This window comes from Loxodonta africana, chromosome 14, assembly GCF_030014295.1.
Source record: "Loxodonta africana isolate mLoxAfr1 chromosome 14, mLoxAfr1.hap2, whole genome shotgun sequence".
NCBI lineage: Eukaryota > Metazoa > Chordata > Mammalia > Proboscidea > Elephantidae > Loxodonta > Loxodonta africana.
In genome coordinates this window covers 53,183,699-53,255,787 of record NC_087355.1, presented here as the reverse complement: position 1 = coordinate 53,255,787, position 72,089 = coordinate 53,183,699, and the positions used below count along the sequence as shown (strand labels likewise).

Sequence of the window (72,089 nt, the reverse complement as noted above, 5' to 3'; positions counted from 1 at the left end):
ACGTTCAACCATTTCAGGAGGTAGCATATGATCAAGAACCGATGGTATTGAAGGAAGAAGTCGAAAATGCTCTGAAGGCATGGGCGAAAAAACAAAGCTCCAGAATGCTGAAATTAAAAAAAAAAAAAATTTTTTTTTTTTTATACCACATGCAAGTAAAGTTTCACTGACGATAATTCAAAAATGGTTGCAGCAGTGCACCGACAGGGAACTGCTAGGAATTCAGTGCAGATTCAGGAGAGGACATGGAACTAGGGACGTCATTACTGATGTCAGATGGGTCTTGGCTAAAAGCAGAGAATACCAGAAAGATGTTTACCTTTGTTTTATTGACTATGCAAAGGCATTCCACTGTGTGGATCATAACAAGTTATGAATAACTTTGCAAAGAATGGAAATTCCAGAACACTTAATTGTGCTCATGCAGAACCTGTACATAGATCAAGAAGCAGTCATTCCAACAGAACAAGGGGATACTGTGTGGTTCAAAATCAGGAAAGGTGTGTGTGCCAGGGCCGATTACTCAATAAGCAAAGCATGCATGGGCCTACTCGTGCCTTCCCACCAATCTGCAGTACATAATTTCACCTGCCCACACCATTTCAATGATGTGGTGAAACCCATGTGAAATTGCTCACCACAGAGTGAATACAATTAAGCCCACGTGTACCTTGCTCAATGCAAGCCCACACGTACCATGCTTACTGGTTAATCTGCCCCTATGTGCATTAGGGTTGTATCCTTTCACCATATTTATTCAATCTGTATTCTGAGCAAATAATCTGAGAAACTGGATTATATGAAGAAGAACATGTCATCAGGACTGGAGGAAGACTCATTAACAACCCGCGAAATGCAGATGACACAACCTTGCTTGCTGAAAGTCAAGAGGACTTGAAGCATTTACTGATGAAGATCAAAGACTACAGCCTTCAGTATGGATTATACCTCAGCATAGAAAAAAGAAAAATCCTCATAACTGGACCAATAAGCAACATCATGATAAACTGAGAAAAAATTGAAGTTGTCAAGGACTTCATTTTACTTGGATTCATAATCAATGCCCATGGAAGCAGCAGTCAAGAAATCAAAAGACATACTGCATTGGGCAAATCTGCTTCAAAAGATCTCTTCAAAATGTTAAAAAGAAAAGATGTCAGTTTGAGGACTAAGTTGCACCTGACTCAAGCCATGGCATTTTCAGTCGCCTCATATACACACGCAACTGAAGGAGAATTGATGCATTTAAATTATGGTGCTGGTGAAGAATATTGGCTATACCATGGACTGCCAAAAGAATGAACAAATCTCTCTTGGAAGAAGTACAGCCAGAATGCTTCTTAAAAGTGAGGATGGCGAGACTTTGTCTCAGGTACTTTGGACATGTTATCAGGAGGGACCATTCCCTGGAGAAGGACATCATGCCTGGTAGAGGGTCGTCTAAAAAGAGGAAGACATTCAACAAGGTGCTTTGGCACAGTGGCTGCAACAATGGGCTCAAACATAGCAACGATTTTGAGAATGGCTCAGGACTGGGCAGTATTTCATTCTGTCGTACGTGGGGTAGCTATGAGTCAGAACGGACTCGACGGCACCTAACAACAACAATCTCCTTTAAAAAATATTTTATCGAATTTTTGGTGAATGTTTACACAGCAAATTCGGTTCCCATTTACCAATTGCTGTACATATTGTTCAGTGACATTGATTACATTTTCTACATTGTGTCAACATTCTCTTTATTTCCGTTCTGGTTGTTCCACTTCCATTAATCAAGCTTCCCTGCCTCCCCTGACCTTTTCTGCTTTAAGGCACATGTTGACCATCTGGTCTCATATAGTTTTTTTTTTTTTTTTAAGGAGCATAGCACTCGCAGGTGATATTGTTTATTTTGTGAGCCAATCTGTTTTTTTAGCCAAAAGGTGACCTCTGGGAGCTGTTTCAATTCAAAGTTTAAAGATCTTGGGGGTTCCTCTAGCCTCTACCAGTCTAGCAAGTCTGTTCTTTTTTTTGTTTTGTTTTGTTAAGAATTAGAGTTTTGTTCTACAATTTTCTCCCATTCTGTCTGGGAACACCCGCTGTATCTACCCCTGGTCAGAACAGTTCGTAGTGGTAGCTGGGTACCATCTAGTTCTTCTGGTCTCTAGAAAGAGGAGGCCGTGGTTTGTGCAGGCAATTAGATCTGTAGACTAGTTTCTTCTTTAAGTCTTTGGTTTCCTTCTTTTTCTTTTGCTCCAGACAAGTAGAGATCAATAGTTGTATCTTAGGTGGTCACTTGCAAGCTTTTAAGACCTCATACTATGATGTAGAATCATAAACTTTATAGACTATGTTGTGCCAATTGAACGCATTGTCCCGTGAGAGTCTAGGCTATAATCTTCTGGGAGCAGATTGCCATGTCTTTTCTCCAGCAGAGATGCTGTGTGGATTCAAATTACCAACCTTTCAGTTAGCGGACAAATGCTTAACCATTGTACCGCCAGGGCTACTTTCATTCCTTATTAGACTGTTCAGTTTTATCTTGACAAGCAAAACAAAAGAGAAAAAACTCCTGTTGTGTAAACCATAATAGCTTTGTGGCACCATATAATTTTTACAACAGCCCTACAGAGTACTTATTACTATCCCTATTTTGTAGATGAAGAAACAAGTACTCAGGAAGGGAAAGTGTCTTGGCCAAGACCACACAGCTATTCCTTGGTGAAGTCAGTATTTGAAACCCGATTGCTTTGCTCCACCCTCCTATCAACTCTTGGAGGATGAAACTCAGGGCCACCTGAAACTTCTCAAGAGAGCTCACTAGGTTCGCCCTAGACCTTGCATTGAAATATCTAGAATATGTTCTCTTTATTTAAAAAATTTTAATTATGTAAGAAACACTTTAATCGTTCTCATAGGTGATTCAAACTATAGAGAAGGATACAGCGTAAATTTCTTTTAACATTTCTTGCAAGGCAGATCAACTGGTGACAAATTCTCTCCATTTTTATATCACTAAGAAAGTCTTTGGAGCCCTGGTGGTGCAATGGTTAAGAACTTGGCTGCTAACCAAAAGGTCAGCAGTTCAAATTCACCAGCCGCTCCTTGGAAATACTGTGGGGCAGTTCTATTCTGTCCTATAGGGTTGCTAAGAGTCAGAATTCACTCGACTGCAATGGGTTTGGTTTTTGGGAAGAAAGTCTATTTCTCCTTCAATTTTAAAGGATAATTTGCCTAGATACAGAATTCTAGGATGGTGGGTTTTCCCCAACATTTAAAATCTTTCACTCCACTCTCTTCTTGCTTGTATTGTTTCAGAAGAAAAGTTACTGTAATTCTTATTCTGAATTAGAGGGGAAAATGTTTTTTCCCTCTGGCTTCTTTCAAGAATAGTTATAGAATAGTTTGAAAATGGTATGCCTAGGTGTGGTTTTTTTGTTTTGTTTTGGTATTTATCCTGCTTCATGTTCTCTGAGCTTCCTAAATCTGTAGTTTGGCATCTATTAATTTTGGAAAGTTCTCAGTCATTATTAATTCAGATATTTCTTCTGCTCCATTCTCTTTCTAGTATTCCAATTACGTGTGTCCTATACCTTTTGAAATTGTCCCACAGTTCTTGAATATTCTGTTCAGTTTTTGATTTTTCATTCTTTTTCTCTTTGCTTTTCAGTTTGGGACATTTCTATTCTGTATATTCAAGCTCAGTGATTCTTTTCTTGGACATGTCGAGTCTATTGATGAACCCATCGAAGACATTTCTTTATTTCTGTTACAGGATTTTCTGTTTCTTGTACAGTAATACCTGTGAAAGTCAGAACCTGTGTAAACCAGAAATCTATCAGAGAAGGAAAGCCCAAATATTTCCCACTAAAGCAAGTGATAGAAAAGTGGTAAGACTGCACCCTGTCAAGGGTGGAAAACCTGCAAAACCTGGAAAAGTGAGGCAGTCCTGTGGAATTCCAGCTCTTGCAGGTTTCACTGTTGTTTCTTTTTTTATTCTTCCTTAGAGTTTCTATTTCTCTGCTTATATTACCCATCTGTTCTTGCCTGATGTCTATTTCTTCCATTACATCCCTTGACATATTAATCATAGTTATTTTAAATTCCTTGTCTGATAATTCTAACATCGGTATCATGTCTGAGTGTAGTTCTGATAATTCCTTTGTCTCCTCAGACTGTGCTTTTTCTTGCCTTTTGGCATGCCTTGTAATTTTTGTTGAAAGAATATGTTGTATTGGTTAATAGGAACTGAGGTAAATAGCATGAGGATTTATGTTAATCAGGCTAGGAGCTGGACTGGTTAACGTCTGCTGTAGCTGTAGGTGTCAGAGGCTTCCAATTCCTTTTATGTCCTTGTTTTTGTCTCCTCTCTTGACTTTGGGCTCCTCTCTGGACGTAAGTACTCCTCCTCAGAGAGAGGGTGTGTCTTGTAGCTCTTTCAGCTACAATCTACCATTATTATTCAGTTACTGTCAAGTCGATTTTGACTCATGGTGACTCTATTTGTATCAGAGTAGAACTGCGCTCCATAGAATTTTTAATGGCTGATTTTTTGGAAGTAGATTGCCAGGCCTGTCTTCTGAGGTGCCTCTGGGTGGACTCTGACCACCAGCCTTTTGGTCAGTAGCCACCACATTACCTATTTGCACCACCCAGGGGTTGTTATTATACTGGAGCCCTACTGGTGTGGTGGTTAGGTATGGGGGAAGGGGAGTGGTCTATAATCTTCCAATTAAATCTGAGTGTTTTAGTGGGCCTGTGTCTCAGGGCTGTGACCTTCACAATTATTTCTCTAGGTTACCCACCTGTAATGGTTAAGATTGTGTGTCACCTTGGCTGGGCCATGATTCTCATTGTTTTGGCAGTTGTAAAATGTTGTGATCACTTTCCTGTTGAAATCTGATATGTGATCATCCCCATGATGGAATCTGCTGAGTGGTACCAATGGGGGTGGAGTCTGTGGTGGCTCATCGCCCCCTCAGCCTTCATCTTTCCACCTTCCACTGCCTACTTACTTCCTGCTCGCCTTGCAAATGTTGTTGGCTTCTTCTGGATCCAGCAGCTGTCTCTTGTCTGACCTCTGGTTTTTGGGACTTGAGCTAGCAGCTTACCTGGTCCATCTTGGAATTCGCCGACCTTCACGGCTTGCGAGCAAGAGTCCTGCTCCCCGACCTGCCTATCTTGGGTTCGCCAGTCTCTGCAGCTAAGTGACTCAGGAGAAACCTTGCGGTCTTGCCTGCCGACCTTAGGGAATCCTCAACGTCACAACCCGTTAGTGGGATCCCTGCTCTCCAACCTGCTCATCTTGGGTTTGCCAGCTTCTGCGGCTCCATGAACTGGGAAAGGACTCTATCCTGATCCAAGGACTTGGGCTATTCCAACCCCTACAAGCACGTAAGCTGTTTCCTTAATATAAATCTCGATATATTTATACGCTTTACTGGCTTTGCTTCTTTAGGGAACCCAGCCTAAGACACTACCCCTTGCCTCCTACTGCCTTCCCTGGTTGCAACATTCCCAATCTATTTCTTTGAAGTCCTGACCCCAGTTGACTGTTTTTTGTTTTCTTCTCCTTTACGTTACACAGGAAGCTTGTTGTTGTTACTTGCTATTGAGTAATTCTGAAGGAAGTGGTATAGGAGGAATGCCCCTCCTTCAGCTGAGATAACAACAACAAAAAACCCAAACCCACTGCCGTAGAGTCGCTTCTAACTCAAGCGACCCTATAAGACAGAGTAGAAGTGCCCCATAGGGTTTTGCAAGGCTGTAATCTTTAGGATACCCTGGTGGTGTAGTGGTTAAGTGCTATCGCTGCTAACTAAGGTCAGCAGTTCAAATCCACCAGGCGCTCCTTGGAAACTCTATGCGGCAGTTCTACTCTGTCCTATAGGGCCACTATGAGTTGGAATAGACTTGATGGCAGTGGGTTTGGTTTTTTGGTTTTAATCTTTAGGGAAGCAGACTCACATCTTTCTCCCACTGAGCGGCTGGCCAGCGGGTTCAAACTGCCAACCTTTTGGTTAGCAGCTGAGCTCTAACCAAACTCCTGCTGAGAGAAAGCTTTGGCAAAATCTTTTTCCCTGAAGAGTAGGCCTTTGTGATGGAGAAGGCTCCAAGCTAGAGCCATAGGGGATCTTTCTTGGATCCTTACCATGAACATGAGTGGGCCCCTAGAGGTAAAGCCCACAAAATTGTGTCCTGTCCCCAGGACCATGAGCTCCAGGAGTTTCTCACTCTCATGCTGGTCCACACAGCCTCCAGCAAGTCATCAAAATTGTTATCTAAGTGTTTCTACCAGTTTATGGCTCCAGGAGCTTCTGCTCCGGGTAAAGAGATCTCAGCTGAGCCTGTCTGGATGAGCCTGTCTCTCCAGGTTTCAGGATGGCCGTTTGCCCTGCAACCTCAGTTCCCTGATGAGCCCCAGAAAAGTCATCAATTTTCAGTTTGTGCAGTTTTTTCTCGTCATAAAGGTGGAAGTGATGACTTCTAAGCTTTCTAGATGTCAGAGCTGAAACTGGAATACAAGGATTTTTAGTATGGAAAATTTCAAACATATAAACAATTACAGAGATTATGATACTGTAATAATCCCCCATGTACCCGTCACTCAGCTTCAACATTTAATAACTCATGGCCAAATCTGGTTCATTATTGGTTCACATAAAAAAAAAAAAAACCATTGCTGTCAAGTCGATTCCGACTCATAGTGACCCTATAGGACAGAGTAGAACTGCCCCATGGGGTTTCCAAGGAGCACCTGGTGGATTTGAACTGCTGACCCTTTGGTTAGCAGCTGTGGCACTTAACCACTACACCACCAGGGTTTCCACTGGTTCACATAGCTGGGAAAAATACCAGGGTAGCTCACAGAATCCAGATTAGAATCTCAAGCCCAGTTGCTGGAGGCTGAGTGTGGACATGGAAAAATAGAATCTCGAGCCCCCCAACTGTAAACTGGCCCTCTGCTCATGGCAGAGAACATGGCTTCCCACATTACCAGCTTAGCAACCCCATGGGAATGAAAACATTTCTTTCTCCTAGCTTTCATAGATCAGTCCCAGGGAAAGTCTCTGATTGGTTCTGCCTGAGGCATGTACCCCTTCCTTGATCCAGCTGCAGTTTCCAGGAGATGGGGTGTTTTAATTGGCAGATCTGGGTCCTGTGGCCATCTCTTCCACCATTGCCATGAGAACTGGGTTTTTTCGCAGAGTAAAGGAATGGCAGGCTTGCTGGACAGAGAAAAATAAAAGCCACCTCTGTCCACAAGAGGGCAATAATTGCTCACTACTAGTTCCTCAAATTGTCAGACCTTTAAAGGGAAGTATTAATTTATTAACAAGCGGGTAATATTTTCGCAGACTATGGGCCATCCTTGGCAAAAGCAGGAGTTGATCCTGTTTCCTTAACCTCCCTCTGCAGCTAACCATGGTTTCTGAGCTAACCCAACTCCCCTGGGAATAGCCACTTGAGTATGATCTCACTCCTTTGTGAGCAGCCTGTACTATGAAATAACAGAAGACAGCTCTTCTTGAGAAAAAATGCACAACTGATGTACCTGCCTGGCTTGGAGAAACCAAGCCAACCACAGACCTAAAGCACATGAGTTAAGCCCCTTGAGTGGGGGGCAGTGGCGGTAGGATGAAGTTGGTTTTGGCAAGTTTCCCCTCTCTGGACAAATCACGCCGCAGTCAGTTCTCTTTAACCAAACAAATTCCATGCTTTCTTGAATTTGTAGATTTGGGTCATTTGAAATGTTTGCCATAAAATGAAAATAATTTCGAGGGAATTTGGGAAGGAGGAATTTTAATACTTTTTATGTTCTCAGGTCTGTAATTTCAAAGGATATGGAGACTCTTCCACTTAACAGTGTCTGTGGGTGACCCTAGATATTGGTCAGGCAGAGAAATGCAGTGTAATCTGTAGCCATATAATTTATGAGGAACTGGTTACCAGATAACACGCAAATCATCTTCCTCTTTCTCCATGTCTAGGGTTCATGTACAGTGGACTGTCCCTCAACTCTTGGTCACACCTCCTCTTCCTTTGTAATGTGACAAACCCGAGCATTAGCTTGTGTGCTGGGGTCAGTGCTGTGCTTGAAGTAATAGACTATCCCTAGACTTTGGGGGCTCTGTGATTCCAGGAATGTCACGTAACCCCACTGAACCTTGGTGTTTTTTGATGTCTGTTTACTAATAGGGTCAGTGGTGATACAAACAGCTAGTGTCCTCAGTGTTAACTCCCAGCCCCTGAACAAGATTCAGGCAGATTTCATAGCTTTTTAGCTTATCTTGAGAAATGAAAAGTCCAGTCCAGTCTGAAGTTCCAAATTCTCCTCTACTCTAAATCCTCTTCCCTGCTCAGCTCGGGCTTGCTTTAGACACAAGGGGAGAAAGGAAATGTGGTTGTTACTTCTCTTTCCCTTTCCACCTCTCCTCCCACCCACTAGCTGCTATTTCTGGCTGTGAGGAAGAGGGAGATAGGTAATACGCAGGAAAAGTCCTACTTGAATGCTATGGTCGGCTCGGCGCTCAGTTAGCCAGGGCTGGGCAGAGGAGGGGCAGATACACAACCAATGATTCCTTCTTTCATGGGGGCACTTGGGTGAGTACTTCAGAGCCTCCCCATCACTGAGGACATTTGACCCGCTTGGGCTATGCCTCCTCCAGCTTTCTGCTAACAGCATTGAAAGTTAGTGTGATTCCTGGATCAGCACCATCGGCCTCACCTATATGAAGAACCTTAGGCTCACCTTGACCTACTGAATCAGAGTCCGCACTTAAACGAGCTCTCCAGTAATTCGAAGCACAGTAAACTTTAAGGACCTCCATCTGTCAGTTTGTTGTCCTGTGATGGCATGCATGTTCCTACGATGCTGGAAACTGTGCCACCAGTATTTCAAATACCAGCAGGGTCACCAATAGTGGATAGGCTTCAGTGGAGCTTCCAGACTAAGACAGACTAGGAAGAAAGGCCTGGTGATCTACTTCTGATAATTAGCCAATTAAAACCTTATGGATCACAACAGAATGTTGTTTAACTCATTTGCTTTGGACATGTCATCAGGAGGAATCAATCACTGGAGGAGGACATCATGTTTGGTGAAGTAGAGGGCCAATAAAGGTGTGGGAGACCCTTGGTGAGATGGATTGGCACAACAGCCTCAAAGAAGGACTCAGTGGTGACTGTGAGGATGATGCAGGACCAGGCGACACCTCATTCTGTTGTATGTAATGTTGCCACGAGTCAGAATTGATTCAACAGCGGCTAACAACAGAGTGTAAGGAGCACTGGCTTACATTCCCCTCAAGGTTCTGACTTCCAGCAGCGCCCCGAACGCAGCTCCTTTGAAGCCCCCACCCTGGTAAGTCTAGTTCCCCTCCACTGGGTCTACACCTGATCCTGGTAAACACACTCTCCTAGCTCTGCGGCCAAGTGGGGTCACCTTCCAACAGTCTCTCACTTTTACAGCTCCCCAAGTAGGGTCAGGTATCAGCCACTGTTTCTCCAGATTCCAGGGGACACACTTCAGACTTTCCAAGTGTTGTCATGAAGCTTCCTTCACTGGCTTGAAGTGAGGTGGAAGTACTTTTTCTCTCCCAATTGTGTGGGTGGGTGGTATAGGGGTGGCCCAGCTCAGCACACTGACATCATTTCCCAAAGAAATCCTCACTCCAGCCTCTTCTGCGGCTCGGTGACTCCCCAGCCTTCTCGGAGATCCCTAGAGGAGGGCTATGGGCACAGACACTTTCACGGTCTCTTAGAGAGGTGGATGTCTCGTTATCTACTGTGGCCTAGCAAACTACCCCAAATCTTAGTGACTTAAAACAACAAAAATTTATTATCTCAGTTTCCATGACTCAGCAATTCAGACACAGCTTGCCTCTGGCTCAGGTTCTCTCACAGGCTGCTATCAAGGTGGCAGCAGGAGCTGCAGTCATCTCAAGGCTCGACAGGGGGCAGATCCACCTCCCAGCTCCCTCATGTGGCTGTTGGCAGGCTGTGGGTCCTCACTGGCTGCTAGCTGGAGATATCAGTTGTTTGCCAAGTGGGCCTCTCCATAGGGCAGTTTACAACATGGCAGCTGGCTTCCCTCAGAGCGAGCAAGGGATAGTGATGGTGATCAAGAGGAAGTCATCGTCCTCGAGTAACCTAATCTTAGAATGGGTTTCCATCACTGTTGCAGTATTCTATTCATTAGACATGAGTCACTAGGCCCAGCCCACACTCAAAGGGAGGAAGTTACACAATTACATGAATACCAGGAGACAGGGATCATTGGGAGACATTTTTTTATTGTGATAAATATATATGTATAATGAAACATTGACATTTCAACAATCTTCACATGTACAATTATGACATTAATTATGTTCATCATGTTGTTTGACTCTCATCCTTATCTGTTCCCAAATTATACCATCACTCTTAACTGGAGCTCGGTGTGGGAGCCATCTTAAAGGCTGTCTACCACAGTAGACTAGCACTCTACTTTAGGAGTACTAAGCACATGGTATTTTGTTCTTTGTCTTTATAATCTCAGTCAAAATGGAGACAATAAGAAAAGGACCATGTAACATCTGGTACACTAGCATCAAAGAGAGAAGGCAGAGATTATGGGTATGTATCCTGCTGGATTTGGTGATGAAAGAAAAGGAAATGTCTGAGTGATTCCATTTTCCAGTGAAGTATGAAATGTGGTTATTAACTGGAATTGGGATAGTGAAGGTGTCACAAAGATGACAAGCTGTACATCAAAGATCCATGTTCCCTTTCCACGTTATAAAGCTGCATTTCCCAAGAAACTACGTTTCCCAGGCTCCCCTGCATCTAGATGGGATCATGTTCTTGACAATAGAATATGAGGGGAAGAAATTTGTGGCACTTCCTGGTTCAGGAGGTTAAGAGGCAAGTATGCTTTTCTTTATCTTCTCCACATGCAGGCTGGGTACAGAGCACTCTAAGGCCCTAGGAACTCCAAGCTGCCCAGCTCAGGGCCTAGCATAGAGCAGATTCTTAGTCATTATTATGTTAGAAAACCTTTCCAATTGGGCTACAAAATAAAAGGTGCCTGGCTTCCAGAAGGGTACCTGTCAACCAGGAATACCTGCACTGGTTTATGTGGACGACTTCTGCCTTCTCATCCAGCAACATAAACCACGCCCAAGGCAAAGGGCGAGGGGTGTGAAATTCAGGGAGAACCAAACACAAATCCATATCTCAATCAACTACAAGTTTCCAGGGATAATAACAGCATCTATCTCTTAGGGCTGTTGTGAGGATGAGAAAGGGAAAGGTAGGTGAATCTGCCCAGCTCAGGGCCTGGCATAGAGCAGGTTCTGTCATTGTTCCGTTAGAAGGCCTTTCCCAGTGGATGAAGTTTGTCCCCCACCTTCATGTTCCTTAATGTTGTCATCACAAAAAAGTTGAGTGAAAGTTTCAGGCAAGTCGTAGAAAAATTTTTTAAATTCCTTTCACTCAGTTACTGTCCTCATCAAATAGGAAGTGGTATCACTCCATGAGTGATAGGCCATTACCATAGTCTAGGCATAGGGGGCAGTGGTGGGTCAGCGTAGGATTTTCGCCTTCTCTGCCGGAAACTGGGGTTTGATTTCCAGCCACTGCACCCCAAGCGCAGCCACCACCCTTCTGTCAGTGGAGGTTTGCGTGTTGCCATGATACTGAACAGGTTTGAGCAGAGCTTCCAGACTAAGATGGACTAGGAAGAAAGGCCTGACAATCTACTTTAAAAAATCAGCCAGCGAAAACCCTACGATTTAAAACATCCCCTCCCCAAACTATCCTGCGGCTGGTCCAGGACCCGGCAGGGATTTGTTCTGCTGCGCGTGGTACAGCCATGAGTCTGGGTTGCCAGGACTCCACAGCAGCTAGCAACCCCGTAGATGTTAGGCTTAGCTCACAAACACAGGCAGAGCAGAGGATCTCTGCGGCGGCCATGAGAAATCATCATACAGACTTCCAGCCGCAGGGAGCCGAACTGTCAACAGCTCAGGTGCTGGCCTCGGGGCTCCATCACCACGTTCACGCGGAGGCCACGACTCCCAGGCTGCTTCGAGCCAATGACTGAGCGTGGCCACGGCCGGGCTACTAAAGCAAGCACATTTCTGGGAGACAGGGGCTCTTCTGACAAGGGACTTTGGCTCGAGAGCTCCCTGGCAGCCTTGCTGATCCTTCCTTAGACTGCCCGGCAATCTTGGCATTTCCACCAACCTCCCTTTCTTCACTACCTACCTTCACTCAGAGTCAGAGCAGCATCATAGTCTGAAGCCAACCTCTCCCAGCCTCTCTGCTCCCCCCCCCGCCCCGTTTTCCCTCAAAGGTGTTTCCCATAATAAATTTCTTGCGCATTTAACCTTGTCTTGCATTCAGCCTAACACCATCTTTCCACTCGATACACCCATTTTTCTTCTTAGAAGCATATCATTTATTTAGATAGCAAATGGTTGTTAAATTCTCTTCCTGAATTTAAGCTCTAAAATGTAACCTATGAGGACAAACATTTTTTTAAGTTGGTATCTTTAATATGTATATAAAATTTATATATAAGTAATTTATTTTTTGTTCTTGAGAATATACACACCAGAGCATATACCAATTGAACAATTTCTACGTGTACAATTCATTCTTCAAGCTGTGCAACTGTTCTCACCCTCCTTTTCCAAATTGTTCCTCCCTCAGTAACATAAACTTACTGCCCCCTAAGTTTCCTGTCTAATCTTTCGAGTTGCTGTTGTCAAGAGGACAAACATTTTAAGGACAAATGTTAGGACTTCTTACCTTAATGTGTTAACTCTTGTTTCAATGCAGTTTAACATTTATTTTTGCTGAATTTGGCACCTGCTCCTATTCAGTCTGGACTTTAAAACCTCAAGTGGCTGTGAAGTTCCCTCATGGCTCTTAACTCTCCCTAGAAACTCTGAACTACTTAAAAACAAAATGTCAGTGGCATTAAGAAATATAGAGAGCAATATAACTGCACTAAAACTAATTTAGAAGAGACAGGAAGAGAATTACCCATAATGCCATTGTCCTAACACAACAGCTGCCATGCTAGGGGCGTCTCCCCCACTGCTTCCTAGCTCTACAGGGTTATTTACAGAACTACATGTGTTAGGCATGGACCACAGGCTCTCAGAATCAACCTTGGAACTTTTAAAAATGACCGAGGCCAGCCTTATGGTGGATCTCTTTTGTTTCAATCTTTTCTTCCTTTCTGGAGCCCAGGTGCAGAATTGAACTCATCAGACTCCTCAATATATGGCACTTTTTTTTTTTTTTTACCATCATTGGTCTATCCATGGTCCCTCTCTTTTTATGTTATTTATTCTATTTTATCTCCCATCCCCCATCCCACTATGAACACCCCTGGGTTTGATATATGTCCTTAAGTGTACATAGGCATAGAGCTTTATAACTACATACTGTTGTTTGGGTACATGTGTAATTTTAATATACATTCTGTAAATTTCATTGTTTCTCACTTTTTTAAATTATGGCAAATATATATATAACAAAAAACTTGCGATTTTAACCATTTTCAATTGCACAATTCAATGACATTAACTGTGTTCATCATGTGCAAACGTCATCAGTATTGCCAAAAGTTTCTCACCACTCCAAGCAGAAACTAAGTACCCCTTAGGCAGTAACTCCCCATTCCTTCCTCTCCATAACTCAGTAATCACTAATATATTTTTGTCACTATGCATTTGTTTATTCTAGGTATTTCATATGGTGGAGTCATACAATATTTGTCCTTTTGTGTCTGACTTGTTTTGTTCAGCATGATGTTTGCAGGTTCAAGTATGTTGTAGCATGTATCAGAACTTCATTCCTCTTTATGGCTGAATAGTATTCCATTGTACGCATACACCACATTTTGTCTACCCATTCATCTGTTGATGGCCACTTTTTGTTTCCACCTTTTGGCTATTGTGAATAATGCTGCAATGAACATTGATGTACACGCATCTGTTTGAGTCTCTGCTTTCAGTTCTTCTGGATATATACCCAGGAGTGGAATTGCTTTCTTGCCTCTTTTTAAATGCTTTGTCTTTAGCTATTCAAATTATCTATTAAGGATATAAAAAAACCAAACCCGCTGCAGTCGAGTCGATTCCGACTCATAGTGACCCTATAGGACAGACTAGAACTGCCCCATAGAGTTTCCAAGGAGCGCCTGGCGGATTTGAACTGCTGACCTCTTGGTTAGCAGCCATAGCACTTAACCACTATGCCACCAGGGTTTCCATTAAGGATATAAATTTTGTTAAGTTGCAACTATTTTTCCCTAGCCTATTATTTCTTCTTTGACTTTATGATTTTTGCCTTTATAATTTTTAGAAATGTAATGGAATATATATATATATTTTTTCTGTTATAGCTTATAGGTTTCTCTTTTGCATAGATTTTTTTTCTCCATTCCATGGTCTAAAAATGTTCTCCTGAATTTCTCTTCCATTACATATAAGGGGGAGTGTGTAGGTTTAAGCAAAAGGTATAGAAAAGCTGAAGAACAGCAGAGTACAGCGATGTGCCCTGTGCAGCATTTTGCCTGTGAATTCTGAGTGGGCTGTCACCTGGGCTTTTTGGCGTCAACTCTGAGCAAGTTTTCAAGGGGGCTCAAGGAGCAAGGAACTATGTGGTCTCATTTTAGAGGAGAAAAACAGACCCCGGGGTTGTTTCCCTGAGCCCATCTAGGCCTGTATCCCTTTATTTATGCTCCATATAATTTATCTCCTTTGTAGACAGTAAGCTCTACAAAGTCGGGGAGCAGGTCTGGCTTGTTGATCTCTGATTCCTAAATGCCTGACATGGTGCCCTGTGGGGAAGCAGAAAGGCAGTTAAGAAAGAAGGAGGAAGAAAGGAAGGAAGAAGGGAGAGATGGAGGGAGGTAGGGAAGAAAGGAAGAAAGAAGAGATGAAGGGAGGGAGGGAAGAAATGAGGAAGAACTGGTTATTTTCCATTAACCCTGCAGCTGTATTATGTCCTTCTCTGCCCTGCTCTGGGTCCTAGGTGGCTAACCTCATTGAAATCATACCACTCAGGCTGTCTTGCCTTCTGATTTCTCATTGGAGTTGGCCAGTGGGTTGCACTGTAAGGCGAGTGGAGGGTAGGAGGAAAGAGTGGTGGGAGTATTCTTTTCACTCCTTGCTTGCTGGGCAGTCCCTCTGGCAGTGGCAGCATCCTTCTACAACCACAACTCCTGTCAAGTACCACCTCCTCCAGGGCTCTAGCTTTCAAATGGGCTCCAATAACTGTATTTCTTCCCCTGCCTCTGCAGGCCAAGTGTGATAGCAGCTTCCTACTGCTGGTAGTTGCTGTGTACCTTGACAGCCCTTGTGATTTATGTAAAGCTGCCCCCACCTCTGTAAATAGTCACTCCATTAAAAAGTCCTTCAAACATTCTAGTTGAATGTGCCCTGTTTCCTGCCTGGACCCTGAAGGAGAGAAAGTCAAAAAGCGAAAAGAGGCTGGAAGGATGAGAGAGCTTCTCAGAACAACTTAGACAAACCCAAACAAACCCATAAGGAGACATTTAAGTCCCCAAAGAACTGGAAGTTGTTTCCTTGCCATTCCCTTAGTTCTCATCTCCTGAAGGGGGGTGAGGGCACAAGAGGCACCCAACCACAACCTGACCTGCTCTAAATAAATCCCCTCAGCCTCCCTGTGATTAGTGGCTGTGTTCTCTGTGTGTCCTCTGTGCTTCGTTCTATCACAACAGAAATTCTTGATAAAGTGGAGTTATAGCTGATAGTTCGTATGTCTACCTCTCATGCTGGATTGTAATCTCAAAGGCAAAGATTCTGTCTTGGCTGTTTCTGCATGGCACAAAGTAGGCCTTCCCTGGGTTCACCTGAGGAATGAGTGAAGGCTTCTTCCACAAATGAGCCCTATGGGCCCACTCTGCTTGGATCCACCCCCTTCCTGGAATCACCTCAGGAGCACATGATGGGGTGCCCCACCTGAAGGCTAGAAAGTATCTGATACTGATAATGCAGGACGGAAGGTGACTAAGCTCCTGACTCAAGAAAACCGACTTCCTCTTCCAAGTTAGCTGTTTACTATATCGTCAAGTTGTTTTGCCCAGACATATCCTGGTCTCATGCTTCCCACCTTGCATGGTTCTCCAAGGTCAGGCAGCTTGTGTCAAGCACCTTTTTTGTCTTTTTTTTTTTTTTTTTGCTGTTGCTGCCTCAGGTGTTATCTGGATGAGTGAATGACCCCTACTTGCTCTTTAACACCTCAGTTAGGAGGAAACAGCAGGGACCGCCTTCTCCCATCCCCAAATCAGGATATCGAAAAAAAAGGAAAACACCCAAACCTGTTGCTACTGACTAGATTCCGACTCATAGTGACTCTGTAGGACAGAGTGGAACTGCTCCACAGGGTTTTCGGGAGTGGCTGATGGGTTCAAACTGCCGACCTTTGGTTGGCAGCCAAGATCTTAACCACTGTGCAACCAGGGTTCCAATCAGGATACAGTCATTTCAAATCTGAGGTGTTCCTGAAATTTGGGGATATGTGCTCCTTATATTTATACAACCAGCTTTAAGCTTTGACACATTTCTGTTAAAATGACTTTAATAACCATAAACATAATGAAAAACAAAGCATAGTAAGCAAAGCTTGTTTAAGGGTGTCTGACTATAGCTGTTCCTGCAAATCTGGTGACCATATTTCTGTAATTGCTAAAGCAGTAGTCATTTCAAAAGTTCCATTAGTGGAAAAACATTTGTGTTGCTGAATATTGTGACTCTTTTTTTATGTTATATTGTTTGCAATAAAAGTTCTTTTCATGTGTAATAAAGGGTGATGTTTTCTACACCTTTATCAGATGTTTCATCTAAAGTCACAAACCAGATGACAGCCTCAGCTAAACCCAGCCTACGAGTCATCCCTGGTGCCAGACAGTGGGTGGGAGAAGCCTTGGGTCTTCCCAGCAGAGGCTCCGAATATTACAGACAGAGACAAAGCATCCCCCTGCCTCATACCCTATCTGAATTCCAGATCTATTGAACTCATGAATGTAATAAAATGGCTGTTTTATGCCAAAACATAAAATAAATTGCAAAGCAGAGTAAAACTCTTTTCAGACAGTTGCCTTAAAAACCCGCTGCTGTGGAGTGGATTTTGACTTTAGCAGCCTTATAAGGACAGAGTAGAACTGCCCCCATAGGGTTTCTAAGGCTGTAATATTTACAGAAGCCGACTGCCACACCTTTCTCCCAAGGAGTGGCTGCTGAGCTCTTACTGCTGACCTTTCGGTTAGCAGCTGAGTGCTCAACCACTTCACTACCAACCAGGGCTCCACAATTGCCTTAGTGTATGAAAATATGATTATCATTGAGTCAAAGAGAAAAGGTTTCTCCAGGACCTTCCAGACTGGCAACTCTTGATTTTTTGATGCTAAGTGGTCCCCGTTCCACTAAGTGCAGAAGTAATCTCCACTACACACGGTGATGCCAGTGGAGGAACCCTACAGTGCAAATGGAAGGGTGATCTGTGGGAAGGGATTCCAGGTGGTGGACCAGTTGCCTCAGGAACAATGACTGCTAGATTCCAAACACCAGGACACTTCCTGTTACCAACACATTCTCTGAAGCACAGCCACGGCCCTGTAATGGGTTTCCTCATCATCAAAGGCCAAGTTTATGAGCCTTCAAGGTGTGGTACGGCATCCGCTGACCTTTGTGTGATGGTACCAGGGCTTGGGGCAGGTTTGGGAAAGGAGTACTCAAGTCTGAGCGTCAAATTGTATACATTCATCAGAACCCAGAGGCCTAAGTAATGGGTGTAATTTTGTTTTGTAGCTTTAGAGATAGGAAGTTGCTATACATATCCAAACTGGAAAAAAGTGCTCTGGGCCAGCATCAAAAGCAGTTGCTCCCTGAAGGTAACTTCTGTGAGTAGATCTTCCAGCCATGATCACAAACCATGTGACTCATCCCGGACTCTATAGAGAACTGTGCTATGATAAAGGCCACAAACCCTACAAACTACACTTTTGTTCATCTGGGTCACCCAGGAACAGCCTCCACTCCCCCCTCCCCTCGCTTACTTCTCTTACAAACCCACAATTCTCTGCTTTCAGTATTAGTTTTACCTTAATTTGCAGATAATGTCTTCAGGCAAAGAGCAAAATCAGAGTGTCCCAACCTTTTTGTTTGTGACACTTATAGCCCTTGTATGGGAGAGAGGGGCCCAGAGACAGAAAGAATTTCTGTAAAGTGAGGAAAAGGGGAGATAATTTAAAATCTCCGTCCTACTAGTTCTGGAGACCTGAAAAGTTTACTTAATAAAATTATTTTTTAATAACTAAATAGCAGTCAATTGAGGATCTATAATATCATTTTATAAAATCATTCAGTACATGAATTTTGAAAGAAACTCCCAAACAATATACTACAGCCATTGGGTATTGGTTTGGATTCCCTGAGAAACTTTTAATTAGTGACACTATTAAACATCTCTTCAGCTCTAGGATGCATTCAGTATTCAGAAGTGCAATTATCTTCATTGCCAGCCTTGATGCTACAACATTTACTAAGCATGTTTATTAGGAAGGAATGTATTTACTTAATTTATGTGTATTTACTACACACATGCTAGACAGTGAAGTAGCCCAAAACCTCATTCATTTTTCACTTGTAATCTGGACCAATTTCTTGCCCCTTCTCCTTCAAGAGTCACCTTCTAGTATGCATTGAATTTTGTTCCCCCAAAAGATATATTGAAGTCCTAACCACTATACTGGTGAATGTGACCTTGTTTGAAAATAGAGTTTTTCTTTTGTTATCAATTAAGTTCATGTGGTCATAATGGAGTAGGGTGGATCCTAATCCCTTTTGAGTAGGGGTCTTATAAAAAGGGAGGACAGACATGGAGACAGGGTCACACGGGGGAAGGCAGATGCTATGTGAAGATAGATCTACAAGCAAAAGAATGCCAAGAAACGCTCAGGGTTACCTACCAGAAGCTGGAGAACTCAAGGGAGGTGTTGTCCCCTAGAGTGGACAGAGAGCATGATCCTGTTGACTCTCTGAATTTGGACTTCTAGCCTCCAGAACTGTGAGAAAATAAATTTCTGTTCCTTAAAGCCATCCACTTTGTAATATTCTGCTATGGCAGCCCTAGGGAACGAAGACACCCCATTCCGTCTCCCCACCCAGGTGGATGCAGTAGGGTTTGAGCCGCTTAACTTGAAACTGCAAGTGTATTGAAGGTCACGGCAGACCTCTCCAAGCCCAAGGCTCCTCTGGACCAGCCACAGGAAATTTGTGAAAACAGCAAATGTTTCTTCTTTCTTCTCCCTCATATCAATTTCCAGTGTCCTTAATTTTTAGGAAACCAGTTACTCATGGAATAAGTCCCTGTTGTGTGGCTTCCCCCCAGGATTCAGACAAGACCCCCACCCGAGCTCTGCCTCCTCCCTGAGGTGGCTTTCTTCACCTCCTACAACCCCTACTTCTCTGATGTCCCCAGGGCACTTAGCATCCACACCATACAATTCAGTTCTTGATTATATACTGTGAAGTGTTTTGACAATTATTTCATGGGTGTTAGTCTTGCCTTCACCAGTGAGAAGCTCCTGGAAAGCTTCTTCTCATGGACAATAGTTCCTGGCACCGTAGATCGCTCATTAAAAAAAAAAAAAAAAAAAGGCTCTTGAGTCAATTCCGACTCATAGTGACCCAAAGGACAGAGTAGAATTGCCCCATAGGGTTTCCAAGGAACAGCTAGTGGATTCAAACTGCTGACCTTTTGGTTGAATGCTTAACCACTGTGTCACAGGGCTCGTATGAATCAGGACAAACACTTGTCTTTATATATTCCTGTGAGGGTATATACCCTGTGAGGGAAATGAGCAGACTAAGGCAACCAACCCATCCCAGACTAGTTTTCTTGTCAACTCAACTTCTCTGGAACTTCCTGACCTCCCATCCCTCCTCGGCACCCCTCCCTGAATTTCACTGTTGATGTGAGGCACTTATGAAAAGAGTACTTTTTCTTTCCATCCCTGATAAATGTCTGGCTGGCAGATTGGATGGATGGATGAATTGCTGGACTAACAAATGGGTGGGTGGGTTGGTGGGTGAGTGAAAAAAGAATGAGCTGCCCTGGTGGTGCAGTGGTTAAAACACTGGGCTGTTAACTGAAGGATCGGCGCTTTGAAACCACCAGTGGCTCCGAGGCAGAAAGATGTGGCAGTCTGCTTCCGTAAAGATGTACAGCCTTGGAAACCCAAATGGGGCCGTTCTGCTCGGTCCTATAGAGTCACCAGGACTCGTCGGCAGTGGGTGAGTTCCTAGGATAGGCCTGAAATGGCACCCTCCTGAGGACCAAGGTTCCTACTTGTTCCAGGGGCTCAAGACTCCAGTGGGATCCCATTGACTCTACAGGATGGTTTGGTTTTAACTGATCTTTTCAAATATTTGTGACTTAGAAACTAAAATATTTATGAGCATGTAGTCATAACATAGCAAGATGCTTTATAAGGTAACTACAATTTGGTACACAGTAACATTCGTTTATGTCTAGTTACTAAGAAATACATTTTTTAACGTCCAGTGTTTTTTCTTCACCCACTATATTAGAAGAGGGGCCATGGTGGCAGAGTGGTTAAACACCTGGCTGCTAACCAAAAGGTCGTGGGTTTGAATTCACCAGCCACTCCTAGGAAACCCTATGGGCCAGTTCTACTCTGTCCTATGGGGTTGCTATGAGCCAGAATCGACTCAAAGGCAAGGGTTTTTGTTTTCAATTAGAGGGTCATTACTTCCCTCAACTGGAAGCAAAAAAAAAAAAAAAAAAAATTCTTTTTCTTAATGTCACCATCAGTATTCTTCAAACTTGAACTTGAAGGAAGCCTTTAAAGAAAAGGCTGAGGGGGTGTCAAGATCTCCTGCAGAAATTCTCAACCTTAACTGCATGTTTGAATCATGTGGGACACTTTTAAAAAATCTTGATGCCCAGACTGTACTTCAGATTTCTCCCAGGAGAACCTCTGGATATGGGACCCAGGCGTCTGTATTTTCAAAGCTCCCTGAGTGATTCCAGTTTGCAGTTAAGGGGAAGAACTTCTGTCTTAACCCACATATGGTTGAGACTAATGACAAGATTAATTGTGAAATTCTGAGGGGTTTATGTCCCTGAGTCAGGTCTGAAACCAGCCATGTCCTCATTTTGATTCTGCTTCTCTCCGCCTCTGCCCCAGCTCCAATCCTGTCTTTGCCCTTTACGCTTATTTTGAGACTGGCTCCTGGCGGCTTCCATGAGGACACATGGTAGTTCAGATGCACTGCACTACTACCTTGTGAAAAGCTTAACTTGTCCACTCACGGACTTCAGACTGAACTTCTGTGGCTAATAGCAGTTTTAGGAATTGGAGAAAACAGACAGTTGCAATAAATCCCAAGGAACAAATGGTTGCAAGCCAACAAAATCACAGGAATGTGGAAAAACTGTAAGCCTCAATCAGCGACCACCCTAGCCTTAATCAGTGAATTTGCTCCCCAAGTCCTTTTGTACATGATCATTACCCCAGTAAAAATCCCAACTACACTGTGCTTTGCCACTTTCTCCAGAGCTCCCTACTGCAGTTGTTGTTGAGTGCTGTTGATTTTCGACTTATAGTAACCCTGTGTGAAAGGGTAGAACTGCCCTGAGGGTTTCTAGGCTACAATCTTTACGGGAACAGTTCGCCTGGTCTTTCTCCCAGGTCTTTCTCCTGTGGAGTGGCTGGGTGGGTTTGAACTTAAGACAGGGAGCAAAGGCCCTGAGATCGGAGGGTGCCTGTCTGAGAAATAGCTAAGAGACTGGTGTGGTTAGAGGAGAAGCAAGTAAAAGAGAAATAGGCTATACTATAGGGGGTTGAGTGTGGAACCTAGGGACTTAGTAAGACAGAGAACAGAGGGGCCCCCAAATCTGCAAACAAAGTAAAAAGAAATAGGCCAGGGCGCAGAAACAAAGCCATTCCCCAGAATAATGGGGCAGGGTATCTAAAAATAGTCCCTGGACTTCTTTAAAGTTGCCTTTCAGAAGCAGCTGGAGAAGACTAGGCCCAGGGACATGTGCAGAACATCCACCTGTGACCGCTGTGTGACCTTCCACCAGGGGCAATGAGGGGCTACAACCCAGGTGGGGAATCGAACCCCGGGGAGTGGGAGACTGTGCAGGTGCGACACCCCATAATAAGTCCTGCTATGAATCCCAGAGGCCTCCAGGACAGGAGCCAACTTGGAAAGCTGCTGCTCACTGCACCTCAGTTAATAATACCCCTGCCTGTGTCTATGAATAAACGCGAATTTTTTCCTGCCCAAGAGCTTTTAAAAACTCGGTCCTGCCTTTTGTTCTGTGACAAGAGGGTATGCGTTGCTCTAGGCCCTCCTCGTCTCTGCTTGCAAGCCTCTTCAATAGAGCTTTGCTCATGTGGAAAACTATGTGCCTTACCTGCTCATTCTTGACCGGTGAGAGGCAAGAACCTTATTCCGGTAACAAGCTGACAACCTTTTGGTTAGCAGTTGAACGCTTAGCTGGCACCACCAGGGCCCCCTGCCTGCTGCAGTAGTAACCCATTAGAAACCAATTGCTGTTGAGTTGGTTCCAACTCACAGCAACCCTAAAGGACAGAGTAGAACTGCCCCATAGGGTTTCCAAGGAGCATCTGGTAGATTTGAACTGCTGACCTTCTGGTTAGCAGCCAAACTCTTAATCACTACACCACCAGGGTTTAACTGTTTGCCTTCAACACTAACCAGCCTGTGTTTCTGTTTTGACAATTTGGTTTCTGGACTAGGCCATTTCGCTGGATCTCTGGAAAAACAGTGTCTACCAAAAAACAGCCGCTTTTTCCTGGAATTTGGAGGTAGTTGGGTATGGAGGAAGCCACAGGGAAGGCAGATCTCACCATTTCATCTTCCATTCCCATTAATCAGTTCTTCAAAAGCTCATTAACTATGCGGGGCTGCTGTGGCAGTTGAACCAAAAGATTTTCACACAACACCAACAGCTGTGCAGTTATGTATTCAGTTTCCTATCTACATGAACAACATGGGCTGTGGGAAGGGGAAGAGAAACACTGGAAGAGCTGCCTGGCTGAAATATCACTGAATTCTACTAAGTCATGGGTCCACACACCTTACAATATCATCTTCCTACAGGAAAATCGGCTCCCACAGGGATAGCATGGGTTGCAGGGGTCACAGGGGCTACAAGGGCTGCAGGGGCTACAGGGGCTGCAGGGGTTGCAGGGGTTGCAGGGGTTGCAGGGGTTGCAGGGGTTGCAGGGAGAAGCACAAGGGTAGCACGGAGACTCAATCTTGACGCAACTGCCAAGCCCGTAGGAGTAGGTTACGTCTTTCTCATCCACACAGGGCGGCAAGCTGAACTCTTTGCAGATGTTCATATAGCTGTACTTTTTCGATCCAAGGCAGTCGTACCTGTTCTCCCGTTCTGCCGACACACACACCTTTCCGTCCTTCACTCGAACTTTCACTTGGTCAGGCTCAAAGCCGCACACGTTCACCGATCCTAGAATGTTACTGCTACAGCAAGAGGAGGCCAGAATTCTATTTGTTGTTCTTCTCAGTCTGGAAGTTACAAAAAAATGAAAAGGGGGGTGGGGGGGGATAGGTAGAAGAAGCTCAGACACATCTTGAGAAGCAAAACTTGGATCTCTATTTTTTTTTAATAGCAAAAGTAAATTCTAGTCATTGTGAAAAGTCAAACTTGACAGAAGTGTATACAGTAAAGAGTGAGAACCAAAAGAACCAAATTTGTTGCCGTCGAGTAGATCCCGACTCAAGGTGACCCTAAAGGACAGAGTAGAACTACCCGACAGGGTTTCCAAGGTGCACCTGGTGGATTCAAACTGCCGACCTTTTGGTTAGCAGCTGTAGCTCTAAACCACTACACCACCAGGGTTTCCAAAAAGTGAGAATGCCCCCTTAAGTCCCACTCCCCTGAGGTAATCCCCTGTTAACAAATGGGTGCGTGGCCTTTCTCTTGTCTTTAAATCCTAGCTCTTCCTCTTACTAGCTGTGGAAACTTGGGTAGGTTCCTTAACCTCTCAGTGCTTGAATTTCCTCATCTGTAAAATGGAGATAACAGCACCTAGCCATAGATCTATTGGGAGGATTAGATGAGATGATGTATTTTACTTAACACTGTACTTGGCATATTGTAAGTCCCATTTAGTTATCGTCATTATCATTATTACTGTAATTACTACTATCATGCAGATGCTTAAAGCTTCATTAAAAGAAAAATGCTATCCGCTAATAGAAACCATTTGAAAGCTGCAATTTAAAGACGGCCATCAGCCTTAGAGCTGGCCCTGGGCAACCATACAGGGACTCTGCCTAAAGCTCCATCAACAAACAGCATGACGGGGTGTGCTGGGTCTGGCTCTGCCCACCAGTCCTAGTGCTGCTCTCCTTCAGCTGTGAGGCTGCTCCAGATTGCTGTTGGCTGACACCAGCAGGGATCCAGTCCATTTAGAGGGGCTGTGTTGGTCAGATATGGGATGGCCCACAAGTGGTGTGATCGATTGGGATCTTACCAGCTAGCAAAAAACTGATTGTTTATATCTCTTCCCAACCCCTCATTCAGTGATTCGTAGCTTGGAATTGATCATGGTGGGAGTATTTACACCACGAAAATTGGAAAATGCTACAAATTAGAGCTTACCCCCCGACCCCTTTATAGTTAAAAAATGAAGCTATAAGCGTCTACATGATAATAGTAATAACAGTAATAATAATAATCACTTCAACAGCAAGCTCTGATCCCCCTGGAGCAGCAAACATGAATTCACGGTTCTTCAGAGCTGCCTTGCTGCTACTCAGTGGTCCTACCATGTGGATTCTTAATAATAGTAATAAATCACAGCAGCTCGCACTAATGGATTACTTGTGATACACCAAGAGATGGGAACCCTGGTGGAGTAGTGGTTAAGTACTCCGGCTGCTAACCAAGAGGTCAGCAGTTTGAATCTGCCAGGCACTCCTTGGAAATTCTATCGGGCAGTTCTACTCTGTCCTATAGCGTTGCTATGAGTTGGAATCAACTCAACGGCGGTGGGTCTTTATACCAAGAGGTAGTGAAGGGGTGTGCCTAAGAGCACAGAAGCTGGAGCCAGATAATCTGGGTTCAAATCTTGGCTCTGCCATGTATCGGCTGTATGACCTTGGGCAAGTTACTTAACCAACTTGTGCTTTAGTTTCCACACCTGTAAAATCGAGATAATAGCAATAACCTATCTCATAGGGTTGTTTTGAGAAGCAAATTAGTTAATACTGAAAAGTGTTTAGAATAATGCTTGGCACTTGGTTAGGATTCAACAGATGTTAAAAACCAAAAGGAAAAAAACAAAAACAAAAAAACTCATTGCCATCAAGGCAGTCGAGTCTGACTCATAGTGACCCTATAGGACTGAGTAGAACTGCCCCACTGGGTTTCCAAGGTTGTAATCTTTACAGAAGCATACTGCCATATTTTTCTCCTGAAAAGCGACTGGTGGGTTCAAACTGCTGACCTTTTGGTTAGCAGCCGAGCACTTAACCATGCGCCAGCAGGGCTCCTTCAATGGATGTTAGGGTTTGTTTTTTCTTTTTTTACATTGTGCATGGAAAGCTCTAAGCACATTAAAAACATTACTTTGTGTAATCTTCACAATAACCCTATGACGTAGATATAATTATCACCATTTTACTGATGAGGGGTTGGTATAGGTAGTGAATGGCAGAGCCTAGACTCAAATTCAGGCCTGTTTCATGTCAACTTTAAAGTTTAAATCATCAAGTAGACTGAGTCCTTGAAATAAAAGCCCCTAATTCGGTCACTGCCTTCTGGCATTAGCCCTGCATTGTCTGGCCCTACTTAGGGACCATTTTCTTTCAATTTGCCTAACCCAAAAACCTGTTGCCTTAGAGTCAATTCCCACCCATAGCAACCCTATAGGACAGAGTAGAACTGCCCCGTAGAGTTTCCAAGGAGTGCCTGGTAGATTCAAACTGCTGACCTTTTGGTTAGCAGCCATAGGGCTTAACCACTAAGCCACGAGGCATAACAATGACTGTAAGGATGGTGCAGGACCAGGCAGTGTTTTGTTCTGTGGTACATAGGGTCAATATGAGTCGGCACGGACTCGACGGCACCTAACAACGATAACTAACAGTCCAAAAACATTCTAATGTTCTAAAATGATCCTCTTTTTTCTTTTCAGTCACTTAGAACTATTTTTGAAAAGAACTAAATATGTTCTAAGAGACACTCCTGACAAATCATCTTGCATCTCTTAGCCTTCCAAGGAACGTCTTGGAGGGTGTGATTTCTATAACTTCTTTTAGTTGGTGGGGTCTGGACTCTATGATTAAGTGATTGGTTTGAGATACATTTTCAACTCTTACTTTTTACGCTGAATTTTTTTTATTTATCTACTTATTTTTGTTACATAATTTATAAAGGTTCAGTATAGAAAACTCAAAAAATACAGATCAAAACAAAAAGATATTTTAAAAATACACATAATCCCAAATAATACTTAACATCTTTTTATTAATCTGTGTTTTCCACTGATAAGCCCTAACCTGATTGCTTGAACAACAGTATGACACCTTTTTCTGAAGGATACAAACCAAGACTCTTGTCTGGGGGGCTATTTACAATGTGAGCAAAGAGAAGTCATTCCTAGAAGACACCAAGGCAAATAGGAACGAACAACCTGTGCAAGTCCTCTGGATAGAGGACTGTATGGACATTCAGCTCTATTGCCAGGCCTGGCGCCAGTCCTGGGTATGGCCTGGGTTACGGCCGCCTTGTTGTTTTGGGTAAGCCAAGACACCTGTGGGCCATACGAAGGAAAAAGGAAGAGATTTGGACCCTCTTTAGAGTCTTTGTGTCTATGAGATAAACAGGAGACCAAGCACTGCTTCCCTAGATGGTCAGGTAATAGCTAAAAGGAGCAGCAGGAAACCAGCCCCAACTCTGTTCACTATGCTCTCTCTGAATGGACCACAGCCTTGAAGCGGGAATAGCCAAGGCCAAGAGTAGAGCAGAGGGCAGAATGAGCACTTGGTGAGTCTCTCAAGAATCTCCCACAGTGACCTTTCTCATCAGGGCTACAATAGATGGGCCTGGATAGAAGGGGAGAAAAACGCAGGACAGAGCTCAAATCCTTAGAAAGTCCACACTTACTGGACCAGTTAAGACTGGAGGACTCCCTGAGACTATTGCCCTGAAATGCTCTTTAAACCTTCAAACAAAACTATCCCCTGAGGTCACCTTTTAGTGAAATGGCAGATTGGCACACAAAATTAAGACTATTACCTGTGAGTATGGGGCTCCATTAAAAAAAAAGCATCTACATGAGACCAAAAAGTCAACAATTACTCTAAAGCAAAGATGAGAAGACAAGGGGTGCAGGACACTAGAGTACTGGAAATGGGACGACCAGAATGCAGTTAATGAGAAGGTTGACACATTGTGAAAAATGTAACTAATGTCACTGAATAACTTGTGCAAAAATTGTCAGATGAGAACCTAATACGCTGTGTAAACTTTCACCAAAAACACAATAAAATATTATTTTAAAAAAAGAGTCTCCCACAGCATGTGCATAGGCTGAGAGTCAAAGTTCTCTCACTCAGCTCAGATATTTCCATACAAGATGAGAAACATCTGAACCTGCCATGAAGATGGGGCCGTGCCTCACAAAGAAGGGGCAAGGACACCGAGCAGGACTGCTAGGTGTCTAGGATTTACTACCATAGTTGATTCCACCAGACCAAGCCACCCTGGCCTCCAGAAGACATGGATCTGGGAGCCAGATTTATAAGCCAAAGTTGGCTCCCAGTTCCATATCTTCAAAAATATATGGTACCTCTTAGGAAAGATGTCACTTTGGGAACTAAGGTACACCTGACTCAAGCCATGGTATTTCCAGTCACCTCATACACATATGAAAGCATGACAATGAATAAGGAAGACCAAAGAAGAACTGACACCTTTGCATTATGGCATTGGCAAAGAATATTGAATATACCATGGACTGCCAGAAGAGTGAACAATTGTCTCTTGGAAGAAATACAGCCAGAATGCTCCTTAGAAGCAAGAATGGTGAGATTTCTGTTTCACGTACTTTGGACAGAGGGACCAGTCCCTAGAGGACATCATGCTTGGTAAAGTAAAGGGTCAATGATAAAGAGGAAGGCCTTCAATGACATGGATTGACACAGTGGCTTCAACAACGGGCTCAAGCATAACAACAATTGTGAGGATGGCACAGGACTGGGCAATGTTTTGTTCTGTTGTACATAGGGTCGCTATGAATATGAACCAACTCAATGGCACATAACAAAAGCAATAGCAATCTCTGAGTCCAAGGGTACAAATTTCATGTATTTTATTGTCTTGGGTTCCCCATTTTTCTCTACTCCTAAGTCACTTTGCCTCCCTTTGTCCTTGTAGCAGCTGCACCCCAAACCCATTACTTTCGAGTCAATTCTGACTCATAGCAACACCTATAGGACAGAGGAGAACTGTGCCATAGGGTTTCCAAGGCTGTAATCTTTACAGAAGTAGATGTCACATCTTTCTCTTGTGGAGTGGCTGGTGGGTTCAAACCACCAACATTTTGGTTAGCAGACAAGCACTTAACCACTGTGCCACGAAGTCTCTTTGCAGCAGCTCTACAGGGGCCCCAAAATTGTGTGTGTTTATGAAATTACCTAAAAAGTCTTGGTAGGTCAGGTTTCTCCTTCCTCTTTTATTGTCTGGATCCTCACTGGGAATGTGTGGTCTTAGGGGAAATTGCAGGAGCCACATTTTATTCATCATGCTCAACTCTGAACTTGTGACTTGAATCCTGCCTGCCAATGTCCTCATCACCCACATGGAATTTTCCATGACTCCGTGGCCTTCTGGGTAAAAGGGAGATTACTTCCTATACTTCTGTTATCAAGAGGGTGAAGCTTAGCCACAGTAAAGTTACAGAAACCAGCCCCTTTGATTCTTTGCAGAAGGGCCTTAGGAAAGCTGGGGAAAAGTTAGCGGTAGCCTTGTCTGGGTCTGCCTCTCTTCTCCCTGTTGAAGCTGACTTTCACCTGCACGTACAACCAAGCTCCTGAAAGTAAAACACACTGCCCACAGCAATGCTGAGCTGTCTATTCAGCCATTTTCACAATCATGTAAATCAGCTTCAGCCTGATGATGAATAAAGTCAGGAAGATGTGAAAAATGCCTACCTAGGCCCGAGAGAAAAGGGAGGCAGGCCTCCCTCTAATCTTCCTTGGAGCTCTTCACTTTATCTCCCTGAATTTAAACCCATTCCAAAGGCCCATTGAGCCTCCATTCCTCCTTTGCAACCCATCTTTCCTGCTTTCTTCTCCTTACTTCTTCCCTTCTTTTTTCGCCATCCCTTTCTTCCATCAATTCTAAAGTGGTGTTCGGGCAGGATGACCTTTGGATTGATCCCAGAGAACAATGTCACTCGGCAGGGAGCAGGGTGTCCTAGGACTTGTGCATCTGAATCCTCCCCTCCCCGTCACCCATCACCCAAGCCTTGTTAAACACAGGTGGCTGGACCCCACCGCTGGAGTTTCTGATTCAGTAGATCTGGGGTGGAGCTTGAGAATTTGCATTTCTAACAAGTTCCAGGTGTTGCTGCTGCTGCTGCTGGTCCAAGGACCATTCTGAGAACCCCTGATCTGGTGGTTAAGCATATGGATTCCAGACTCAGGCAGACCTGGCTTCAGGTCTCAGTTCTGCCACCTCCTAATAACTGAAAATGTTGCCCCTAAATCTGTCTCATCATCTTTAAGATGACTGATAAAATAATATCGCCAAACAGAGATGTTACAAGGATTAAATGAAGATGCAGTGTTAGGCACGTAGTTTTTACTCTATAAAGAGTATCATTTATCAGGCTGTATCAGTCTTCACCTTACACAAAAGTGTCCTGAATCTGAGGCTTTAAATGAGCAAGTCTCAAGCCCTGAATCATTAAACAATAAGGGTGAACCAGATCATAAGAATACATTTGGTTTGATGGGCAGCAGCCCCTTCCCATGTAGCCACAGGGTAACGGGCTCTGAGACATGCAGGTGGGAAGAGATTGTGATGAGAGGGGACCGAGGGGATTAGCTTGTTTCCACCTCGGCTGGGAATACAGAGCAAGGGAAGCCAGGAAGCTCTCCTCTCAGAGGGGAAGCCATCCTTTCACCAGCCATGAAGCTCTCAGAGTTCCTCTCCAAGGGCTCTCAACTGTGCCCTGAACTCTGGGTCAGGGAGTTGGGAAATGAAGAGATTTTTCTGAGAGGATAGACCCAGGCGAGGCACTTGTTCACCCAGAAGGAATTCACCATGAGGGCTGACAATCATCAGCCTCACAGAAAAAGGCTGGATTCAAGGAAAATCTCACATTCAGCACAACGGGGTAAACAAGGGAAGAAACAAGAAGGCAGAGTCTTGAAGTTTAAGAAGATGGTGCGGGAATCTTTAGGAGAATTTCTCACTGAGATTTAGGCCAACCACAGTTAAGTGAGTGGAAGGGAACCTGGTCTTGGGATTAGATTTAGGGTGCAAAGTGGAGCACCCTCTCCAATGGTACAGCTGCATATGAAGATTTGTACACAAGGACCAGTGTCAGATGTTAGGGCCCAAGGGACTCAGTACTCAGGTGATGAACGGAGAACAGGGAAGCCCACAGTGTGGTAGTGAATCAGGTTCAAACTTAAGCTGCTGGCATGACATCTTACAAAAGAAACCAAATTCAGTGAGCTCTGTGCCTCTATACCCAGAACAGGGAGGAAGAGTCAGGGGAACCACTAGTGCTTGGTCAAAAGATAATTTACGGAGGAATGAAAAATATCAAAGAAGCTAAAGAAGAAAAGTGCTTACTTGGGTCTCCACTAGGGAGGACAATAGAGTCCCCGCTGCCAAGCTATCTTTTGAAGCAGCTGCTCAGAAAATGATGGAAATGGGATGGAACTTCTATGCTTGGTCAAAAAACCACACACACATTAATCAGATAATGTGCACTCAAGAATGCTAAAGAAACTTACAGGGAAAATTGAGAAATTGTTAGCCAAGACTTCTTACTAGTTACTAAAGGAGTACCCAGAGACAGAACAGGGTGACTCCACACAGAAAAACATCTCAGAGGGGTTGTGGCAACTACAGCTCAGGAAGCATCACTTTCCTGTTGGGCGAAGAACGCTCTCAACAACACAACCTGGCAGCCAAAAGGATATGTCATTCCTAACCAGACCACTAGCATTCAAGGAGTAAAAGACCGGGTGAATACACTTTCTGAACTCAAAAAGCCTCGGGCGAGGTTTCAGGCCAAAGCCTGTTAAAAAAGAAAATTGAATCAACATGATATTTCAGGATCTAGTTAGTCGTGAGACTGGAGCTGACTTAGAGGTAAGAAAAAATAAAGGGGCATTTGACTGGAAGAAAAATACCAACAGTAGGAGTCCCTTGGGACTAGGGCTGGGATCAGGGCTTAACATTTCCGTCCATACTCTGTAAAATCAAATATTTAGGTCTGTAGGTGACACTAAGCCCTTCTGGGCAGTGAAATGTCAAGCCGTCAGAAATAGGCCATAGGAGGTGTTGTGACTAGAAAGAAAAGTGACCCTGAGGAGATATAAGAGGGCAAGCCTGGGATTACTTCTAAAATGAACTGAGAGTCATCAGTTAAGAACTCTGGGAATCATTGTAAAGACGCCTGCAGTTTCATATACTTCTGTGGGCACAGGAAAACAAAAAAAAAAGAAAGAAATCAGCAAAGCCTGACAGGAAAAGTATCACAAACTAAAGAAAGCATTACCACTTGTATAAACTACACCGTGGAGAATTAAACTTGAAGTGGTGTCTATGGCACACCAAGAAAGTGAGCCTCCTGGAGAAGGTGGAGAGAGCCCAGATAGAAAAGGAGGAAAGTCATCCTCAAAAGGAGAGTCTGGGAGCAAGGACACAGCCAGGAGACAAAGGCTGAAAGGTCTTGGATCAAGAGTATTCAATATCTCCATGAACTACTACTTCTTTTGCCATGAGGCCAAAAGAAATGGATGGTGCCCTGAACATTTTGATCAAGGAGCCAATGGATGGATCTTGATCAAAAGGAGGAAAAAATGTGAAACAGAACTTCAAATTCTTATTGAAAACCAGACTTACTGGATACTTTGACATTGGAGGAACCCTCGAATCTATTGCCTAGGAACAACTTTAAGCCTTGAACTGAAACTAACCCATGAAGTCATCTTTAAACTAAATAACAATTTAGCTCATTTAATAAAGAATGTTCACCTTGAGCATTGTGCTCTTTTAAAGAATTATCTATGTGAGAGTAAATGGACAACCAAAAAAAAAAAACCAAACCTGTTGCCATCGAGAGTTGCTTTTGACTCATAGCAACCATGGTAACTCTAAAACACAATATGGGCAGAGACAGGGAGAATGGCGACACAATGCGAAGAATGTAACCAATGTCAATGAGCTGTACGTGTAAAAATAGCTGAATGGATGTGTGTTTTGTTGTGTACATTTTCACCAAAATTTTTTTTAAAGAAAAAAAAAAAGAGTATTCAGGTATTCAAAAGCACAGGGAAAGAGTACATGAACCTGCTCACAAATAACCCTTCGTTTGGAGCAAGTATTATAAAAGAATCCCTGCTTCACAGAGTAAACAATTTCTGTAACTTGACACTCTTAAGGAGTAAAAATATAAATTGGTTCAAAGACAGTGTAGATGAATTGATAGGTCAGATCCCTACCCCACACTGTTGAGGGAGGTCCATTCCTGATGTTTGGTGGTTGATGACCTGGACAATAATTGCCTTATTGCCCTTTCCAGTGAAACGTCCCTGTCACTGTTGTCAAGGGAGTATTCTTACCTATCTGCCAATCATCTGAATATGCCCCTCCTTTTAAAAATAAATATTACCATAATATTTTTTTGCACCTTGCTTTTTTCACTTAATAATACATCAACATGTAAAAGGTTTCATCAATCCTTTTTACATCTATGTAGCATTCCAATGTATGGATGTACCATAAATTATTTAACCATGGAAACAGTCCTTTCAACCATCTTTTTTATCAACGGTAACAGCCTAAATGGTATATGTAGAAAGTTAGAAGAGAAAGGCTTTCTCCAGGCAAAAAAGAAAATGTAATAAGAAACAAAAACATTTTTAAATTACCTAGTTCAGTTAAAACCTTTTTAAAAGTCTACTCAGAAAGTCATGACTCTCAGTTCTGTCATTGCATGGCATTTTCTAGAGTTGAATGGGGAGGCCAACATAACAGACACAACTCCAGATGCATTTTAAGTCTTTGTCTGGAATTGGGGGATGGGAGAAAGGTTTTCCTATAAAACATAGGAAATGCCTCTATTGTTCAATTTCCTCCCCTGCTTGTAAAGCCTCTGGCAAACATTAAGGATTTGATCAATTATTATTACTTTTCCTGTAGTCATTTCTGTAAGTCCAAATATACTCAATTCACTTTACGCATAACCAGAAAAAAATGTTTCATTTGCTGCTTCCAATAGCTTTTTAATGACACCCCCTGTTTCTTTCCCTCATTAAAGCCAGGTTATTTATCATGTTGGCATTCCTGCTATAAACCACCAACAACCTTGGCAATTGACATCATTATAGTGCCTTTTGAGAATCTTACAATTCCCATCATGGACCCATTTACTCTTCTTTTCTTAAATCTTTGTTAAGTCACCAGAGTCATTAGCTTGAACCCTTTTCATCTTTGTTCAAGTATTGTCAAAAATTTTTCCTTATTCCAACTTATAAGGCTAATATATGAACTATAAAAGTCTAAAAATAAGTTCCTTTACTTGGCAAGCTCTCTCTTTTCATCCTCTATGGCTCTTATGGCTTTCCTCTCCAAACTTCTGAGAGATGGTCGAAGACAGTAAAGCTTGTAATCACACAGGCAACATGGATAGATATCACACAGGCCACAAGAACGTGATCGCTTTGAATAGCACAGGCAGTACGGATATGGGTGCAAGTCACAACAGCAATACGGGTGCATGTATAAGTCGCACAGGCATCGTGAGCTAAGTTCGTCGATGCATCTCAGTTGCCTCAGTTCTCTGTCCACCTTCTTTATGTCCCTTCTAACGCTGTCCAAAAGACAACTCAGTGCAGCCATTACAGTCACACCTTATTGTTCTGTGAGTACCTTTGGGAAATGGCACTCAGGGGAAAAAAATTGTTCTAAGCTCTTCTCAGGAGTTTCTTTTAAAATTAAATGAAGCACACATGATTCACTTATTTTAAAGCTTGTGTTCTATGACCTCACCACCCTCTAAGTATGTCATAGTCTTTTGGTTACCATGTGAACTGTAAACAGTCATGGTCTCCAGAGACCTTCCTGGGGTTAGAAAGCTACTCTCAGAACCATGCTAATGTTGAGATTTCGTTCACCTTGAGGTTGGGCAGGCCCCCCGCCAAGCAGTCACAACTCTTTGGTGCTCTTGGGAGCAACTTTTAATGTCTGACTTGTATATGCTCCAAGGACTAGCCCTGGCTGTGACTGTGTGTTTGTTGATTTTCATGTGGGTTATGGAAGGAGCTGCGTGGCTCCTTTATCTGTGCCCTTCTGGCTCCAGCCCTGGCTTGAGGCTTAGATTTGCCCATTATACTCTAGAACTCATTCTGGCTTGAGGCAGGTAGAATACAAAGAACTATATCCCATGATTCGCCTAACCAAGTCATCCTCGAGTCAGTGTTTGTCTTTGATCTTCCAAGCTCCCAAATTGCTGGAATCCTGCCCATTTTTTACTAGCTGGGATCCTGGCTATTCTGTAACCTCAGTTGTCCAGTAGCAGAGGTCCTGCTCTTAAGCTCTAATCTCTCAGTGGTCAGGGTCTTGCTCTCCATCACCACTTTACAGCACTTATACCTCTGGTCTTGTTCCAAGCCTTCAAATGCCTCATCCCAACCCCAGTTGCTTCCCAAGTGTTGCTCGTTGATACACGTTGTATGTTGTACAACTGCTTGTCGAACATTGTAGACAACTGCTTGAAGTTTCTTGGAGACAACTGTTTGACACCCCAACTTCTGTCAGTTTCTTGTGTTTTCAGTTGGATCACCATGCTGAACCTTGGACTCAGCTTCAGCCTTGGCTCATGGTATTTCTGTTCCTCTCAATCTGCTACATAACTCTCAAATCCTCTTTTTTTAGACTGAATCACACTTGAGGGGAAGTGGTTGGATATGACACCGGAGAGGGAGAACAAGGGCCATGTAGTGAAGAGATTTATAGATCAGACTAAAGAGTCTGAACTTTATTTTGAGCACAGTGAATAATCACCCATTTCTTTCTATTGAGGGGAAGTTGGAGGGTAACTAAGAAAGCCACACCGAAGCTTCATTTTAAGGAGACAACACTGAAAGTGTCTTCTGTTGGAAGGAAAGAAACAGTGAAAGTCTGGACTGGGGACTGTGGCTGTAGGGATGGCAAGGAGGAAGCCAATGGGATTGCCCTTTCCCCACATCTACTCAAGCCCCATCCAATCAGTTCTCCACATTGCAGCCAGAGATATTTTCAAATATAAGTGTCATCCCTTGATTTAAAACACTTCAAAATCTTCTCTGTTCTCTTAGAAGACAACCAAAATCTTTACAAGGCTGAAGAATAGGACTCCTGCCTACCTCTTCAGTCTCATCTTCTACCATTATTACTTTAATTCATTATAGTCCAACTACAATGGCCTTCTGTGAAGTCTTACCTCTTTCACTTCATTCATGACTTATACACACACTGTTCTATCTGCTTAAAAATCTAACTCCCCACCACATGTCCTTGGCCTAGTTAACTCCTAACTCATCCTTTGTATCTTTTCTTTAAACATCCCTTCCTCTGGAAAGTTTTCCCTGCCCCTCAGACTAAGGCCCCATAACTATGCATATTTCTTTCATAACTTCTTCTGTTTCCCCCACTAGCTTGTAAGCTCCATGAGGGCAGGGACCTTGTCTATTTTTGCTCACCTTAGATATCTAACACAAAGCACTTTGTAGGTGCTTAAAATTTATTTATTGAGTGACTGAATGAATAAATACAGCCTAGTCAACGGAATGAGGATGGAATGAGGGAGGAATCAGTAATGACGCCTAGATTTCTAGCTTGGCATAATCGTGGTGCCACTGACTGACATAAAAAATACAGAAGGAAGAGTAACAATGTTAAGATAGAAATGTGGAGTAGGCTGTGGTTAAGTGGGTCTAGAACTCAAGAGAACGCTGGGCTAGAGATATAAATGTAGGAGCCGCAATATCACAGGTAGTTGGAACCCTAAGAGTGGATAAGATCATTCAGGCTAAGGAATAGCTTGAGAAAAGAAGAAGGCTGTGGCAGGATCCTGGGGAATAATAACAAAAAATAGGGGAAATAAAGGAGCTCATAAAAGGTTCACAGAAAAAGGAGTAATCAGAGATGTAAGAGCCCCCTAAGCTGAAGTCCTTGTGTATCACTAAACCAAGCTTAGCATTCCCCAACTGCTCAATGTTCCCCAGTCCTGACCTAGGAGGCCCACTTCTGTGTAGATGAAGTGTATCAGCAAGGAAAACAAATTTCCTTGGAGGTTTTATAATGGGTGAATGGCCCCTTTGCCTCATGTGGGATGAGTCAGAATGAAAAGTTGAAAAACACTCTTCTAAGGACAAATGCTGAAGTTTTTGAACAGTGAGTCCACCCAGTTCTGAGAGGTGGACTCTTATTAGGAATGTGGCCTACCCTTTCCTGACGATAAATTGCAGGAGTTTTATAGATTTCTCTAGCTCCAAGTAATAGACTTCTGAACGCATGTCACCATGAATTTCATCCCTTAGCAAATGTCAGCAAAGGTTAAAGCAGGCAAGCTCTTCATTTTAGATTGTTAAATACACAGCTTAAGGAATTTAAATACACACATCTGTGTATACATGGTACAATATTAAGATTGTAATAGCTGTATTTCAACTAGGATTCTCCCATTATCCAATCTTTCTAGTGATTTCATTCCTCATCATGAAGCATATTCCTGACATCATTTTGAATGAATGAAACAAGGTTGTGTCTTTTTTAGAGATCAGATGGAAATGTGATCTATTTGTGTTAGAAGGTCAATGTTGAAATTCATTAGAACTCACTGAAACCCACAGGAATAATCTAAGGTCACAGTTCCCTTGAAGCATAAACACAAGCATCTTCCTTGGCTCTAGTGTGGAGATGGGGGCCTTCTTTACACTGAACTATGTCTGCAGAAACTCCTATCTACTACTGTTGGTGTCCATACGGAGCCTCTCCTGGGACAGAGGGCAGACCTTGGCAACTTCCCAGGCTGGGCAATGTGGATGTTTGGCTGCCAGGGTTGACAGAACTGTGAGCCAAAGAGGTTCTCTTCTGCCTCTTCCACCAGGTAGGACAGCCACAGGTCAAGTTCATTCTCTGGACCAATGTTACAAAGATACTCCTCCGGCAGTTGTTGCATCAATATGCAGAGCTTAAATATCAAATACTAAATCATACACACAATGTGGCCTCAACTATGTTAAAAGAATACACAGAATGAAGTAAACACCCTGAAAATTTAACAGTGGTTATCTGTAAGTAGTGGGATTATAGATGATTTTTTAAAATTTTCTTTTGTAAACTTTTCTGTGATTTTTAAGTTTCTTCAATAAGCATGTTACCAATTTTATAACAGAACACTTTTTTAAAAAGGTTTGTTGTCCAAACCAATGACTGCTCTGACAGGGAACACAACAGGAAACCCCTGAGGGAGCAGGAGAACAGTGGGACGCAGACCCCAAATTAGCAGGAGAACAGTGGGATGCAGACCCCAAATTCTCATAAAGAGACCAGACTAATGGTCTGACTGAGACTAGAAGGACCCCGGTGGTCATGGCCCCCAGACCTTCTGTTGGCCCAGGACAGGAACCATTCCCGAAGCCAACTTGTCAGACGTGGATTGGACTGCACAATGGGTTGGAGAGGAATGCTGGTGAGGTATGAACTACTTGTATCAGGTGGATCCTTGAGACTGTGTTGGCATCTTCTGCCTGGAGGGAAGATGGGAGGGTAGAGGGGATTAGAAGCTGGCACAATGGTCAGGAAAAGATAGAGTGGAAGGAGGGAGTGGGCTGTCTCATTGAGGGGAGTGTAGCAAGGTGTATATAAGTTTTTATGTGAGAGACTGATTTGATTTGTAAACTTTCACATAAAGCACAATAAAAATTATTAAAAAAAAAAAGGCTTGTTATCCAGTACACTATCAGCTTTGCACTAAATTGCTAAGCCAACCTCTAGCCCTGTCTCCAAAAGCCAGATGGGCTTCAGGGCTATCCCTCTGAGTAGGTTTGTCGATGGAGAAGTCTTCCTGTCACGAACAGCTGCTGTTTGGCCTGCCCGTCACCCATGGCACATATTTTTGATAAAATAACTATCTCCCCCACCCACACCCACCCTTCCCCATTAGGTATTACCAGCAGAGTTGCTCAACCCTCTCCTGGCCAAGGAGCAGGCACAGAACCAAAGAACCAAAGCTGATCGATCTGGCTATCTTCTCAAAATTTGGTCTCCAGAAAAGAAATATAAAGCCTGAAGATGGTCAGGGCCGATTTATCCTTACTTTAATGCCTCGATTCTGTCGTTTTCAAGTTGGTTCTTCAGTTTTCTTTCGGGTGTGCGAGCTCCTCCACACCACTCCAGTAAAGTCCCGCTGTTCTCAAGTTCACTATGAGTTGGAATCAACTCGAGTTTTGTTTTTTGGTTCTTAAGTTACCCAGTCAGTTTCTGTTACTTGTAACTAAAGAGGCTGTTGGCAGTGCTTCCTAAGTGCTTCTTCAGTGATTGAAACCTTCTCTTTCTCTCCTTGACAACTGGCGTTTTCATTTCTCACAAAGAATATTGCTTACCAGGAATTCTTTCCCTCACGTGGCATGGATCACTTATTTTGTAGAAGAGCATGAACTGCCTCTGTCAATTTACACCAAGGAAGGTGCATTCAGAATAAAACATTCCCACAGAGGAAACTCTTTCTAGCAGGGTTCTCTGCATAGGGAGCGAATTTTTTTTATCTGAGTTTTCTACCTCCAGCTGGGCTTGTATTTAACCAGAGAACATGAAGTACCAAATCCTTTCTTTACCTGATGTTCTGTTTGATTCAGCTTTCTAGGGAAAGCTCCAAGGAGCTGAAGTACATTCAGATCCCTGACTCTTTCTTAACTTCCGCCAGGGGCCCAGGAGAGGGAACAAGGCGGGACTCCTGATGCTAGAAGCTGGAAAGGAGCCAAGATCCAGGTCCCTTCAAGCCGTGAGACAGGATGGTCCAAAGAGCAGGAGAATAGAAAATAGGAAGAGAGAGGACCCTGGAATCTGTCTTTCTGCTCTCATTCAGCTGTTCTCAAACTTTACACTCTTAAAAATTATTGAAGACCCCTACCACGGTCCTGGGGAACACCTCGCTCAATTGGCATAACATAGTTTATAAAGAAAATGGTCTACATTCTACTTTAATGAGTAGTGTCTGGGGTCTTAAAATCCTGTGAGTGGCCATCTAAGATACTCCACTGGCCTCACCCCTTTGGGGGCAAGAAAGAATGACAAAAACTGAAGATACAAGGGAAAGATTAGCCCAAAGGACTAATGAACCACAACTACCACAGTCTCCACCAGACTGAGTCTAGTACAACTACATCGTGCCTGGGTATCGCCACTGATTGCTCTGATAGGGATCACAGTAGAGGGTCCCAGACAGAGCTGGAGAAAAATGTAGAACAAAATTCTAACTCACACAAAAAAGACCAGTCTTACTGGCGTGACAGAGACTGGAGAAATCCTGAGAGTATGGCCCCTGAATACCTTTTTAGCTCAGTAATGAAGTTACTCCTGATGTTCACCCTTCGAACAAAAATTAGACTCGCCCATAAAAACAAAAGAAGACTAAACGGGCACACCAACCCAGGGGCAAGGACTAGAAGGCAGGAGGGGACAGGAAAGCCGGTAATAGGGAACCCAAGATTGAGAAGGGTGAGCATTGACATGTTGTGGGGTTGTTAACCAATGTCATAAAACAATACGTGTACTAAGTGTTTAATGAGAATCTAGTTTGTTCTGTAAACCATCTAAAGTATAATAAAATTTTTTTTAAACATGTTGAAAATCCCAAAGAGCATATGTGGGTTTTCTCTGTCTATACGTACCATATTCAAAATGAAAACAGAAATTTATAAAATATGTATTCATTTCCAAATAAAAATGGTAAACCCATTATGTTATTGTAATTTTTTTTAATGGAAACTTTATTTTCTAAAACAAAAAAAAGAGTTTGAGAAAAGTCATATTGTTTTATATTTTTACAAATCTCCCTAATGTCTGGCTTCATAGAGGACACCTGAAATATCTCCTTCTGTCTTCAATCTGTTGCAGTATATTGTTTGAGTTTAAGTATAAAAGGAAATACAGCCTTATAGAGATTTGTTGTTGGAAAAGGAAGGACCTCTAGGAGCATATCAACATTATTAGGGAATCATATGTTGAGAATCATTGCTCTAATTTATATTTCTAGAGGTTACACAGGACTACCCAAACCCACTGCCATCAAATCAGTTTCAGTTCATAGCGACCTCATGGGATTTCCAAGACTACAAATCTTTAGGAAAACAGATTGACACATCTTTCTCCCCCAGAGCCACTGGTGGTTTTGAACTGCTGATCCTTTGGTTAGCAGTTGACTGCTTTAACCACTGTGCCACCAGGGCTCTTACATGGTACCACAGCACTTCAGAACGACAATAACTAAACTTTTCCTAAAACATTTTATTCAGCCTTACATTGCAGAACTTTGTTATAGAGCTTTTTATGTTTTACGTGTCTAATCTTTGATACCCTTCTCTACGAACTCAATCCTACCCCACCCCATGATGGGGGCAGGGGGAGGTTGGAGAGGGATTCTGGCAGAATCCTTCTAAGACATGATGTGTCTTCTACCCTGGGTGCAGATTCTGCACCGAGAGAACCCTAACTCAGTCAGCCAGGTTCTTTTTTCTAGGGATTTGGCATTGGGTGACATGAACTGAGGGAGCTTGAACTTGGAAGTTGAGGCTGCCACTTGAGGCTGCTGTTAGGTCCTGCTTCAAATCTCTCCTGAGGCCTAACAGCTTCCTACTCTCAGACTTGTGAGATACCCTAGAAGCCTTTAGAAAGGCAGTTCAAATCCACCAGCTTCTCCGTGAAAACCCTATTGGGCAGTTCTACTCTGTCCTATAGGGTCACTATGAGTTGGAATTGACTTGATGACAATGGATTTGGCTTGGTTTTGGTGTTTAATATGGCTTGAGTAAGTTTCTATTCTTTGCCATCAAAGTAGTTGTGGCCAAGACACAAAGAAAAATTTGATGTTTGTCATGGATTGAATTGTGTCCCCCGAAAATATGTGTCTACTTGGCTAGGCCATGATTCCCAGTACTGTGATTGTACACCATTTTGTCATCTGATGCGATTTTCCTACTTATTGTAAATCCTACCTCTACGATGTTAATGAGGCAGGATTAGAGGCAGTTATGTTAATGAGGCAGGACTCAATCTACAACATTAGGTTGTGTCTTAAACCAATCTCTTCTGAGATACCAGAGAAAGAAGCTAGCAGACAGGCAGGGGGACTTCCTATCACCAAGAAAGCGGAGCCGTGAGCAGAGTGTGTCTTTGGACCTGGGGTCCCCATGCTGAGATACTTCTAGGCAAGGAGAAGATTGACCACAAGGACCTTCCGCCAGAGTCCACAGGGAGAGAAAGCCTTCCCCTGGAGCTAGTACTTTGAATATGGACTTCTAGCCTCCTAGATTGTGACAGAATAAATTTCTCTTTGTTAAAGCCATCCACTTGTGGTATTTCCATTATAGCAGCACTAGATATCTAACATGATGTTAAAAACTGTTTACAGAAAAATCACTAGATGATGACCTTCTTGGGAATCAAAGGGGTTATGTAGCAAATTAAGTCAGTCCCTTTCCAAAATCAGCTTATACTAAAACGATAACAAAACCAAGACCAAACTAAACTCATTGCCTTTGAGTCAATTCCAACTCATGGCGACCCTACGGGACAGAGCGAACTGCCTCATAGGGTTTCCAAGGACTGCCTGGAAGATTTGAACTGCCAGCCTTTTGGTTAGCAGCCCTAGCTCTAACCACTATGCCACTACAGACTGGAAAAATTTTTGGCTATGATACATCTGATAAAGTTCTAATCTCTAAAATCTATAGGAAAACCCAACGCCTATAATAAAAAGACAGATAATTCAATGAAAAAATAGGCAAAGATATGAACAGATATTCACCAAAGAAGACACTCAGGCAGCTAACAGACAACATGAGGAAATACTCTCGGTCACTAGCCATTAAAGACTCACTCAGTGCCGTCAAGTCGATTCACTAGCCATTAGAGAAACGCAAATCAAAACTACAATGAGATACAGTCTCACCCCAACAATACTGGCACTAATAAAAAAAGCAGAAAGCAACAAATGCTGGAGAGGTTGTGGGGAGATTGGAATTCTTATGCACTACTAGTGGGAATGCAAAATGGTACAACAATTTTGGAAATAGCTATGGGGGTTCCTTATAAAGGTAGAGATAGAAATATCATATGATCCAGCAATCCCACTCCTAGCAATATATCCTAGAGAAACAAGAACCATCACACAAATAGACATATGCACACTCAGGTTCATTGCAGCATTATTCACAATAGCAAAAAGTTGGAAACAACCTAGATGACCATCAACAGATGAATGCATAAACAAGCTATGGTACGTACACACAATGGTATACTATGCAACGATAAAGAACAATGATGAATCTGTGAAACATCTCACAATGTGGATGAATCTGGAGGACATTAGGCTGAGTGAAACAAGTCAATCGCAAAAGGAGAAATACTGTATGAAACCTCTATTATAAAAACACACGAAAATGTTCCCACAAAAAAAGAAACAATCTTTGATGGTTATGAGGGAGGGAAGAGTGGGGAGGAAAAAACATCAACTAGATAGTAAATAAGTGGTAACTTAGGTGAAGGCTAAGATAGTACACAATACTGGTGAAGTCAGCACAACTCGACCAGGGCAAAGTCATAGAAGCTTCACAGACAGATCCGAGCACCCTGAGGGACCCAGCTACTACTGCCACTGGGCTGAGGGCTGGGGACTATGGTCTCAGGGAACATCTAGTTTGATTGCATAGCATAGTCTATAGACAAAATGTTCCACATCTGATTGTGGTGAGCATCGACTGGGGTCTTAAAAGCCTTCAAGCAGGCATCTAAAATACATCTACTGATCGCATCCCCACCGGAGCAAAGGAGAATGAAGAAAACTGAAAACACAAAGGAAAGATTAGTCCAAAGGACTAATGGACCACAACTCCACAACCTCTACCTGACTGAGCCCAGAACGACTAGATGGTGCCCAGCTACCACCACCGACTGCACTGGCAGGAATCACAATAGAGGGTCCCAGAAAGAGTGGGAGAAAAATGTTGGACAAAATTCAAATTCACACACATACACACACAAAGACTAGGCTTGCTGGTCTGACAGAGACTGGAGAAACCCCGAGAATATTGTCCCCGGACACCCTTTTGACTCAGTAATGAAGTCACCCCTGAGGTTCACCCTTCAGCCAGAGATTAGAAAGGTCTATGAGGCCAACTATAGGGTCGCTATGAGTCGGAATTGACTCGATGGCACTTGGTTTGGTTTCTTTTTTTTTTTTTTTTTGTATAAGGCCAACAATAACACGCATGAGGGATGTGCTTCATAGTCCAATCGTGTATATAAGACTATTGGGCACAGTAGCCCAAAAGCACAGACGAGAAGGTGGGAAGGGACAGAAAAACTGGACAAATGGAAACAAACCCAGGGTGCAGAAGGGGAGAGTGTTGACACATTGCAGGATTGGCAACCAATGTCATAAAACAATTTGTGTGTTAATTGTTTAATGAGAAACTAATTTGCTCTGTAAACTTTCACCTATTAAAAAAAAAATTCTGTTAAGACAGGAGTTCAAAACAGCAACGATAGCTCTATAAGCAGGCAATATTCTAGGTGCTGCTTATGTATTTATGCATTTGATCCTCACTGCCAGCACTTCGAGGTAGGTTGTTTGACAAGTGAGGAATGTAAAGCACAGAGAAGGAAAGTAACTTTTCCACGGCTTTCCAGCTGGTAAGTACCAGAGGCAGAAAGTGCACTGGCATTTGGCCCTGCAGCTCCAGGGGTAACTACCACACAGAGCTGCCACAGGCTGCTCTGTTGTTGTTGTGAGGTACCCTAGAGTAGATTCTGACCCTTAGTGATGCCATGTGACAGAGTAGAACTGCCCTGCAGGGGTTCCTAGGCTGTAATCATTATGAAAGCAGACTGCCACATCTTTCTCCCACAGAGCAGCTGGTGGGTTCAAACCACCAACTTTTCATTTAGCAGGAAAGCACCTAACCACTGTGCTACCAGGGCTTCTTATCCCTAAACACAGTGGGGTGCAATTTTATTTTTAAAAGATGACACAAAAAATTTCTCTTCTGAAGGGTACTGTCTTTATTCAAGAAGGGAAGGTGGAGAGTGGATCCTGGAGGAGTGAACCCCGAGGGGACAGGAGCAAGGTGAGGACCACTCACCTCCTGTGTTTTAAAAATAAACACAAAGAGGGAGGGGCTCAAGGAAGTGAGTGGAGAGGGAGGAGGATGAGGGTGTGGACTAACATGGCCAGTGGAAAATCCCTCAGTGGCAAGAGAGCTTTCTTTTATTTAATGTACATTTAATTGAAGAATAGTATACACACAGAAAAGTACACAAATCTAAGTGCACAGCTTGGTGAATTTTCACAAAATAAACATACCCATGCAACCAACACCTAGATCAAGAGACTGAACTTCATTGTTTGGAAAGCATTAAGGAAGGGAGGGAGGGAGGAAGGAAAGAAAGAAGGAAGGAAGGAATGAAGAAAGGGAGGGAGGGAGGGAGGAGAGAAGGAAAAGAAAAGACGGAAAGAAAGAAGGGAGGAAGAAAGAACATTCTCAGTATCCCAGAAGCCCCACTCATACCCTTTTCCAGGCAGGCATTAGCCTCTCCCCAAAGGTGTACTATCTTATATTCTAATGCCCAAAATTAGTTTTGCCTGCATTTGAACTTTATGTTAATGGACATATGCAAAAATATACTCTTTTGGGTCTTCTTTTACTCAACATCGTAGGTGTAAGTCATCTGTTATTGCCTGTATTGGTATTTTATTCATTTTCATTGCTGTATAGTATTCTATTATATAACCGTATCACAATTGTTTAATGTCTTCTATTGTAAATGGACATTGGGTTGTTTTCCATTTGATGCTGTTATTAGGTTTAGGGCTGTTATTGGTCATTTTTGTACATGTCTTGGTGGACATACATATTTTTTGTGGAATGGAATTTCTGCATCATAGGGTTTAACTACACTGTTGTTGAGGCGGTCCCAATGGTCCTTTCACACATACCTAGAAGCACTGCTGCTCCAGGAAAGATACTAAGGGCAGCACCAGCACCAGAAGCTCCAGGAGATGGCACCCTCTGCAAGCATGTCGAATTGTCAGCATACAACCAGCCCAGGAAAAGTAGTGGGAAAACTTTGAGTGACTTCTGGGCTAGAGGACCAGGAACCTCAGTAAAGTGAACTGGAGCAGGAGATGAGCAAAGTGGTGGGCTCTGGGTGGGGCCAGAGAGGGCTGTTGATGAGCTCCCAGAAATAACTGGTAAGAATTAGCAGAAGGCTGGGCTGCTCCACCACGGCTGGAAGTCACCCAAAACCTTAATACTGTTGAAGTTACCCCTCCATCCAGTGGCCAGGAACCCCATGATACAGTCAGAATACTACTAATACTTGGCTTTTGTTTCTTTAAAAAAAAAAAAAAAAACTCTTTTACTCCTACTTTTGCAAACCAATGTTTGTCTCATATAAATAAAACTGGAGTGTTTTTTTCCTGATGTATCTCAAAATTCTATCCTCAAATCCCAGCCTTTACCATAGTCCTACCTCTACCACCCCACTGCAGTATCAGTCACCACTGGAGGCAGAAAAACTGGGGAAGGAGCAAGGTCCAGAGAAGGTAAAAACTTCCTTTAGAGCTTTCCCATGGTCTTAAATGGTGATGGTGAGGCCAAAGAGGGGCTGTAGTATTGAACACAGTCTTATTACCCAGCTCTTCCACTCTCTCCTCTGCGCGTTTATTTTGCTGGCTCTGTCTTCCTCTCCCCACTATCTGGCAACTACCAGGCAGGTATCAGTCTAGGTTCTTGATTTCTTAACTTCCTTGCCTTGAGGTACCTTCATCCTCATTCCACTTTATGGTCCCTCCAGCCTCTAGAACTGTTATATCTTCCAAACCTTAAATTTGGAACTTCTACTCTCTGATCACAGTCTTCTACTGTCCAGCTTTTTTACTCCCTTAATACCAGACTTTTTTTTTTTTTTTTTTAAGATTATCAAGGCCTTTGGTCTCTTAAAAATAGTCCCCACCCCTATCCTTTTTCCACTTTTCTCCTAGTCTGTGAGCTCTTCCTTGAACCACCTTGCTCATCCATGTTAGAGAGAAATTCCCAAGAAGGAGAGTTCTGATTGCAGAAGGTAGAACACACCTCACTGTTCACCTCAGGGCCTTTGCAAAGCTATTTGCTCTTCCTTCCCCCCATCCTTCACTCCCCTCTCTACTTAGCTAACCCTACTCATTGGTCAGCTCTCAGCTTAAATACCACTTCCCTGGAGTTGGACTCTTCTGTCTACCTGTAACATGCTCCTAAGCACTGTGCTAAGCACTGTGCACACATCGTGGTTGTAATGATTTGTTCACCTGTCTGCCTTCCTCTGTAGACAGGGTGCCTCGTCCCATGCAAACTTTCATGCCCGTACCTCCTAGCTCAGCGACTGTTATACACCAGACACTCAGCAAAGACTGATGGCATGAGTGGATTGGCGGAGAACAGATAGCTACCTAGGCAAGAGGCTGTAGCTCATGGCAGAGAAGCAGAGGGTGGTGCACAGGGGGGTCCAACCCATAAGTCACCAGGGTCGGGTGACCTCAGTTGACTTTAAGATCACTCACAAGAGGGGAAATAGCCTCCCTACTTTAACATGAAAATTTTGGGAAGGATTTCATGGGGTGGCTTTGATGCATCAAGAGATCCAGAGAGCATAGCAAAACTCTGACATCTTCTGCCCTTCAACACGTCAGTAGTGGTCCTGGTGGGGCGAGCGAGGTGTCTATCAGAATCAAAACAGAGACTTATGCTCCTGGGCTTCCAGAGCAGTCTGTTTGCTTCACTGATCTTCACCACTACAAGACCATCCAGCCAGTGACACTTCAAGGGATCACATTAGGTATAGGAGCACACCTTCCCTCTCTTTCTGCACCACCTCCTCCCCTAACATTTAGCTTTTCTATTCCCTTTTTGCTGTTGGCTGCTCCACCACAGAAAGGGACTACTTTCTTCCCACCCACCTCCTGACTCTGAGCAAGGACACATCCTTCTGAAGGTTCCTAACACGTGATCGAACAGAACATGGAAATTATCGAACAATATCATTAATATCACACACAAGTAAAATTTTGCTGAAGATTATTCAAAGGTGGTTCCAACAGTACACCAACAGGGAACTGTCAGAAATTCAAGTCAAATTCTAAAGAAGATGTGGAACGAGGGATATCATTACTGAAGTCAGATGGATCTCGGCTGAAAGTGGAGAATACCAGAAAGATGTTTACCTGTGTTTTATTGACTATGCAATAAAGATGTTTACCTGTGTTTTAATGATCCACTGTGTGGATCATAACAAATTATGGATAACATTATAAAGAATGGGAACTCCAGAACACTTAATAGTGCTCTTGCGGAGCTTGTACATAGACCAAAAGGCAGTTGTTTGAACAGAACAAGGATATACTGCATGGTTTAAAATCAGGAAAGGTGTGTGTCAGAGTTGTATCCTTTCACCATACTTATTCAATCTGTATGCTGAGCAAATAACCCAAGAAGCTGGACTATATGAAGAAGAAAGTGGCATCTGAATTGGAGGAAAACTCATTAACAATCTGTGATATGCAGATGACATGACCTTGCTTGCTGAAAGTGAAGAGGACTTGGAGCATTTACTGATGAAGATCAAAGATTACAGCCTTCAGTATGGACAATACCTCAACATAAAGAAAACAGAAATTCTCACAATTGGACCAATAAGTATAATGGAAAAAAAAAAAAACTTTTTGTTTCCATTACATAATGATAAATGGAGATGTTAAAGATTTCATTTTACTTGGATCCACAATCAACACCCATGGAAGCAGCAATAAAAAAATCAAATGACACACTGCATTGGGCAAATCTGCCGCAAAAGACCTCTATAAAGTGTTGAAAACCAAAGAGGTCACTTTAAGGACTAAGGTGCACTTGACCCAAGCCATGGGGCTTTCAATTGCCTCATATGCATATGAAAGCTGGACAATGAATAAAGAAGACTGAAGAAGGCTTGATGCCTTTAAATAGTGATGTTGGCAAAGAACATGGACTATACCATGGGCTGCCAGAAGAACAAACATGTCTGTCTTGGAAAAAGTACAGCCAGAATGCTCCTTAGAAGCAAGGATAGTGAGACTTTGACTCACATACTTTGGACATGTTATGAGGAGGGACCAGTCCCTGAAGAAGGACTTCACGCTTGGTACAGTAGAAGGTCATCAAAAAAGAGGAATATCCTCAATGAGATGGATGGACGCAGTGGCTACAATAACGGGCTCAAGCATAACAATTGTGAGGATAGCGCAGGACAAGGCAGTGTTTCGTTCTGTTGCATATAGGGTCGCCGTGAGCTGGAATTGACTCAACGGTACCTAACAGCAACAACAAAGGGTTCTCACACCTACTAGTACCTTCAAGGAGGTAACTGAAGAGGTAGTCCTTACAGTTCTATCTCTGTAGACCCTGTCCTAGGTAGAACTTTCCCAGCCTTTTCTTGCACCCATTCCTACTTCTCTATTCATGTTGACATGTGAACTGTTAGTTGGCCAAGATAGGGGCAGTAAGCTATTTGATGCATGATAGTATCACTGAAGTGTTGAACCAGTGCATCCAAAAAACCAAACCAAACCCAGTGCCATCGAGTCGATTCTGACCCATAGCGACCGTATAGGTCAGAGTAGAACTGCCCCATAGAGTTTCCATGGAGCGCCTGGAGGATTGAACTGCCAACTCTTTGGTTAGCAGCCATAGCACTTAGTCACTATGCCACCAGGGTTAGAATTACATAAATCCTCCAGTACTGCCTCCTCCCCGCCATGGCACTCTTGTATTATCATCTCTAACAGGATTATTTTGATTGTAAGTAATAGAAAATCCAGTGAAAACTAGAGTAGACAATAAAAGGAACTTAGTTATTTATATAATTAACATGTATAATCTGCTTATGTATACATCAAGGTTGCAGGATTGCAGGCATGGTTTGATCAAGACTCTAGCTCCTTGGAAACAAGGATGGTGAGACTTTGGGCATTGTTACTTTGGACATTGTTATGGATTGAATTGTGTCCCCTTAAAAAAGTGTGTCAACTTAGCTAGTCTGTGATTCCCAATATTGTGTGATTGCCCACCATTTTGTCATCTGATGTGACTTTCCGATGTATTGTAAATCTTACTTCTATGTTAACAAGGCAGGATTAGGGGCAGTTATGTTAATGAGGCAGGACTCAATCTACAAGATTAGGCTGTGTCTTAAGCCAATGTCTTGAGATAAAAAGAAAGAAGTTAGCAGAGAGACAGGAGACCTCATACCATCAAGAAACAAGACCTATGAGAATAGTGCATCCTTTGGATCCTGGGTCCCTGCACCGAGAAGTTCCTTGACCAGGAAAGATTGAAGACAAGGAGATTCCCCCAGAGCCAACAGAGAGGGAAATCCCTCCTCTGGAGCTGGCACCCTGAATTCATACTTCTAGCCTCCCAGGCTATGAGAGAATAAATTTCTCTCTGTTAAAGCCATACACTTGTGGTATTTCTGTTATGCAGCACTAGATAACTAAGACAGACCTGTTATCAGGAGAGATCAGTCCCTGAAGAAGGACATCATGGTTGGTAAAGTAGAACATAAGCAAAAAAGAGCAAGACCCTCAAGGAGATGGATTGACACAGTGGCTGCAACAATGGGTTCAAACAGAGCAACAATTGTGAGGATGGCACAGGACCGGGCAGTATTTCGTTGTTGTGCATAGGGTTGCCATGAGTTGGAACCAACTCGAAGGCACCAAATAACAACTTAGCCCAGGTAATCACTAATATGCTTTGGTCTCTATACATTTTCCAATTCCAGATATTTTGTATAATTGGGATCATACAATATTTGTCCTTTTGTAACTAACTTATTTCACTCAGCATAATGTTTTCAAGGTTCATCCACGCTGTAGCATATATCTATCGGGCCTTCAGTTCTCTTTATGGCTGAGTAATACTCCATTGTATGTTTATCTATTCATCTGTTAATGGACATTTAGGTTGTTTACACCTTTTGATTATTGTGAATAGTGCTGCAGTGAACATTAGTGTACAAGTATCTGTTTGCATTCTTGCTTTCAAGTCTACTGAGTAGATACCTAGGAGTGGAATTGCTGGATTGTATGGTAATTCTATGTTTAACTTTTTGAGGGACCACCATACTGTTTTCCACAATGGCTATACCTATTTACAGCCCCAAGCAAGATGAGGGTTAAATTTTTCCACATCCTCTCTAACACCTGTTGTTTTCTGTTTGCTGGTTTTTGAGTTTTTTTAAATCACAGCCACACTAGTGGGTGTGACATGGTTTATCTCATTGTGGTTTTGATTTGCATTTCCGTAATGACTAGTGACATTGATCATCTTTCATGTACTGTTTGGCCATTTGTATTTCATCTTTGGTGAAATGTCTATTCAAATTGCTTGTTTCTTAATATGATGGTATTTTCCTAGCCTACCCCCACCCCCATCCCAAACGCACACACAATTGCTCCTACATACTCTGGGCCAGGGTTCTCAGAACAGGAAGAGGCTTGGAAACGTAGCAGTGAGTGTGTCCTATAGTCCCTCAACTCCCCACCCTTCATTCCTGAATCTGTCTGACACAGGAATGGGACACAGCAACAGAGCGGGGTGTACAGAGCCGCTGGCTTTTGTTGCAGAGCCCGCAGCTTTCGGTGAGGGCCAAGGGTGGGAGAGGTTTTCCCAGCAAGCTCTGGATCTGAGCTTTGAGGTTCTCCCCGTGCTTTCTCCACTCAGGCAAGTGAGGTAATTCCCAGAAACCTTGTCTTTCTTTCCCATAATTTACTAACACATTTTAAACTACTTGGGAAAATATGTGCTGATTTTATATCCATCACGGGTTTCACATCTCTCCCCAGAGCAGATTTTTAAAGTACTTGAAATTCATAACTGAGCATCATGGTTCCTTAGACAAACATTTGAATGATTAATTGGACATTTTCCATTCCACTCCAACTCAGGTTGTGCAGAATGTGCTAGACAGGCCTCTCCCCCTTCTGCCTTTGGCTGCAGCTGACTTTGAAAAATCTGCTTGTCTGAACACCAGAGCTGCAGGCAACATCTCCATTTCCTTTATTGTGAACTCTTTGTCTTTTTTTTTTTTTTTTTGAGTGATTACTGGCAGAATTAAAAAAAGAGGCCCTTTCCCTCAGCTGAAATTCTTAGTTACTGTTTCCTCTGCCTGTCTCCAATTGTTGGTGAACAAGGCTCTGTCTTAGGCAGGCTGCTGGCTTTTTGTTCAGGGAGTGTGTGGTGCCCCTGATCTCCCTGGGCCTGTCAAGAAGCCAGGTCTGAGTGGCGCAGTTGGTGGCCCTCTGGCCCAGTGACTCTGCCTATGCCTGTCCCACAGGGATTGCTACAAATACAGATTTCAGGGCCCAGGCTCAGGGCCACTCAATCAGTGGCTCTGGGTTGGGCCCCAGGAATCTGTATTTTTCAGAAACTCTCCAGGTGGCTCTGGTATAACCAGACCAGCTCCAGGCCCTGGGTTGGGCTGGCATTTTGAAACCATGGCTACACTGTCTTCGAACATGCTAAGCTCCTTGCAGCAGCAGGGTAAAGACTCACTGGGCCTATCCTCCTGTTCTTGGGGGTTGACAGATAACATCTAAGAGCTTCTTCTCTGTCATCATTCAGCCCACAGGCATCAGGAATCTCGGTGGCGACTTTCCTGATTACTCAGGGACACAAAGGCTGGCTGAGGTACAAGAGGGGGTAAGCTAATTAACTGCCTTGTGAAAAGCTTAATTACACATCCTTTCGAAAAGAAGCGCCAAGACTGCTCGGGAGAGCTCAGGGCACCCAATCGAAGGTCAGGCCCCATCAGTCTCTGGATGACTCATGGAGACACCCCAGCCCCACAGTGACAAGTGGGTGTCTCCCATCTCAGTGGCTCCCGAATTTTGAGATGCTAATGAGTCACCTGGGGAGCTTGTTAAAAGCAAATCGCTGGGCCCCTGCCCAAGCTCCCGTTTTCGGTAGTTTCAGGGTGGGGTCTGGTTATCTCCCCTTTATTAACAAGCTCCCCTGGCAAATTTATTTAGCTTTACTGAAGGCGAAAAGTGTTGCCTGAAATGTCTGCTCTTAAGGAATTCCCCTGAAGGAACAATGAATCAGCTTTTTCTTTTGCTCTTTTTAAAAATAAATACTGAGTTTCAGAAACCAAACCAACCAAACCATGCATTTCAGCAGAGAAAAGTGAGTAATGCTGGGGGCATCTGGCTGGCCACACTGCCACTCAGAGTGCTGGAGTATGGAGAGTGGCAGAGAACATCCCCAAGCAGGTGGGCTGCTCCCTTCAAGGAAAGGAGGGTGGGTCTCTGGGCAGCAAGTCTCCCTCTCCCACAACAGCTGGAAGGACTGTTGTACCACCTTCATTCCAGTGGTTTCTTTTTGTGGAGTAATCACCAAATTAAATGTTTTAGTTACCGAAATTACCTATGCATTTTTCTGAGACACGAGCACGGTCAGAACACAGTATTCACTCCTCAGAGGGCAGACCTCCTTTCCTGCCAGGAAAGGAGGGTCAGGAGGAGTCCATTTTCATTTTCTCATAAAACTAGCTTGAGAAATAAAGGAATAGGATTGACACGTATTCCCACCCAGCTGTGACTTAATGAGCACAATTCAAAACTTGGAACCTGCTAGCCACATCCATATTAATATGTCTGTGGAGAAAAATAAAATAAACACAACAACACAGAAAGAAAGTGACAAACTGCTATTCCTAGTATTTGAAATGAATTTTAAATGACTGTTAAAATGGCTGAGGCGGGTGCGCAGCACTTTGAGGCAGCCCAGCTGTCGGACCCCCTCCCGTCAACAATGCCCTTTGCAGCAGAGACAGGCTGGCCCGGGGAGGGAAGAAAATATTTTCACACAGATCAGCAGTGTTCTGTGAGTCCTGAGTCCTGGGAGACAGGTCAGCAGGTTTAGCAGCCGAGGTGTGTCTTCGTTCTGCTCCTAATTCTCAGATAGATCCATTCCCCTCAGCCCTGGTGCCAGGCAGGCCCTCTCCCTCTCCAGGGCTTTTATCTTGAATTGTTGCATAACCATCAAAGTCATCATGATCATAATAGTCTTTGTGATTTCGATTTCCCCAGTCATGAGCTCATGAAAGAATCAAAATGTCTTGTTAGAACATTTTGAGAGCCTAAAAATAAAAGGGGCTGGGTAAGCTTGTGGTGTTCATAAGTAGAAGGCAAGAGGTAGGCGGATGGCTCGAGGGACAAAGGAAATGACGCCCAAAGAGAAACCTTGATGTGTGTATTTTGGCATTCAATATGAAATTGCCACCTGGTCCAGCAGGGGAAGAGGGCCCTGGGCAGATGAACCATTCCTGTAGTACAAGGTGGGTGGAGGTGAGGCCTCTTCTTAGTTCCGGAGAACAGTGTGTGAATAATCTCAAAAAGAAGGTTTTTCATCCCCCTGAACTTGAACTCTGTTGAGTGTTTGTTGCTCTGTGTGTGAGGAGCACGGTGGGGGGAGTGGGGGGTGGGGGATGGGGGGGTGGGGAGGGGGTAGGGATTTAGCTGGGAGGAGGTCAGGATTCAGAGCCTGGACACTCAGATCAGACAAATCCTGCCTCCTCCACTTACAACAGATTCAGCTGGACAATGGGTCTCAATTTCTTTGTCTGGAAAATGGGGATACAATACCAACCTCACTGGGCATCTTTTGAGAGTTAAATGAGAAAATGCATGTAAGTGCTTAGACATGGGTACCTGGCACAGAATAATCCTTTGGTTAGTTTGTGTTACCATCCCTGACACATTGCTTGGTGGTGTGGTTTTTCCAGGCTATTCTCAGCTAAAAACATCTCTCAGCATATGTTGGGCACTTGGAAATCTGCATTTCAACTCATACCTTGTCTTAAAATTCTGACAGTTGTGACACCTTCGGGGGAAAAGGGCAAAATATTTCACTTTCGGTTTCATATAATACTCATGACCCAGGGGGTCATGTCTAAAGCCTGGAGAGGGCACTGATTGTCACCATCATCACGGACTAAATTATAAACCGTAAACCTACCCAACAGGCCAGGAATAAAGAGGGAGCAGAGGTGACACAGTCCTGAATGTGAATGTAAATATCACCTTCTGTAGTAGGATACAGCCAGAATCACAGATTGATCAAATCCTAGCCTGTTGACCTCACTGGACCTCAGTTTCTTCATCTGTAAAATGATCACAGTAACATTTGCATCACAAGGGGATAGTGTGGATTTAGCAGTGATATTTGTGATGTGACTAATACATTGCATGGTGGTGGTGGTAATGTTGGGATGTGGGGAGGGCCAGACACCATGCGAGAAATGTCTACAAGCCAAGGAACCAAGAGACACCCTTCTAAGAGGAAGGAATCAACACAGCTGAGACACTAATTTGACTGATTTGTAACTTCCAAAACTGTGAGAAAATAAATTTCTGTTCTTTAATGACACCAATTTGGCATATTTATGTTACAGCGGCCCTAGGAAGCTATTTCTTTCCCATACTTTACTTATTTTATCAGCTTTAAATAGCAAGCCTTCATGACTTTGGTTGGGTTTTGTGTTGTTGTTTTGTTTTGTTTTTTTATGAATAGCTCATTTGGTCCTCCCTCACAACAGCCCTATGAAGTGGTGCTATTATTTATCCTCATTTTACTGATGAGACACCTAAGGCACAGAGAAGTCAAGCAATTTGCCCAAGGCCACACAGCTAATAAATGGCAGAGCTGGGATTCAAATCCAAGGAATCTGGCTCCAGGGCCTTTGTCCATAACTACTTCATTAAATTGTTTATAAAAACTATAACACACAAACATAAACAAGCACTCTCAAATGTCTTATCAGATTTTAACACAGTGGAGACCACTACAGCACAAACTTGTGCTTCCAGATTAACATTTTTGGATAGAAAACCTCATTCATACAATTAAGAAATGTTTACTGAGTATGTACTACAGTAAAACCTGCGAAAACTAGAACGGGTGTAAAGTGGAAAACTGTCAGAGAAAGAAAACTCAAATATTTTCCACTAAAGCCAGCAATAGAAAAGTGATAAGATGGTACCCTGTCAAAGGTGGAAAACTTGCAAGACCAACAAAACAAGGCATTCCTACTGAGTTCCAGTTCTCATTGGTTACACGACATATACTTCTATGACCTTTTTGTAAAGACGATGATTAGGATTATCATAGCTCTACCCTTGGCTCTTAAGAAAATTCACCTCTGTGCATTTTTTCAGGTCTGATCGTTATATTCTACTAAGCACAAAGTGGGTGGTAGGCTGTCCATTTAGTTAAAACCTAACCCTAAATAGTGGTTTAGGAGAAAATGAGCCTAAGGGTGAGTTGTCCAGTAAGTGACGAATGTGATGCAAAGCACTTCAGGTGGTAAAAATACTGTGTGATTAATCATTTTATTGTTTATTATATGTTTGGGAGCTGTTTGATGGACTTTCATATGCGTGATAAGAAATGCCAGCAGTTATAAGAGAATGCTAGTGATTCAATTTTGAAACGAAACTTTTCTACTACTCTTCTTTCAATCTTTTAGGTCAGTTTAATTGAAGAGTATCCTGAGGTTGTAAGGCAAACTGTTAAACACTATTAGCATTTACAATTGCACGTATATGGGTCTAGATTGATTCCACGCAAGCGAAGCATAATACAGCAGGACAAACTTCATGGTGCGGTTGCTCTAAACCCAACTTTAAAATCCTGTTTTTATCAGAACAGCCCCATTTCCCTTGTTTAATTACTATTCCCAGTTGCCATCAAGTCAATTCTGGCTTTATGGTGTCAGAATAGAACTGTGCTTCAAAGGTTTTCTTGGCTGTAATCTTTACAGGAAGCAGACTGCCGCATCCTTCTCCTGTGAAGCCACTGGGTGCTTTCAAACCACCAACCTTTCACTTAACAATTTGCGCCACGAAAAAATCAAACCAAACCTGTTGCCATTGAGTTGTTGCTGACACCACAGGACCCTGTAGGACAGGGTATAGCTGCCCCATAGGGTTTCCAAAGAGCAGCTGGTGGATTCAAACTGCCAGCCTTTTGGTTAGCAGCTGTAGCTTACCGAAGCTCTTAACCACTGTGCCAATTTTTCTTTTACATGTATAATTACATGTTATATGTACATACATAATACATTTCTGTGAAAATTATTTAATGGGAAAAAAGATAAAAATCGTATATATATTAATGTCACATTTTAATAAAAATTATATATTTTTGCATGTTATATATAAAACATGTATTTGTTATATAATCATATTCTATAATTATATGATATCATGTCACATTTTTGTAAAGAATTATACACATATCTGCTTGTACATGATTTATGTTGTGTGTATGTTGTCTATAACACAACATATAACTAATATTTTATATACAGACATACCTTGGAGACATTGAGGGTTCAGTTCCAGACCACTGCAATAAAGCAAATATCACAATAAAGTGAGTCATATGAATTTTTTGGTTTCCCAGGGCATATAAAAGTTATGTTTACACTATACTGTAGTCTATTAAGTATGCCAAAACCTTATATCTGAAAAAACTATGTACACACCTAAATTAAAAAATACTTTATTGCTAAAAAATGTGATCTATCACCTGAGCCTTCAGCAAGTTGTAATCTTTTTGCTGGTGGAAGATCTTGTTGATGGCTGCTGACTGATCAAGGTGGCGGTTGCTGAAGGTTGGGATGACTGTGGCAATTTCTTAAAATAAGAGAGCAAGGAAGTTGGCCTCACTGGTTAACTCTTCCTTTCATGAAAGATTTCCCTGTGGCATGCAATGCTGTTTAATAGCATTTCACCCACAGTGGAACTTCTTTCAAAAATGAAGTCAATCCTTTCAAACCCTACTGCTGCTTTATCAACTAAGTTTACATAATATTTGAAATCCTTTGTTGTCGTTCCAACGACGTTCACAGCAGCTTCACCAGGAGTAAATTCCATCTCAAGAAACCACTGTCTTTGCTCATCCACAAGAAGCAACTCCTCATCTGTTAAAGTTTTATCATGAGATTGCAGCAATTCAGCCACATCCTCAGACTCCACTTCTAATTCCAGTTGTCTTGCTATTTCCCCCATATCTGAACTCCTCAAAGTCAACCGTGAGGGTTGGAATCAACTTCCGAACTCCCGTTAATGTTGATATTTTGAACTCCTCCCATGAATCATGAATGCTCATGATGGCATCTAGATCGGTGAATCCTTTCCAGAAGGTTTTCAATTTACTTTGCCCAGATCCATCAGAGGAATCACTACCTATGGCAGCTATAAACAATCAAAAACCAAACCCAGTGCCGTCGAGTCGATTCTGACTCATAGCGACCCTATAGGACAGAGTAGAGCCGCCCCATAGAGTTTCCAAGGAGTGCCTGGCGGATTTGAACTGCCAACCCTTTGGTTAGAAGCCGTAGCACTTAACCACTATGCCACCAGGGTTTCCAGGGCAGCTATAGCCTTACTAAATGTATTTCTTAAATAATAAGACTTGAAAGTCAAAATTACTCCTTGATCCATGAGCTGCAGAACGGATGTTGTGTTAGCAGGCATGAAAACAACACTAATCTCCTGTACATCTCCCTCATCTCCACAGAGCTCTTGGGGGACCAGGTGCACTGTCAATGAGCAGTAATAGTTTGAAAGGAATCTTTTTTTTTTTTTGAGCAGTGGGCCTCGATGGTGGGCTTTAAGTATTCAGTAAACCGTGCTGTAAACAGATGTGCTGTCATCCTGGCTTTGTTTCATTTCTGGAGCACAGGCAGAGTAGATTTAGCATAATTCTGAAGGTCCCTAGGATTTTTGGAATGGTAGATGAGCAATGGCTTCAACTTAAAGGTGTCAGCTGCATTCGTCCCTAACGAGAGAGTCAGCCTGTCCTCTGAAGCTTCCAAGCCAGGCATTGTCCTCTCCTCTCTAGCTCTGGAACTCCTGTATAGGGCTGTTTCAGCTGCACTGAGAATCCGCTGTCCAGTGCAGGTCCTTCATCCAGGACCTCAGCTAGAGCTTCTGGAGAACCTGCTGCAGCTTCTACATCAGCGCTCGCTGCTTCACCTGGCACTTTTATGCTATGGAGGCGGCTTCTTTCCTTAAACCTCATGAACCAACCTCTGCCAGCTTCAAACTCTTTTTCTGCAGTGTCCTCACCTCTCTCAGCCCTCGTAGAATTGAAGGGAGTTAGGGCTTTGCTCTGGATTAGGCTTTGGCTTAAGGGAATGTTATGGCTGGTTTGGTCTTCCATCCAGACCACTAAAACCTTCTCCGTGTCACCAATGGGACTGTTTTGCTTTCCTGTCAGTTGTGTGTTCACTGGAGTAGCAGTTTGAATTTCTTTCTAGAGCTTTTCCTTTACATTCACAACTTGACTAACGGTTTGGCCCAAGAGGCCTAGGTTTTGGCCTATCTTGGCTTTTGACATGCCCTTCTCACTAAGCTTAATCATTTCTAGCTTTTGATTTATAGTGAGAGATGCACAACTCTTCCTTTCACTTGAACATTTAGAGGCCACTGTAGGCATATTAATTGGCCCAATTTCAATGTTGTTGTGTCTCAGGGAATAGGGAGGCTCGAGGAGAGGGAGAGAGAAGGGGAATAGCCAGTTGGTGGAAGAGTAAGAACACACACATTGCCGGTTAAGCTTGTACTCTCTTATATGGACGTGGTTCGTGGCTCCCCAAAACAATTACAATAGTAACATCAGAGATCACTGATCACAGATCATCATAACAGATATAATAACAATGAAAAAGACTGAAGTATTGCAAGAATTTCTTTTGATTTGAAGAGGTCCTTTGCAGCAGATTTGCCCAATGCAATGTGTCTTTTGATCTCTTGACTGCTGCTTCCATGGCTGTTCATTGCGGATCCAAGTAAAATGAAACCCTTGACAACTTCAATCTTTTCTCCGTTTATCATGATGTTGCTCATTGGTCTAGTTGTGAGGATTTTTGTTTTCTTTATGTTGGAGTGCAATCCATACTGAAGGCTGTGGTCCTGGATCTTCATCAGTAAGTATGTCAAGTCCTCTTCACTTTCAGCAAGCAAGGTTGTGTCATCTGCATGACGCAGGTTGTTAATGAGTCTTCCTCCAATCCTGATGCCCCGTTCTTCATATAGTCCAGCTTCTCGGATTATTTGTTCAGCATACAGATTAAATAGGTATGGTGAAAGAATACAACCCTGAGGCACACCTTTCCTGACTTTAAACCAATCAGTATCCCCTTGTTCTGTCGGAACAACTGCCTCTTGATCATGATAAGTGGAGAAAAGATTGAAGTTGTCAAGGATTTCATTTTACTTGGATCCACTATCAACAGCCATGGAAGCAGCAGTCCAGAAATCAAAAGATGCATTGCATTGGGTAAATCTGCTGCAAAGGGCCTCTCCAAAGTGTTGAAGAGCAAAGACGTCACCCTGAAGACTAAGGTGCGCCTGACCCAAGCCATGGTATTTTCAATCCCATCATATGCATGTGAAAGCTGGACAATGAACAAGGAAGACTGAAGAAGAATTGATGCCTTTGAATTGTGGTGTTGGCGAAGAATATCGAATATACCATGAACTGCCAAAAGAACGAACAAATTTGTCTTGGAAGAAGTGTGGCCAGAATGCTCCTTAGAGGCAAGGGATGGCAAGACTGTGTTTTACATACTTTGGTCATGTTGTCAGGAGGGATGAGTCCCTGGAGAAGGACATCATGCTTGGCAGAGTACAGGGTCAGCGGAAAAGATGAAGACCCTCAACAAGGTGAGTGGACACAGTGGCTGTAACAATGAGCTCACGCATAACAATGATTGTAAGGATGGCGCAGGACCGGGCAGTGTTTCCTTCTGTTGTGCATAGGGTCGCTATGAGTCGGAACTGACTTGACGGCACCTAACAACAACAACATTGCAAGAATTACCAAAATGTGACACAGACCCACGAAGTGAGCACATGCTGTTGGAAAAATTGTGCCGATAGACTTGTTCAATGCAAGGTTGCCACAAACCTTCAATTTGTAAAAAACGCAATATGTGGGAAGCACAGTAAAAGGAGATATACGTATATTACATATGTGTACACGTTTGTATGTGTGAATGTATATATATATATAGCATGTTTGTGGAAAGCACAATGTTCTCCTCAAGATTTATACAGATTCTCTGAGCTCACATTCTCCCTGCAGCTCCTGGCCTGAGTTCCAGCTGCCACAGAAATCTGGGGCTCATTCTTAGCCCATCCAGGGGCCTTCCCTTCCCTCTTCACTGTCTCAATTCAGAGGTGGGATTCGGCCACTTCCTGGGATTTCCCCAAACCACTTACACAAGGCAGATGTGTGTGAGGCAGATTTTTCCTAAATGTTTAGTGCATGGCAGTGGCAGCCTTCCCTGTTTGTAAACCTCTGACCAGGCCTTTTCTAAGGGGATCTAGGCCCTGACCATGGTGGGCTGAACATGGTCGTGGGTGTAATGTGGGAGTGGTCTTGGCTCTGGAGAGGCTGTGGGCGTGACTTGGGCATGGGTAATGGCTTCAGGGGTAGGGTAGGCCATCTCTGTAGCCTCTCCTCACGTTTCAATTCACACCACCGCTCGTGCTGCCCCCCCTCCCCCCCAGCATTACAAACCAAGACTCCATGGTGTCTTCTGTCTGGTCTGGGACAGAAGAGTAAAACAAGGGAGAGGCTCTTAGCCATTTGTCCTCCCACATCCCCAGTCTCTGTAGAATGATCAAAAACTCACCAAACCCACTGCTATTGAGGGGATTCTGACTCATAGCAACTCTACAGGACAGAGTAAAACTGCCCCATAGTGTTTCTAAGGCTGTAAATCTTTACTGAAGCAGACTGCCACATCTTTCTCCCCCAGAGCAGCTGGTGGGTTCCAATCACTGACTTTTTGGTTAGCAGCCAATGCTTTACCCACTGTGCCACCAGGGCTCTTATGTAAGATGAAGGCAGCAGTAGAAATGATGCTGGCATAGCGCATGCTTTGACCGTAGACTCCAGCAAATCCCTGCTCGGCCACTGAACAGCTGTATGGTTTGGTACAGTTTCTTCCTGTGCCCCAGTTTCCATATTTATAAAAAGGGATGACACTAATATTTAATAGGGTTGCTGAGAATTAATGAGTTGAACACAGAGGAGTATCTCCTGGAGGTAGGCAAAAGTTTCTTAGAGTTAATATGAGCAAAGGGCTTAGCAATAGTGCCTGGACACAGTGAATACTATTAAAGTATTATTTATTATTTTTTCTCTACAGATATGATTAAGCCTTCATTTCACCTGTCCCCTGAATGCAGGAGCAACTACCAATATTTTTATGTAACTAACGCATGCCCTCTGTGTTTGTTTGCAGGCCATGCCTCCCCCCTCCCCGCACTGAGAGGCACCCTCACAAGTGCCAACATGCCAATCCTCTTCTAAAAATTGCTGTAAAAACATTAGCACAGTGTGCTTATGGAAATACTCCCCCCCACCACCACCAACCACAACCGGCAAAAGCAGAGGGCACTGTTATTTGCATAAAAATAGGGTAATCAGTTTTGGTTTTAAATTACATGTTTATTTCTACAACTATATCTAAAATCCAGAAGAACAGATTTCAAAAATGTAGGAAGTGGGATTATGATGTTTATTTTCCTTTTATTTTCTTTGTGCCTTTTAAATTTTTCCAAGTTTTGTACATTGAGCATTTATTTTTGCAGTTACAGAAAACACAATTTTTTCAAAATAAAAAGAAGCCTCATGGGATGATAATGAGTAGATTATGAACCTTTCCCCTGTGCTTTGAAGATGGAACCCCCAAAACCAGGCAAGGCTCCTTGGGAAGTGGGTGGATGTTAAAAATTAACAATTCCGTACTGTTTGTGTTTCAGAAGAAACCTGTAATTATTTATTGCTCTTCGGAATTGCCATTTCAGCATCTTGAAAATAAACACAAACGGAGGGAATCAAAGTGGGTGGTTTGATGCCTTCCTACAAGCCAAATTGTTTGATATTTTCCCCCTTTGATTCCCAGATTTTTAAAGAGGCTTAGTCTGCTTGCCATCCCTAATTGCTCTATTAATTTAAGCTGCCCAAAGTCTCCCAAGAGTCTTAAATCAGTCGGTCTTTGGGGCTAGTTCTGGCTGGTGTGGTCTGGTTTCTTCCACTGAGAGTAGAGTCGAGCTGTTTTACATTTACCCTGAGTTCTATTTTCCTAGCTTTCTCCTTCCAGGAAGGTTTCTTCTGACCTAATTAAATGAGCTCTGGTATTTGTGGGAAGTTGCACGTTAAGTGAAATGATGAGGACTCATTTTCCTTTTCTCCAGTAGAGCCTGGAGCTACACATTTGTCCTAATTTTCCTGTTTTGGTTCTTGATGATTTCTCTTTTGGGTACTCAGTAGCTTCATATCTGTTTAGCTTATGTTGTTTTTTTGCATAAAACGGATGTTGAGAATGTTAGTTCATCTTTCTGAGACTTTATTTCCTCATCTGTGAAGTGGGGATAAAAATATATGAACCTTGTTGAGCTGCTGTGTGAGTATTCAAAATATTAATGTATGTAATGCAGCTAGCATAGCACTATGCACATGTTAGGTGCCCAATCAATAACCGTAATCATAATAATGGCTACCATCAAGTGAGTACTTATATCAGCCAGGCCAGGCCTACATGTACCTCAACCCACTTCATCCTGACAACGTGTCTGTGACGGAGGTAATGTCCCATTTTACAGAAGCGTTGAAGCTTAAAGGGGCTGGTAGTTCTGGGACTTAACCCCAGGTCTGCGTGACAGAGCCCATGACCCGGTCCATTGCACTTGACTGCTTCAGTGCTCGTTGTCTTTGTACTTTGTACCCTTTGTACTTCCGTTTTGTAACCTGGACCCAGAGCCTCCCCTTCAGCCCCTACCACACTTTGCCCCTTGACCCAGAGCTGTGTTTGGGGATCTTCAGTGTAAAGGATTAGCAATGGCAAAGGAGCCGAAACCAAAAAAAACAAACCAGTTGCTGTGGAGTAGATTTTGACTCACGGCAACCCCATGTGTGCAGAATAGAACTACACTCCATAGGGTTTTCAAAACTGTGACCGTTCTGAAGCAGAAAAGCCAGGCCTTCCTTGCGAGGAGCCTCTGGGTGGGTTGGAATCCCCAAACTTTTGGTTAATTAAGCACTTAGTCGTTTGCCCCACCTAGAGAAAGAGAAGAGAGGAAAGTTTCTCTGAGCCTCGGCTCCCACATATGCTTGAGTGTCCTTGTGACAGGGCAGCTGGCTTGCCCCAGGGAGAGTGATCTGAGAGAGACAGAGAGGGAAAGTCAGAGAGCCTTTTATGTCCTCTTCTGAGGCATCACATGCCGTCACCTCTGCCGTACTTCCTTAGTTAGGATGAGGTGTCACACGCCGTCACCTCTGCCGTACTTCCTTAGTTAGGGGTAAGTTACTAAGTGCAGCCCACACTAAAGGGGAGAAGAATTAAGCGCTGCCCATTGAATGCAGGAGTATCAGAGAATTCATGGGCATATTTAAAAACTACCCCACTGCCCCATGGAGAAAATGGCCTTTGTCTAAGAGCTAACCTGGCTATTTAACCAAGTCCTCAGCTATGCAAAGGAGGCCAAGAGCTGAGTTTAGGGGCAGGGGCTGAGGAGAGCTAAGTTGTTCCACATAAACAAATGGAAAGAATTTGAATTATAGATTTAAAGAAGGAAGAGAAGAAGGAAAATGAGGAGAGAGAGGGAGCCAGGCAACCAACAGGGTGGCTGAAAGCCTTGTAAGAACAACTATGTTTGATGTTATGTTGACGCCATGAAAGACTTTACCAAACCACCAGTATGGTTTGTTGCACGCACAGAGATGCATACACACACACTCACAAGTTGTTGTTGTTAGTTGCCATGGAGCTCATGGCAACCCCATGCACAACCAAAGAAAACACTGCTGGGTCCAGTGCCATCCCATGGTAGGCTGAGGATCAGACTGTTGCCATCTATAGGGTTTTCATTATCTGATTTTTGGCAGTAGGTTATCAGGCCTTTCTTCCTAGTCCATCTTAGCCTGGAAGCTCCACTGAGTCCTGTTCAGCATCACAGCAACATGCAAACCTCCACCGACAGACGAGTGGTGGCGGCACATGATATACACTGGCTGGAGATCAAATCCGGGATTCCCATGTGAAACGTAAGAATTCGACGGCTAAGCCACCACTGCACCCACATTCACAAGTACCTGGTGTTAATGGCTTCTAATGGTGATTATTGCAAGGAACTGAGTTTCCTGTCAGGATTGATGGAGTGCCAAACAGGAATCACACCTGAAGGCAGCAAGCGCCTTCCTGATCCCTGTACTTATCTAAAGTTACAGAAGCAGAGGCTCAGGGCCGTGAAAAAAAAAAAAAAAAAAGACCCCTGGAAATTCTCAGAAATCTTAGAAAGTCGATAATATTGCCATGAGTCTGAAAAGAGGAGGCAGTCTTCAGAAGCAGAGAGGGCGAGCCAGTGGTCTCTGCCTCAGATCTGTTACCTACACAATGTACATGAGAGTGCTCAGCCTGGGAAGGACCAGGCCTGCTCCCATGCACAAAAGCAGTGTTCAAAAGTGTTCAGGCGGGAGGAAATTGTCATTAGCTGTTGGTGGTGTAGTGGTTAAGAGCTCTGCTGCTAATTAAAAGGTCAGCAGCTTGAATCCACCACCCGCTCCTTGGAAACACTATGCGGCAGTTATACTCTGTTCTGTAGGGTTGCTATGAGTCGGAATTGACTCAACAGCAATGGGTTTGGTTTGGTTTTACTCTACCACAGTACGAGGGATGGGTATGAACTCTTTGGGGTTAATTTTGCAATTAACTGTCTTTAGAGGATTCGATCTTTTTTTTTTGTCTGACAAGATCCTAAGGTACTATTTTGAGGTGTTTTTTTTGCTTTGTTTTGTTATTCCAAGTCATTTGCTTTCAATTTCCATCACAAATGGTGATTTGTGGATGGATGTATTTGTGGGCTTCAGGCTTCATAGACACGCAGCCTGAAAAATAAGCTTAATGTCGCCCAACTTCCGGTACCCTCTAAGCATGATAATCCTTGTCATTATATGCTACGTAGTTACTGGCTTTTTACACCTCTTTTCTTTTGAAAACTAAGCCCTGTTGAGAAATCTCTTAAACCAAAGAACATTCCTGATATGTTAAATTTTTAACAAAAACCCTTTTGGCAAGGAAAAGCACCAAAAGAAAGGGGAGTAAGTGAATCGAAAATTGTATGAAGCTCAAATGTTAAACATTTCTCCAAGACTCTATTTGGCCAGGTCCTACCCGAATTGTCGTAAGTCAATGTGTTCTCCAAGGATTGGAGTGGATCTTACAACTCTCTGTAACCCCAGTATCTGACATGGTCTATACTGAATAAATATTTGAGACTTGGGCACTTTATGGAGAACATTAACACTGGAGAAAGGGGTCAAAATCTAGTACTAGAAAATGCCAAAAGGTCAAAATATTTTGGAAGTCTCAATAAATTTTCTGCTCAATGGTCTGAATTTTCTTGTTTCATAATGAATTTTGATCAGGATTCAGGAAGGAAAAAGGGCTGTTCCCAGGGTTGTATTTGGGGAGAAGGTGGGAGAAGATGGCTGGTACATTTACCAGGCTATGGACACACATTAAGGCTAAAGCTTTTAAACAGCCTGGTTGCCTGTTTTCAAACGCATCGTACAAAGTTCATTGAAAATAACTAAATGGTGAGTAGGCTTTGAAAGGGATCCAGGCCACATTGCTTCTTCCTTTTGACGCTGAGTTAGAACCTGTCTTGTATTACTCTTCCCTACTTTTCCCAGTACATCTTGTGTCCCCAAATAGATGTTGAATTCCATAAGAGTAGGAGGATCTCTTTCCTGTCTCAACTCCCTATAACCCTCCACTTTGGCCCCGACTCTGCAGCTATACCCCACTTCTAGCCCTTCCCCAACTTCAGCCCACACTTCCTGCCTTCAGGCTCATACACTCATACCTTAAATAACACTCATACTCATATTCTAAATAATAGAAGTGTCAACTGTTGTCACCTGGATCCCTTCTAGATCCAGAGATTGCCTCAAATACCCCAATCCACAGACTTAAGAAAGCCCAGTACTTTCCCTAAGATTTCTGTTAGTTCTCAGTTACTTAAATTCTAGGTTTCCTCCTGCTCTGACCTTCTGCTCGTGTAAATTAGTTCATTTTGGGTTCATCTGGCTGTTCGTATCACATCAACCTAATTGTGAGGAAAAAAAAAAAACAATGTGAGGAGATTCAGCCATTTCCTTATTTTCCGTAAATTCACACTGACGTGCCTTTGTGTCTGCCCCATTAACCTGTTGCCATTGAGTCGATTCTGACACATAGCAAGCCTGTGAGTTTGTATTTGCAGCACACTTTATTTTTACCAAAAGGTCAGGAAGATGGAGGGATTTATATTACAGAAAAGCAGGCAACTTAAAAGTGAATATGAGCTATCCTTAAAAAAAAAAAAGCAGTTACTGTCAATTCCAACTCACGGTGACTCCATGTGTGTCAGACTAGAACTGTGCTCCATACGGCTTTCAGTGGCTAATTTTTTGGAAGTAGATCTCCAGGCCTTTCTTCCCAGGTGCTTCTTTGTGGACTCGAACTGCCAACCATTTGCATCACCCGGCAACTCCTTTCAGACATTGAGGCCTAAGTTAAGTGCCAGCACCCCCTTGAGACTTTTGTGAGCTTTCTCAGTCAGAGCTAATCCCTCCTTCCAATCACTCCCTCCTTGGCATTGTTGTAGCACTGGCCTTACACTTCCCTTCTGGCAGAATGTAATGCAAAGATGAAAAAAACAAACCCTCACAGAGGCTTATAATCTGGAGGGAAAGAGAGACATAGGCATATATACGAGGGAATGAACCAAAGAAACCAGGGATGGGGTGGAGGAAGGAAGAGCAAAGAGATAAATTACTCAGTTTCAAGGTCTTAAATTCAGAATCAGCAATGTCATCATGTTACCAAAATTGTCAGCCCAGAATGCCAGTACGTAGGTCTTCAGTCAGTTTTTCATCTAATGTCAGCTTTACCATGTGTAGCTTTAGGGCTTGCCAATTTTACATTGTATTTATTATTTCAACATGTGTGTATCAGTTGGGGTTCAATCAAGGAAGCTGAATCACTATGAGATATGGGATAAGAAATTTATTAGGGAAAATGGACCTTACACAATTTTGGGAGGAGCTAGGGAAGTAAAGGCCCAGGGAGGGGAGTTGAAGGATAAGAGAAAAGTCAGAAACCAGCCCTGGGGCTTGCCCAGACATCTGGATCCCAAGCTCATCCAGCTGCTGGTGTTGGACTGGGAGGCGGGCTGGTGTAAAAGTCTAAGAAGGGTTGTCAGCTCTTTATAACTACTGCCTCTGTGAGTTCACAGCAAAGCATCCGGTGGTAGGCCTGGGTTGCTGTTGTTGGCAGAGCCAGCAGACAGGAAGGGAGCTGGCTGTGGAGTGGGGAGGAAGTTGGGCAAACTGGAATCTGCTGGCACCTCCGTGTCTGTGTCTGTCTCACCACCTCTAACCAACGACAGACTTTAGACTGTAATGGCGCCTGCTTCATTCCTGCTTCTTACATCTCACACAACTTCACTTTGGTTGACTGTAACCCGGAATCATTCAGTAAAAGGAATTCTAGGAAACATAGTTCCCAGTAGAACAATCTAGCACAACGATCATTATGAATCTCAGTATTCATTACAAGTTGGATACATGACTGATCATTAATATCTATTTCTTTGAACAAAGGATAAAGAATATTGAAAGTACAAGTCATAGGATCTGGGTAAATGACAGAGTCAAAATCTCAGAATGAAGAGTCTATAATCAGACTTACACACACATGGCGCTTAGTATTTGTTAGAGATGCTTCTGCAAAACAGTAGGGAAAGGAGAGTCTTTTCAAATAAATGGTGCTGGGTCAACTGGATATCTAAATAGAATAAAAAAAACCCCTGCCGTCAAGTCCATTCTGACTCATAGCGACACTATAGGACAGAGTAGAACTGGCCCATAGAGTTTCCAAGGAACACCTGGCAGATTTGAACTGCCGACCTCTTGGTTAGCAGCTGTAGCACTTAACCACTGCACCACCAGGGTTTCCCTAAATAGAATAAGCATTAATATTGATCCTCTATCTCACAACGTATATAAGCATCAACTCCAAGCATATTATAGATCTAAATGTGAGAGATAAAACCATACACCTTGTAAAAGATAAAATATGAAACTATATTCATAATCTTGAGGTAGGGTAGGATTCTTTGAATAGAACACAAAAAGCACTAATCCTTTTTGGAAAGAATGCACGGCAATTGTAAGAGATAATTCTTGGTTGAAGTATAAATTAATTCAACCACTTTGCAATACTGTGTCATAGTATTTATTGGAGTTGAATACATCCATAGCCTATAATCTGGCAGTTTCACTTATAGGCATATATTCAGTATAAAGGTGTACATATGTGCACCAAAAGACTGGTATAAAATTTTCATAGCAGCTTTTTTCATAATAGGCAAAGCCAGGAAACAATCCAAACATGGACCAAAGGTAGAGCAGATAAACAAATTTTGCTATATTCATTACATGGAATACTATACAGCAATGAAAATGAGCAAACTACTACTACCGCTACATGCAACAACTTGGATGAATTTTGCAAACATAATATTGAGCAAAGAAGCCAGGCACAAATGAATACACAGAGTATGACTATACAAAGTTTTAAAAAAGTATGGTGTTAGAACTCAGAATAGTGATTTCCTTTCAGTAATGCGGTTTAATGACTGAGAGGGGTTATGAGGAGGCTTTGAATATGCTGGGAATATTCTGTTTTTTTATTTGGAAGGTGTTACTTGTTATTTGTGATAATCCGTTAAGCTATACATGTATGATTTGCACTTTTCTATATGTATGTTTTACTTCAATTTTTTCTTAAAAAAGCTTATTTTAAAAAGCATTTAAATGATCTGTTTTATCCAGCACCAGTCGCCATATCAGGTAGCCTTTTTCTCGCACTTCAGTACTTTTTGTCCTCCCTACACTATTTCTTATACCCTTTCTTTAAAAAAAAAAAAAAAAAAAATGTTTTCTTCTCATAATTCCTTTTGCACCTTGGACCCCTAGATTCTTTGCTCAACAAATATTTCTTGAGTATCTGCTCTGTACCAAACACTGAGCCAGGCTCAGAGCTGATGATGGCGAAGAAAGCTGACAAGGAACGTGCTCTCATGGAGCTTCAGCTTCCAGTGGAAAGAGGCTTCTAAACAGGTTGTCTTAGTCATCTAGTGCTGCTATAACAGAAATACCGTAAGTGAATGGCTTTAACAAAGAGAAATTTATTTTCTTGCAGTCCAGTAGGCTAGAAGTCCAAATTTAGGGCGTCGGCTCCAGGGCAAGGCTTTCTCTCTCTGTTGGCTGTGGAGGAAAGTCCTTCTTGTCAATCCCCCCTGGATCAGGAGCTTCTCTGGGCAGGAACCCCAGGTCTACAGCATGCACTGCTCCCCGCCGCCCCCCCCCGCCCCCAGTTGCTTTCTTGGTGGTATGTGGTCCCTTTGTCTCTCTGGTTGCTTCTTTCTTCTTTATCTCAAGAGATTGCCTCCGGACGCAATTCAGTCTTGTAGATTGAGTCCTGCCTCACTAACACAACTGCCGCCCATCCTCCCTCATTAACATCATAGAAGCAGGATTTACAACATATAGGAAAATCACTCAATACCGGGAACCATGGCCCAGGCAAACTGATACACACATTTTGAAAAAAAAAAAAAAATTGGGGGGGGACATAATTCAATCCATGAGACAGGTCATTGTAACACAACTCACTCTTCTTTCTGTCTCCCAAAACTTATCCCTCTCCCAAAGTTCTGGATTCCCTGGACTTAAGTCAGCTTCCCCCAATCCACACTTTGTGTCCCTTTAACACCCATCACCCTGTATCATCCCGGTATAAAACCTCAGCATCAACTTTGATGAGTCCCTCCATCCCACATCCAAAAATCTGCCTAATTTTGCCCATAAAATTTTTTTTTTTACCTTTGAAATGTGCTCATCCACTCCTTCTTTCCAGTGCTGCTGCTTCCACCCAAGTTAAAGTCCTTACTACTTGCTATTGCAATTTCCTCCTCATTTAGGGTTTATTTGCAGAAACAGAAGCCACTCAAGCTAGTTTCAGCAGAAACGAATCTTTGTCAGCTTTAAATGGCTAAAAAATTGTTGAAAAATCAGGAGAAAACAGTTAGGCAGAGCTTCCAGAATGACTCCCAACTCTTGGAATTCTCTGCCATAAATTGAAGAGCCACCACTGCCACTGCAGAAGTCCCTGAATCAGGAAGCAGTGACCCCCAATACCAGGCTGCCTCTGCTATCATCCATGCCAACAAAGTGGATCTATGTCCAGAACTGCAAAAAAATCTGTGAGTTGTACTTTTCCGCTTCCAACCTTGGCAGTACACATTGGAATGGATGCTGAGTAAGCCAGTCCTTAATGTCTGCCTCACCTCCTAGCTAGCTTCCCTGCTCTTCCCCACAATATCGTTCCCTTTATTGCTGCCAGCTCTTATCACATCACTCTCCAGCTCAATCTCTCCACTCAATTGAGTTAAAATGCCCTTGCCTGTCATTCAAGGCCCTCTGTAATCTGATCCCAACTTGTTTTTGAGGTTTATGTCCTACCCTACTGCTACAAATCTCTTCTACTCTAGCCGTTCCCCTTCCCCCAAACATACTCTGCTCTTTCCCACCTTGTGCTTTTGTGTGCATCCTCTCCCCTTTCCACCATGATTTTCCACTAAAATATAAAACCACCTTAGGCCCATTCCCAATGTCGCTTCCTTTCTACATTCTCCTCTGATCCCCTTAATCAAGGTGACCTCTCCGCCTCCATGTAGAGATCCTTCTACTGTATTATGGAGGCATAAAGGAATGATTTAGAGCATTGTGTCTGGAGACAAAAAGATGTGGGCTGGAATCCAAGATTTGCTAGGACAAGTGTGACCATCCTGAGCTCAAAGCCTCAGTTTTCTGTTCTGTAAAATAGGGATAATAATAATACCTACTTCATAGGCATATTGTGAGGGCTGGTTGAGATAAGAGCCTAAATTGCTAGTACACACCCTCCACAGATGGCGACTAAGTCTTTCTTAAGTCAAATAAGTGGAGCGGTTGCTTATTGCTCATGTCTAACGCCAGTTAGTCAAATGCTTGTCTTAGTATATAGTGTACCTTTCTATGCATAAAAAAATTAAAGAAACACTTCCAGATACGCTAAAGTACCTTGAACATAATAATACAGTAGTAATAATAAAAAAAAATTTTTTAATAATAATGTTTTGATGTTCATCACGAAGTAGCCCCCATTTGTTATTACAAACCATTGTATGTACCTTGAATTCTGAATATAACAGACTTTACGGGGATTGGTTCGTGACTATGGGTTGTACATAAGGCCGGCATCCATAACCCAGGGACTGCCTTTGCACCCCCTCAGTTAGGTGCTCA

The 72,089-nt window shown here is 43.0% G+C and overlaps 1 protein-coding gene across 1 annotated transcript; it reads right to left on the bottom strand.

The window, feature by feature from the left end:
* Positions 1 to 23,048: 23,048 nt before the first annotated feature.
* On the bottom strand, positions 23,049 to 34,471 carry ODF1 (outer dense fiber of sperm tails 1). The gene is made up of 2 exons (XM_003408422.4): positions 33,860 to 34,471; positions 23,049 to 23,591 (listed from the first exon to the last, which is right to left on the bottom strand). The coding sequence occupies exons 1-2, from the start codon at positions 34,177 to 34,179 to the stop codon at positions 23,141 to 23,143; spliced, it is 771 nt and encodes a 256-aa protein (XP_003408470.1). The 5' UTR covers positions 34,180 to 34,471; the 3' UTR covers positions 23,049 to 23,140.
* Between the last annotated feature and the right edge of the window lie 37,618 nt (positions 34,472 to 72,089).

Coding starts and splice junctions, on each gene's coding strand:
- ODF1 (XM_003408422.4), bottom strand. CDS start 34,179: ATGGCTGCACTGAGTTGTCTTTTGGACAGCGTTAGAAGGGACATAAAG. Junction 23,592..33,859: donor GAAAAGAGAGAGCTTGCCAA/GTAAAGGAACTT, acceptor TGTAACTTCCAG/ACTGAGAAGAACAACAAATA.